This window comes from Lynx canadensis, chromosome A1, assembly GCF_007474595.2.
Source record: "Lynx canadensis isolate LIC74 chromosome A1, mLynCan4.pri.v2, whole genome shotgun sequence".
Classification (NCBI taxonomy): domain Eukaryota; kingdom Metazoa; phylum Chordata; class Mammalia; order Carnivora; family Felidae; genus Lynx; species Lynx canadensis.
This window is the reverse complement of record NC_044303.2, coordinates 176,320,701-176,381,648: the sequence shown is the minus strand read 5'-3', so window position 1 is coordinate 176,381,648 and position 60,948 is coordinate 176,320,701. Positions and strand designations below refer to the sequence as shown.

Below are 60,948 nucleotides of genomic sequence, written 5' to 3'. Positions count from 1 at the left end.
GGTTCATTTTTAACAGGGAACCAGCTAAGGGCTTTAAAGTTTACTAGATGGACACTAACCAGTGATAGAACCACGACTCTCAAGTTTTCTTGGATATTATTCAAGGCTTGCAGTACCAAGTGTTTGCCAAGGGCCAGCAGCACGAGCATCACCTAGAACGTGAGAAACAGGCACAGGCCCCACCCCAGGACTTCCGGGTCAGAATGTGCAATCTTTCCAAGATCCCCGGATGCTGCTGCTGCTGCTGCAAACGCAGGTTAGAGGAACATGGACAGAACGTTCTGCCCTCACCTGACGACAGGCCTCAGTAATGGTCCAGGGGAGGAGAGGGACTGTCTGCCCACGTCTAGTGTTACCTACTAGCTTCAGGGGGTGGGCAGCTCTAAGTTACGTTCACCAATCTTCCCCCCCCACCCCCTCCACCACCAGACTAATCATGTGTGGGCATGCGCACAGCATGCAACAGAGGCCAAAGGTTGTCCTTCACAGGCCTGGAGGCTACCATTCAGTTGAGGCTTTGGAGTAAGAGTATCAAATGATTTTATTACAAAACTTAAGCCATTCATTGATCATTCAACTTTTCTAAAAAACATAAACATGAGAATAAAATAAACACACCCAAGACTCACTAGCTTTTGCAGGATAGGAAAAAGCCCTGGACAGAGAGCCTGCAAATGTTTTTCCTTTTACCGGATATCCGTACTTCCTCACACATTCTAGGGTCCCATGTTTTGTCACCTCTTATGAGGAAAGGAAACCGAAGCTACAAGATTCATGTACAAGAGGGTCACGACAACTTTAGAGCTATTTGATGCTAATGCTTACATGTTCTAGTTGACAAATAAGCACTGTCTAACACCCACTCCATGCTAACCTTTACTGTCATTCTTTGAAATTGCATTTTGGGACTGGTTATCTTCATTCTCTGTAGCTCCAGCCCCTCTAGGATCCCAAACACAAACCCTAAAATCCACACGCAGTCTCCAAGTTCAAGTATAAAGGTTTGTTTCAGGACAACCCCAGGCTGACGTAGTGTTTCTTTATAACTCTGTAGTGTCTTCTGGATGCCATCCCCTTCGACAGGCTGACCGGATGGCAGCACAATGAGGGGGCACACAAGGTCAACTTTGCTACTGCCTGTTCAATCTGCATGCTACCCCACAGTCCAGGCTGAATGCTGAAATCAGTGACGACCTCGGCCTGTCTTCATTCTGAAGGTGTACTCTTAAGTAACCGAATCCATTTCTTCACAGTTAATTTAATGGAGCTTCCAAAAAGCGTCAGACATACTCTAAAAAGAAAAGAGAATCGGATCAAAATGCCTCTTGATGAGAGACTACATTTATGTTCCTAAAGAAATTTACAATTAAACTAGGAAGACTGGAAATGAATGTTTTGCATTCCGTAACGGAATTGAGGTGTTCTCCCAATACTGGCACAAATAGACAACCTCCCCTTCTTGAGTCAGTGCCCTACACGAGCGTCCCGCTCTTGCTTTGTTCACTCACTGATGCTTTCCTATCAAAAATGACAGACATCTTCATGAACCTTGAAAAGAGCACACCAAAGTGGAATGAGGGTAAAGGGCACACCCCAATGGTAACTAACAACGGCTAAGTGAGGATCCGCTACTTACTTGCTATCACTGCTCATATTCACTAATGGCTCAAAGCCTGTAAAAAGCATTGTTTTGTGCATCTACAGCTGACTTTTAAGATTAAAGTAAATCCCAAGTGTAATAAAAAGAGGTATGCATAACAGAAGTGTCCCATGGTAACGGATAGTGGTAAACTCAAATCTCTAAATACAAGGAAATCCAGCAGGGCTAAAAGCGGACTGTGTGCACCATTTAGGATGCCATTTTAGAACGCATTGTTCGATTGTATATTCAAATTGCAAACCCAAGTTTAACTCATGTCCATTACTCATTTACACATGATCTTAGCCAAAAGGCCGAGAAGCGATTAGGAGCGAGGTCCATTTTCATTTTCAGAAAAACAGGACTTTCATTTGAATTTCTCTTGTGCACAACAATCATCCCGGTTGGTTTCTACTGAAGTATCTATTCACAGCCTACATGTTTAGCTCTGGTGGCACACAACTTCATACTCGCTAACACAAGAGGACACTACTAATTCGTTCTCAGTAACAAACGACTCCTAAACAGCAGCGGAAGTCTATCTGCACTAAATGCTTTTCTGAAGGTATAAAGAAGATGATCCCCAATGGTGGCTTACCCCTTTTCTATCCATTTTATATATTTATAAGCCAGAGATGAAGGCTCCTGGACAAAAGACAGGATACCGGACCTTAGGAAGCATCCTGGGATGGAGCTGGGGGGTCCTGGCTCTCAGGCTCTGGAGGGGGCGCTGGCACAGCTTCTTTTTTCTTGGCCGCCAGGAACTCATGAATTGCTCTTTCTATCTGTGGTCTGAAGATGTGGTTTAGTTTGGGATCCACCACTTGAGAAATGATTCTGTCCACTCCAGCTTCCAACATCCCTGACCTTGCGGAGACAAAGAGATCATTCTCTGAAGGTCCACGCGCCCTTTCCCCAGCCTCCCCTCGTGTTTGCACCGTGCGTACCTGACCTGTACCTGTAGTACGATATCAAAACTGGGAAAATGACACGAAGACAATACGACCTTATTCAGATTTCACAGGTGTGGCTGTACCCTGCACAGGTAGCTCTGTGCCATTTTAGCCACATGAGTAGCTTCAGGGAGCCACCACAACGAAGCTCTTACCTACGCCACCACAGCACCCCCTGTGCCAGCTAGCCCCTGCAAGTCACACTCACCTCCTCCCCGTCCACCCCCAAGCCCTTGGCAACTACTGATCTCCTGTCCATCACTGTAATTGTTCATTTATCAGAGTTACATATGTGGAATCGGCACCATGCATCTGTTTGTTACTGGCTTTTCTCACTCAGCATAATTTCCTGCTGTTTCTAAAGAGGTGGGCTTCATAAGCTTTTAGATATTCCAGGAGAGTTCAGTAGACGAAGACCTGAACACAAGTGTTAGTATTAAGAACAAGAAAAGGGGAGGAGATTAGAAGAAGCTTATCTTAGGACACCAGATTCCAGGACCCACCTCCACTTTTATGCCCAGTGACACTACGAAGTCACTTGGATGACCTAGCAGTAGCGCTTTATTAACTGAAGTTCAGTTTGTTTGAAGGACACGCTTTAATAGGACTCTACGCCTTCCTAAAAGCTGCCATCACACTTTAGAGGAGCCATGTGGACTCAAAGACTTTGTAGAACTCCCCTTCACTTGGGAGACCAAAGATCCAGCTCCTCCTGCCCAAGATCCGAATGCCGATCCTTGGTGTAAAACTCCCATGTATGTGCCAACTACACTGAAAACTCTGAGCAGCAGCGAATATGTTCTGCAACCTGGAATATATTTCAGAGCACCCAGGAAAGTTTACACAGGAGGCCTATGGAGGTTGGATAAACTAGCAAGAATGTCAGTTGAGTGCTTTGCTCATTTGAACTTGAATAAAAGGGAGGACTGTTGGACTCGTGTGTGGGGTTTGCTGGAAAGTGCCATGCACCTTGACCAAAAAAATGACTCGCATCAGCTTTCCGCTTTCCTGTGTATCATACTGGTGATTACTGCCTTTTCACTCCTAATTCTAGTTACTTACTGAACCACACTCTGCCTCAGACCATTTCGCAACTGGTTTTTGTTCATTGTAGGATTCCATTCCTGCTTGTCCAGATGTGTTGACACAAAATTATCCACTTTCTGCCTCAGGTTTTGGTAAGCTGGCTAAAACATTAAAAAGAAGACGCAAGGTAAGAAGTTATATGCACCAAAGTTTTAGAAATCAGTCACTCAAGAATACTGCTTTCCACAGAAACGTAGAATTTTCAAGTCCTTGAAGACACTTCTACTGTGACTATGAAGATCACCGTGCAGCACAGTAGAGTGGGAATTAATGCCCGACACAAGCGCTTACTTTATGGTGGCCAGGCACAAGGCCAGATGCTTTATCATCCCATTTACTTTTCAAGTAACTGTACAGGGAGATTTTATTAGCTCTCTCCTGCCCCCATTTTAGAGATTAGAAACTTACACTTAGAAAAAGTAAACAGCTTGCCCACTTAGCTAAAATGTGGCACAAGCCAAGGGCAGACCCAGTCTGTTTCTGAATCAAAGGAACCGAGTTCCAGCCTGGCACCGTCACTAACTAGCTGTCTGACTTTCAACAAGTCACCAATCTTTCAGTCTCAGTTATTTCCATTTGTAAAACTGAAAAGCTGCCGCCCTGCTTACCTCGCAGAGTATCCTTAGCAACAATGAAGGGGTCAGGAAAGCCCTCTGCATAAAATGAAGGGTCACCAAAACCTCAGCACAATGAGAGAATGCAGACGCAAGTCAGAGCCTATGGAACACTGGGAAAGGCTGAAGGGAAGCATGGCTGAGGTCCGAACATGGAGCTTGAGACACTTACTGGTCTTAAATGTTCTCGACACAGCGAGGGTCAGAACAAAATGAGAAGGAACTTGGTGAACACAAAGAACATATGTTCTCAGCCTCTGAGACCTTCTGGTATGCTCAGCTACTCTTCTTTAAACCAGGTATGATAGATACAGTGTGCATTGCTGTTTAGTATCACCGCTGTCCCCTTCTGCCATGGGCAGAGGATGCTTACCTACCCCAATGATGCTGAGTTTTGGCCATGTCATACGGTCTGGTCATTGGAGTGCTAGGGACAAGTGACCTGAAATGTGGTTGTGTCTGGCTTGGTTCTTGTGCTCTGGTGACCCTCTATGAGGGCATGTCCTGGGATCTAAGATGAGTTCATGTGTCGCCGAGCTAAACCGAAGCCCAGCTGAAGACTACTTGGATGAGCTGAACTTTAGCTGACCTGCAGCCCTATCAACATAAGAATGAATGCCTGTCACAAATCACTGTGATTTGGTTTATTATGCAGTGTTACTGTATCCAAAGTTTGCTAGCAGTCGGGTAAGTGAAATCGACAAAAGAATGAGTAGGCTTCAGCCTACTCGTGGACTCCCAAACACCCATGTACTATCTACTCCTTCTTCCTCTCCTCACGAGGGTCGGGCAGAGGGTGCCACGTTCTCCTGGCCCAAGGGTGGTGCCTGACCCATGCTAAGACAATGCTGATGTTTCCTGCAATTTCTTTGAATAGGAATTGAGAATCCCTTTCTAGAGGAAGAAGACATAAGATGTAATCAAAATACTAGCAGCCAAATGGATGACTCTGCTCTACGGTGACAGTAAAACAGTTATAAAGAGCAGAGACGAAGGCCCTCGTGGAGCATCCCTGGTTCCAAATGCATCCCTACTCTTCTGGCAGTTTGCGCCTTGGGTCCTTTCTTGGGTCAACAGATTCACCTCTTTGCTTAAAGGAACTAGAAACTTGAACTACGCATCCTGTTTCACTTTCTACTATTCAAAATAACTCACCTGGTTTGAAATGACAATTACTGTGTATTGAAAAAAAGACAAAGGACAGCAAACGTCACCACCAAACCTGAACAGATCTTGACACTACAGAATAATCCCTTCAGTTCTTGAAGCGAAAGGAAAGAATGCGCCTGCCATTACATTTTATTGTATTAATCTGCCCCTAGCTTGACTGACTCCCGTATCAATTCTGTTTATTTATATTTTGGTGCACGACAAAGTAATCATCAGTATACTCCTGAATATTTCAGCAGTCTGGGAAGGGGCCTAAGGATATACGTTTCTAACAAGTTCTCAGGTGACGTTGATGCAGCTGATCCACCGGCCACACTGAGAACCTTGGGGCTAAAGCAACAGAGGACTCAACAGGTGCCTAAAAACACGCTATCTTCCAGAATTAAAACCACCCTATAACTACCAGAAGGAGCATCTAAGGTGTTGGTGGGAAAGGCTCCAACTCTCCTTCCCCAACAGCTTTGTAATACTCTTATTTTCTTTTTTCCAGAGAGAGGGAGAGAGAGAGAGAAAGGAGAGAGAGAGAGGAGAGAGAGAGAGAGAGGATGAGAGAGAGAGAGAGAGAGAGAGAGAGAGAGGAGAGAGAGAGAGAGAAAGGAGAGAGAGAGGGAGAGAAAGGAGGGGGGGAGAGAGGGGGGAGAGAGAGGGGGGGGAAGGGGGGGGAGAGAGAGAGAGGGAGAGAGAGAGGTGGGGGGAGACAGAGCACGCTCGTGCATGGGGGTAGGTGGACAGAGAGGAGAGAGAGTCCCAAGAAGGCTCCGTGCCTTCAGCACAGAGCCAGACTTAGGGCTGGATCCATGAACTCTGAGATCAAGAGACCTGAGCCGAGATCAAGAGTTGGACACTTTACCAACTGAGCCACCCGGGTGTCCCTCTTTCTTTCTCTTTTTTTTCTTTTAAATAACTTGCATATTACATTGACTTAGCCACACAAAACCTAACAGAACATAGGAAATGTGAGTGGAGAACCTGTGATGGGAGAACACCCAGGGTCCTGGGAAAGGTAAAAGCTTAACTGGTATTATCTGAGACCTTTAAATAAGTAAAATTAAGCACTAAATATTAAGCGCTTCTAACACCACTTACTCTCTATATTATCTGGTCTACGGGTCAGTTTTCTACCCTGGGGTACAAGCTTTGAGGACTGGTGGTGACTGACTTGTTCCTATACCCACACAGCCTACCATGCTGTAGGCCAATAAACGTTCAATGAATAAATGGACTGTGTCTTTCCCTATCTTTAAGTTGTAACTTTAAGTTCACAATCTTCCTGTTAGTTAGGTAGGCAGGTTTTCTCAAAGAGAAATCACTTCCTTCGAGGAGCTGTCCAGTAACAGAGCCTCCTAAACCTACCACCATGGTCTTGTTAGAGAAGCTTCTGAAAAGGGAGAAAACGAACATTCCAGCACCTACTATACGTCTGACACAACCCACGTGACTTCACTGAATCCCCACGACTTTGGCAAATAACATGTAATAGCATTTTACTAGGTTGACCGATGGCATTAGGATCTAAAAAAGGCACCAAATCCCCTTCAGTCCACCACAAGGATGCCAGTTCTGCACCAACGTACCTAATCCAAGCCTGCAAATTGCTGAGCTGGAGAGAAGGAAGAAACAAATAGCTACAGCGTTCTGGTGACTGTGCATTCAAACCGTTCTTGCTTACTCACCTGGCTTTCTCCAACATTAACACACAGAGGTTTGTTACTGAGGGGCTCAAAGAAGTCTCACCTTGGGAAAGATCGGATCTAGGCTCTGAAACCAGAACCGAATCCCCAAGTCCGGAGAAACAACCGGACTGCACACAGCTGAGGGCGATGGGGCTGGGAGCCCAACCCACGTGTGTACCACTCAGAAAGCCTCCTGTGCTGCCCCAAGCGGTCTAGTGCCTCACTGCTGAGATTTTTAAAAATACCTTTTGTTAGAAAAGCCAAGCTGCAAGCTTGCCATCCTCACGCCCAGCCCGACCCCGTCGGCCAGGCGGCCTCGGCTACCTTGGTGTCCACGTCGGCCAGGCAGTCCCGGCGGAAGCTGTCAAACAAGCCCCGGCTCTTGAGCTGCTCCACGATGAGTGCGATGAGCTGCGGGTCCCCGGGAGGCAGTGAGGCGGGGTTGATGGGGCCGCCGCTCCCACCTGCCCCCGCCGCCCCTGTCGCTGCCCCCGCCGAGGCCTGGCCCGCTCCGCCGCCGCCCACCGAGCCCGTGCCGCCGCCGCCGCCGTCTGCCATGGCTGCGCCCGGGGCCCACAGAGGAGACCGAACACAACTTCTCAGGGACGGAGGGCCTGAGTCGTGTAGAGGCGGCAGAAGCGCCCAAGAAGGAGGCGGCGGAGGGGGAGGACAAAGGGGAGGCGGCGGGTGGACAGGAAGAGGAGAGGAGGGAGAGGGCGGCGGCGGCGGGGGGAGCCGGCTCTGAGGCAGCGGAGGTGGTGGTAGAAGCGGGAGAAACGACCCGCTCCATCCCGGGCGCTCTGCCGATGACGTCACCACTGGCCTTTGCATTGTGGGACGGGAAGTTTTCGGCAGTCACCTCCTCCTTTCTTATAGGCAGAGGTCTAGCCGACAGAAACTACAACTCCCGGCAGGCTCCGGCTGGCTTGGCGTCAGTTTTCGGGGCAGTATGGGAATTGTAGGCTCAGGCCCTCGTGATTGCCGCAACGTGCGCTGGCCTTCCTCGTCCAGTCGCTGCAGCGCTCGCCTTGAATCTGCAGGTCTCGGCAAATGCCCGATTATAAGAATCATCTGTGGGGCTGGTTAAAAGTATAAATTAACAGGCTTGTCCCTGAGATGTTCGGATTCAGTATTACTGGGTAAGGGTCTAGGAATCTGTGCCCTAACAGGCACACCCACGTCCTCCTTGAACAATAGGAGCCCGGGAAATTTGGGAAAAAACAGTAGACTAGTCAAATTTGTATTATGTGTGGATATTTTTTTATCCTTTCAGATTTTAATAGCAGTGCATATTTAGAAAATTGAAAAATAGCAGAACATTGTGACGAAAAGTTCCCCTGAATTTTTTCTTACGTGTGTGGGTTTCCTCCCAGTTATTAGACACTGTCCTAATAACGGTAGTAATAATAATAATAAACTAATGTCGAGTAAATGGAATATGCCAGGAATGAAGCTAAAGCACTTGGTACACACGGCTTGACAAGAAACTAAAACGCAGATACTGTTATTGCTGTTTTCCAGATACAGAAATGGAGACGCAAAGAGTTTGTTGCCCTGATTACGTAGCTATAGGCTGAAGACGAGGCTTTGAACTCAGGTGTTCCGAATCCAAATCTGGCAGTGTTTAACCTAAGGTATGCTTCCTTCTGAGATCTAGCTGGCATCACACACTAGGTAAGGCTTTTTATCCTGACTTGTTTTTAGCCGCAGTTCACCACGAGAACCCCACGGTTGCCCCCACCATAGTCTCCTTTCAGCCTTTTGCCTGTTACTAGCTCAACTCCTGCCCAGGACTGGGGCAATGGTGTGTGCCATTGTTATGTTCTCATCTTACATAAGCAGTGTGGGGTGGGGGGATATAAATAATAAATTCTGCAATATCTGTGGCTACTGGGAAGAGGCGGAATAGAGAGATTTGGGATGCTCTCCACACTAATGTTTCCTACTCAAGAGAGTTTAAATTAATCCTCAAGATAAGTATTCAGGTGCTAGTTTATATTCACCTTTAACATCAGGTCAGTCTTCCTCAATTAAATGCAAACTTTAATGTTAATGACATTCTCTTAATACTTCACCATCCTTGAGGTTAGCTAATGCCTGTTCTTATTAACTGACCTCACACTTACTACCTGTAGCCTCAGGAGAAGCCCCGTTCAGGCTACCTGGGCCCCATGTTTATTCTCCTCCAACCAACTCTGATCACCTTGACCAGCCTTTTATCTATTTTTGGCACAGCACACCTGACTTGCTTTCCCCAGGGCACATTTCTGACCTTCAGACCTAATCTGGTTTTGGTCTCCCTGATATAGACTCTCAGAGCCTAATTTTTGTAGCAGTTATTATAATTAAAAGTGAATCGTTTATAGACTAATTAGCCATTTGTTTCCCCTACTAGAGCATAAGCTTTAGAGCTGGGACCACATCTTGTTCATCACTGTGTCTGCAGCCTGTAGCACAATACCTAGTTCAAAGTGAATGTGTAAGTTCCTGTCTGTTTCCTTAGTTTTAGGATAGGATCAGAGTGTGTGTATTGTGTGTGTGTGTGTGTGTGTGTGTGTGTGTATAGAGGGTGGGTATCGTTTAAGCCACAACCTTCAGAAAAGAAGCATTGTAGCAGGAAATGATGGATTAATCTGTTGATCTAATGGAAACGTGATCCTGGAGATTGGCAGTAGGTGGTTCACCCTTTGGCAATCTCACTGTGGGTTATGGGGACCTTGTGTCCCGGCGGGTGGAACTCTGAACCGTGAGAAGATGCTGCACCATATGTCTGCGACCTTGCCTCTGGAATTGATATAAATGGGGTGGGGTGAGGGTTTGAGGAGCCAAGGTGATCAAGACTTATTATTCATCCAGACTTGCAACCGGAAGCCACTGCTTACATCTAGAATGTGCTCATTCCGAGTCAAGGGATGTGTAGCACACAGTGGTCACTGGGGGGCGCCATTGCTCCGTTAATAATCCATCACCTTTAGAAATTCTATACAGGTCATTGCTTTAATTTTGGCCCAGGTCGTCTCGTTTTCAGGTATCCTTTAGGAAAAAAAATAATTGTTGAAGCTCAGTTTTAAAACTGGTCTGAAACAGGTTTCCTGATCCCAGTGAATTTCACGTACTAGGTTCTGGAATATTTTATATCAAAGATTGCATACAAGAGTGGAAACTCATTAAGTCTAAACTCAGGTCTCGAAACAGAAAGGGCCGGAGCTGGAAAGAATTGAGATCTATAGGTTGCCAAGGGAGATAGGAAAAAGCAGCCACGTGCATGCACGGGCTTTTTGCATCAGATGGCGCAGGACTGGAATTCCAACTGTCACTTTGGGGCAGTGTGACTTTGGGAAAGCTGAATCACCTCTCCAAGCCTCCACTCCTCAGGACCTTGGAGAAGATTAAGCACCATTTTGACAGTCCTTTTAGTATAATCCCTGGCCCTTAGCAAATGTTTAATAACCTTCCAGTTGCAAATTTACCTTTGGGTTGGGGGGTTGTTTGATTTACCTCTGTCTCCTCCCGCTGACCTCTAAATTCCATGAAGGGATTGTCTGTTTCACCTAGAACAGGGCCTGGTACATACAGGCTCTTGGAAGATGTATGATGGATGGATGGAAAAAATCATGAATGGGAAATTTGCTCTTCTAAGTATAGAATAGACTAAATACATGACTAAATAGAGTAGGAGGCTGGGGCAGTGAGCCCCCAGGTTAGAAAGGTTGCCCTGGTAACCTTCCAACCATGTAATCCAAGATCCTGGTCCATAAGCAAGAGCATTCCAGAGCACTATGGCTAAATCCAGGACTGCATTTAGACACTACAGCCACTTGGGGTAGATACGTTGTTGATTGTTATTCATGTTCATGGTGTGGCCCTTTTTCTCCTTGTTTCTGTGTCGTCATCCAGGGAGCCCTGCCAATTCTTAGGCTGGACAGCTGTTCATTTCCTAATTAACAGCATCCAGAGTTTCTCAAGATTGCCTGTCTGTAGTGTGTTGGCTGTATCTATACCATGTGATCTCAGCTGCTTTTTGTTTGTTTCTGTCTGTTATTTTCCAGCGTATCTAATGACAAAATGGATCCAAATACACGTCAAAAAACAGAGCTTTAATAAGCAGGAGTCCTCAGCACCAGTCAATACTATTACTGCCTTTATTACCAGACATGCATCTCAGATATCATTTCAGGCTTTGGTGTTTTTAACATGTTGTCATTTCACATTATTATTCCTGAAAGGTGTCTAGGGAAAGAGGCAACCTGAGATAATATTGAAGAAAGAGAGAAGTTTGGATTCTGGGTTGGGTTTAGACATAGCACCTCTGCTTATTGACTTAGGGTCATCCATTAACCAATATGAGTGTTGGCTTGTTCACCTGTAAAGTGGGGATGATATTAATACCTACCTTTTGTTGTCCTGAAAATTAGGGTGATCATATATATGCAGAACCTGGTATGTAGTAGACCATTAATTTTTTTTTTCAACGTTTATTTATTTTTTTGGGACAGAGAGAGACAGAGCATGAACGGGGGAGGGGCAGAGAGAGAGGGAGACACAGAATCAGAAACAGGCTCCAGGCTCTGAGCCATCAGCCCAGAGCCTGACGCGGGGCTCAAACTCACGGACCGTGAGATCGTGACCTGGCTGAAGTCGGACGCTTAACCGACTGCGCCACCCAGGCGCCCCTGTAGTAGGCCATTAATAGCTAACGATACCATCTTGATACAACATTCTAATGCACTCAGTTGTAGTCTATGATTGGGGGGAGAAATCTTGATTAACATATGCATTACTTTGGGAGTTTTAATCTTGTGATGACGTAGGGAAACACTCAGCCAACCCCTAAGCTGGTGAGCCCAGTGAAGCCAAGTTCGCAGTCAAGTCCTCTATGCTGTTGCTGCTGGGGTCCGGTTCCACCATCTCTCGTTGTCACACTGCCAACATTGTCTCTCATTCTCCAGTGACACTCCCTATCTTCCTATTTATTTCTAGTTGCTTATCCAGTATCTATTCTCCTCCTTTACCAGCAGAAGAGGCTGCAGCGTGCCCTGTTGAAGTATATACTTCCCTAGATGCCACTGTTGCTAGGGGTGGCCGTAGGTCCTGCTTCTGGCCAAAGAGATAATCAGCCGAGGTTCCTGGGCAAGCTTTGCCTTACTGATAGAAGAAGCACCCCTTCCTGCTGTAGCATAAAGGCACAGCAGTCATGAACCAATACCCTGAGGGTTAGTTGGGGCCATGTAACAAGTTCTAGCCAGTGAGTTGTGAGCAGAAGTGATGGAACATTTAAAAACCCACATGGGACACTCCAAGAACTCTCTTCCCCATCTGTTATGATAAGAAGCACAGTTTAAGATAGTGGCTGGTCTGTCATCCTGGGTCCCAAAGGGAGGAGGTGTGGAGCAGAGGCCCCACTGGCCCCTAATGGACATGTGGCAGGAGTGGGAAATAAACCTTGGTTGTTCGAAGCCACTGAGCTTTTGGAGCTGTTTGTTAGGACAGCAGACCCTAGTCCAGTCTGACTGATACAACCCTGACCGCATTCCCCCGCTAAATCCATCAGCTGAGAAATAACTGAAAAACGAATGAATGAGTGAGTGACTGAATGCATCATTGAATCAACTTCCTTCTCGCAGGGCCCATCCCTTCAGCTCATGTCTAGAAATGGCCACAAGTCAGCCTCATTTACTATGTGCCCCCTTTGAGACAGCGTCAGTCAGTCCTTCTTCAACTTTGGCAGCCATCCAAATTCCTTGAGGACCATATTAAAAACATAGATGCTCAGCTATCCCCCCAAACCTACAGAAGCAGTCCCTAGAGGTGAGTCATGGCCATCTGCATTTTTAAACAAGTTTCTTAGGAGGTTCTGACAATGGGCCAGGGTCAGGGACTGTGGCCTCTCTAGGTGGAAATTTCTGGACCCATCAACAGGCCAGAAAGGGTGATGGTCTTCGGCATCTGGGTTTTCAGCTTCTCGCCGTCGTCCCCTCCCCAAGTCCTACTCCCAGCCTCCACCCTTGTGCCCATGTGGCCACTTTGACCTAACAGCAATTGCCATTGATAAAGGTTCCTTTGAATATGTGGGTGACATCTTCTCCCTGACTGTTTATCTGTCAGAAGAAGGGAGTTGAAACAGGGTGGCCAGAAGAACCTTCTGTGAGAGGTGTCAGCAGTAACAATCTAACATCTTTCAGATGCATGCAATATACTGTGATGTGATGTGATGGTGCTGCTTCTAAGATAATTCAGGCATGACACACATGTGATGCCTATAAATTCATAAGTGTGCCACACGCCCTGTGGTATAACCGTTGGACAAAGTTGAAAGCTGTGTGACAGTTGTCTTCTTTGTTCCTTTGGCGTTTCTCTGTGACTGTGTATTTAGCCGTATTTGGAGAGAACGTCTAAATTCGAGGACTGGACCGTGAGGCCCGGGGGAATGACCCTCCCGACACCCCACCACCCCCACCCCAGAGGCAAAGAGAGGCCAGGTGCTGGGTGTCTGGGTGTGGCTCAGGGGCCACTTTCTGTAGCCAGGCCCTGTCAGGGCAAGCAGAGGTCTCTGAGCTGAGGGAAGTCGCTTCCATTTCTGAGAGAGAGGTGGCTTTAGGGTGTGTTGGATTGTCCTGGAAACACCACTGAAATTCCAAAGATTTATGGCAGGAGGAGAAGCAGATTGCCCCAGCTAGAGGGAGGGAAGTCATAGTTATTGAGTGCCTACTGTATACCTGGCCCCAGTGGGGCCCCCACTATCTGTAGTTGGAACAGTGGCCCTGCAAGGCAGACAGACATTCTTCTCATTTTACAGATGAGGACACTGAGGTGCAGGGAGGGGAAGTCACAAGCAAAGTTCACGCTGGGTCTGCCCGATGCCTAAAGCCTGGGTTCTGCCTTCTGTAACATTTTAGGAGGACTGTGACCTCTGGAGACGGGCCTGGGATGGAATTCTGGCCCGCCCACCACGTTGTAGCTATGAATCATGGGTCAGCTCTCTTCTTGGAGCCTCCGTTTTCTCATGTGTGATATGACAGTAATTACAGAACCTACCTCCAAGGGATGTGGTGCCTGGCAGGTGCTAAGTTCTAGATCCATGCTACCTGTGATGGTTCTAGAGAGAAGACTGGTGATGGTTTGTTGAACAGGAAAGGGCCTGTGCACAGGTGAGGAGGTATGTGCATGTAGATTTTATTGTTCCTGAACTCAGGAAGCTCTTTCCGGGCCAAAGGGGCTGTTGTTTAACGTGGTCCTTGGGTGGTTGAGCGTCCCTGCCCAGATCTATGACAGCCTGGTGCTCTTCCCCCTGCCTCTACCCGCTGTCTGCTGTCCCCCACCCCCAGCCCTGCCCTGGTGTCTGCTTTGCTGGGGACTCCAGGCTATAGTGGGATATTTATATCCTTCGGGGCTCAAGGACAGAGGAGTGTAGGGAGCCACTGGGAGCTCCCGCACCCTGTGTCCTTACCCTCCCCTGAGACAACCTAGGTAGGAAGGCTCTAGAAGCTGCCCGTGGACTTACGTCGTGCTGGACCAGCTTCCTGATTTCCTTCCATTGCCTTCTCTGACCAACCCTCTGAGGTAGCCTTCTGGTTTGGGGCCCAGGTCAGCAGTGCTGGCTGAGTGTCTTTGGCAAGTTACTTAACTTCTTTAATCGGCCTCACATTCCCCACCTGCAAAACAGAGAGGACCCAAATCAGCCCTACTTGTCAATAAAATATTGTACATTAAGTACCTAGCACAGAAATGAGGGCACGGTAAGTGCATACATAAGTCATGGTTATTACTCATTGTCCTCTTGTCGTATGTGTCCTTGGTAGTGGAGCTAAATCACTTATTTGTTCACTCAGAAATAATGATACCCACATTCTGTTCTAGGTACAGAGGGCTAGAGGGGAGAGGTGAGATACAGACATGATCTCTGCCTTGGTCCTCATCCTGGAAGAGTTCAAAACGTGGAGGGAGGTCCTTAATAGAGTGCCTGAGGAGGGAGGTGGGTACAGAGGGAACAGAAGGGGTGCAGGGAACTGCTCGACACAGCCGTGGAGAATGTCACCAAGGAGGCACTGTTGGAGCAGGGTCCTGATGAGCGCAGTGGGCATTTGCCCTTCTTTTTAGAAGTTCCTTTGAGCACCTTTCCTGCGTTTGGGCAGTCTCCAGCTTATGAGTGCTGGCAGGAGGCGTAGAGCCCAGAGACTTGATTTCTCCGCTTCCCAAACATGTAGCCTGGACTCCAGCTGTCAGAGGCCACCCTGGCCCGCTGATGCCGCAGGGGGGCATATGAAGAAGTAAGGGGAGGTGGCACCCCCTTCAGAGGGGCCCCACGGGTCCGGTGCCTGCATGGGCAGCATCAGAGGCAGCTGCTGCCTTGTCTGTCCCAGCATTGGGGCAGTAGTGTCACCATGAAATGTCTAGTAGTGGGACTTTGGGTGCAGCTCCTGGCCTTGTCATCCTCAAGCCTGGATCTCTGGCCTTCCCAGAGATTCTGGGAGCCACACTATGTCCGTTACTACCTCCTTTACTGCATGAATCAGCCAGAATTCCCTTCTGTTGTGATTAAGATTCCCTGGATAAGTAGGTAGAGAAGGGGAGGCTCAGAGTCTCAGGCAGAGGGTCAGCTTGGGTAAAGGCCCAGAAGCTTGAAGAGCGTAAGTATATTCTGAAAAGAGTTGCATGTCTCCAAGCTCTGTGGGGTTGTAGAGCATGTATTTGGGGTGGGGTGTGGTGGGGACCAGCAAGAGAGGAGTTTGGAGCACCTGGGTGGCTCAGTTGGCTAAGCGTCTCTTTTTTTTTTTTTTTTTTTTAATGTTTATTTATTTTGAGGGAGAGAGAGACAGAGTGTGAGCAGGGGAGGGGCAGAGAGAGAGGGAGACACAGAATCTGAAGAAGGCTCCAGGCTCCAAGCTGTCAGCACAGAGCCCGACGCGGGACTCAAACTCAACGAACTGTGAGACCATGACCTGAGCTCAAGTCAGACGCTTAACCGACTGAGCCACCCGGGCGCCCCAAGTGTCTGACTCTTGATTTCGGCTCTCATGATTCATGGGTTCGAACTCCCGAGTCGGGCTCTGCACTGATGGTGTGGAGACTGCTTGGGATTCTCTCTCTGCACCTTCCCTGCCTGTGCACACACACTCTCTCTCTCTTTCTCTCAAAAGTCAATAAACTTACAAAAAAGAGAGAGAGGTGAAGTTGATGAAGTGGACTGGGGTCTCAGATGCTACCATTTTGGCAGTTGAACTTGACCTTGGGGTGGAGATGATAATCTTTACATAGGGCAGGACCAGCATCCGATGTGCGGTTTGTAGAAATTTCTCTAGGACAGCACAGACTGGGTGAAGCTGGAGACGAGCAATGAGGAGACAAGTGGCAGATGTCACATGCCCCTTGAGATCTAGATAAGACTGTTCACCCCTACCCCTACCGTGGCCATCCTGAGCCCTGCAGAAGGCCAAGCCTGACCCCCTCCACAATTTCTGCAATTCTCCATGGTCACCTCTGCTTTGGCACTCGTGCCTCTACCCTGTTCCTTGTAGCTTGTGGGTCTTTTGTATAAAGAATCAGCATCTTGATTCTTTATTACCAACTGAAATTCTGAGGGTAGCAGAGGAGGCACTGACATTTCAGCAACATTAAAAAACAAACTGGGGGCGCCTGGGTGGCTCAGTCGGTTGAGTGTCCGACTTCAGCTCAGGTCATGATCTCACGGTCTGTGAGTTCGAGCCCCACATCGGGCTCTGTGCTGACAGCTCAGAGCCTGGAGCCTGCTTAGGATTCTGTGTCTCCCTCTCTCTCTGCCCCAACCCACCCGCATTCTGTCTCTGCCTCTCTCAAAAATAAATGAAAAAAAACATTAAAAAAAAATTAAAAAACAAACTGCAAATTGTACCTTCAACCTTCTTGCTCATAGAGGGCTTCCCTTATCATGAGGGATTCGTGATCAGCTTTTTCTCCTCGTGAGTGCACAAGCCTCTGTCCAGCTTATCTCCCGGCCCCTCTCCCCGTGCCCATCTTCACTCCCACCCTCACAGTTTGCCACCAGAATGCCCACTTCTCATCGTGGGATGCAACATAAGTCAGCTCTCTTCAGCTCCCTTTTCCAGACTGAGCCCCAGTCCCGCTTTTGCATCCCCAGACCCATCAAGGAGGTCATCCAAGCGGGAAGCTCATCCTTTCAGCCAGCTCCACACTCCTTTGAAAACAGGAGTGTGGTCAACATGACTTTTCTGCTTCTGTTAGAGCTGTTCACGGTTGCATTTTGCTGCTAAGACCTGTAAACCGCAAAATAGCAGTGGCTTACACACGACAGGAGTTTGTCTGTCTCATGGAAAAGTCTGGAGGAAGGCAGTCCTGGGCGGATAGGGTGGCTCTCTGACCCTCAGACTCCTAAGCTCCACCATCTTGGGAATGCTGCCTTGTGATCCAAGATGGCTGGCCACAGTCTTGGAGAGCTTTCTGGTGCAGCCTCCAGTTAGAAATTGTGGTTCATATTATTAAGGAAGAAGTGGCACATGTATATTGGGAGGAGACTAGGGGTCTGTGTTGTATCTATGAAGCCCACTTGTCAGAAGCTACAACTGCCCTCTTCCCTGGACTGGGTGTCGATGGGAGCTTTTGTATTTAGTCTGTTGGTCATTGGCCCAGTTGTTACCAATAATTGCTCTTCCTCCTTTAAAAATTTTTTTTAACGTTTTTGAATTTATTTTTGAGACAGAGAAAGACAGAGCATGAGCAGGGGAGGGGCAGACAGAGAGGGAAACACCGAATCTGAAGCAGGCTCCAGGCTCTGAGCTGTCAGCACAGAGCCCGACGTGGGGCTCGAACTCACGGACTGTGAGATCATGACCTGAGCTGAAGTGGGACGCTTAAGCGATTGAGCCACTCAGGCACCCCTGCTCTCGCTCCTTTTAGAAGTGTCAACATCACAGCTTAAGGAAGGGCTGTGTAGCTAGTCGGAGCCAGGTGTGTGAGATCCTTCAGAGATGCAGACCCTCACTCTCCGTGCCTGGTTCTCTGCACTTTTCTGGGATTCTGCTTGTCTGTTGTCTCTCTGTGGCTGAAGCAGATTATGGCCCCAGTGGCCTGTAGATGGCCCAGCTCCTGCTGCTGTCCGTCAGTTGCAGGCAGAGGGTTTATTTTCAGAGAGAACGTAGAGCTGCAGAGAAGTATCCATCTTTCTGGGGAAACAGTGCAGTGACTAAGGAGCCCGTGAGCGAGGAGGAGGAGGCCGCCTGCCCACCTGAGCTCCAGGGGGCTGATCTGCACTTCTGGCTGTCGGATTACGCCTGGCCCTTCGATGCTTCATGGTAGATGGTGCTCTGACATTTGCTGTTGGCAGTTGAAATTGGAGTGGACGGCTTTCTGTGACCACACCCAAAGGTGGGGGATCCCTCGAGCCTTGGAGGTGCTAGAGGAACACACAGACCTTGGTAGCTCAACCTGGAATGAAAGTCAGGTCTCGTATTTCCATTTCAGGGCGTTTTTCCTCTATTCGCTCCCTAGATGGGCTGTGGTTGGCAGGGTTCATGTAGTGGACTGTGGGCATCCTTAATGCTCTTCGGATATTCCCAGCTTTCTGTCTCCTACATCCGAGGCAGGATTGCACCTGCTGGCCCCAAGGCAGGGCCATGTGAGTAGTCCAGCCAGTGAGCCATGAGTAGAAGTGACATGTGTCACTCGAATCTCCCTTTCGCTCTGCTGGGGTGACAGTGGGCAGTATCTGAAATGGTGGCTGTGCTGTCAGCCTGAGATCTGGGCAAAGAATGACCTGGAGCAGAGCCCCCAGCTGGCCCTTGATGGATATGTAGGGTGAACAAGAAATAATTCTTTAATATTTGAAGCCGCTCAGATTTAGGAAGTCTTGTTCACACAGCATTACTGAGCCTACCTGACGGATGGTGCACATTTCCCATCTCTGTGGTTGCCTGGCATCCCAGCGCCCTTCCCGTTTGGGGCTTGGTGCCACCCTCGGCGACTTGTTGAGAGGCAGAGCCTCGCTATAAGAAGGTGAAAATGCCAGGCATCCCCCACTTCCCAGCCTCCCTTGCAGCTCAGGTGCAGGCGCATGGCCAAGGCCAGCGGAGATCGTGTGGAGCTGTGGGGAGCCAGGGGCTGTGCGTTCGTGGCAGCTGCGATGGTGACATTACTGGGCTGGGGCCGTCGCGAGAGTCTGGGTTCTGATTCTGGCCGTGTGGCCTCGCTTTTTTCTTGCCTGCTTCCTAAGCCTCATTTTCCAGCCTTCCCATCTGTTCCGTGAGCTGCCCAGTATCCTTTCTATAAATTCCCTTTCAGCTTAAATCACCCAGCGTCCGTTCATGTTGCTGGAGACTAGGAGCCTTGGACAAAAACAGCCAATTAGGGAGCAGTTGTGAGGCTGCAGGGAGGCAGGAGGGAAGACGCACATGCTGGCTTCTCTTCCCCTTATGGGCCACTTCCCGGAAGCAGACCTTGTGTATGTTAGCCCAGAGCAGGCCAGAGGGTACTGGGGAAGGGGGTTCTGGTCACACTTGGGCCACCTTTAGGTCCGTGAATCACACATTCCTTTCCTGTAAAATGGAGCAAATAACAAGACCTCACTTTATGGGGTGGATGTGAGGAATTGGAAAGAGAATGCATTTGACGGAGCTGTGGGAACCGTGAATCCCAACTCCAGCGCAAGTTTACCACTTTAACTGTGTAAAAGGTTAATGGGGTATGTCCAGCGGGGAATCTCGGGCAGTGCGGCTGTAAAGCGGTGACTGTCCTTCGTGATGCGGTTCTGTCACTCCCCTCCTGGGTGGGCACAGCTCAGTCCTCTCAGTTCAGACCCAGCTGAGGTCCCACCCATGAGACCAGAGACCCCAGATTTAAGGTAGTGATGGGCTTGGAAAAAAGCAGAGAAGCGTAAAGGTGGGAAAGGATTTTAGGGATTATTTTCTTCAGTCCTTTCAATTTGCAGAGCTCAGAGAGGGAGGACCCCTGACCCACAGTCACACGGCAAATCTGTCCCTGAGCTTGGGGCTGGGATGCAGGTCTTTTCACTGTGACAGCGTCACTGTCTTAATCTGGAGGTGCATTTGTGCTGTCATCCACGTTTGCAAAAATGATTTGGAAATACAGCAGCTCTCCCTCCAATTTACAAGCCCCATTTCATAGCAGCCTCTGACCACCTGATCCTTATCCCCGCTGGAGAAGGACACTTCTTTTTTGCTTTCTCAGCCGTCTAAAACACTTTCTTGTGGAAGGGCGAAAAATTGCTGAACTGATCTTTTTAAATTAACATGGGATCCAAACGAAACAAATTTGGAAGAAGAGAACTTTCTCCTCCAAGTGGCTGCCAGCACCCAGCCCCACCCCCACCAGCTGAAGTGTCCCTTGTTCTTGCCTGCTGTGCCCCAGATTCATGGGCCGCTCTCCGAATCGTTGGCAATGCTCTCTGCACTGTCCTGACAACCTCGGGCCATGAAATTAAAAAGCTAGTTACCGCATCTTGCTCCCAACGGCTTTGTCCTTGCCAGCGATTTGACAGAGAAATCTGGAAGAGGGAGCCTCCGCTATGCCTGCAGTGGGCTGAAATGCTGCCGGAATGACAATGGGCTTCACCAGGGAAGGAGGAGAGAACACGCAGTTTGCCAGGAATGAATGAACGAAAGAACAAGAGAGAGAGAGAGAGAGAGCAAACTTTGGGCTTCAAATTGAAAAATTCCAGTGTCTCAGCAGAGGTCTTGGTGCCTCTACTTTAAGACCTGCTACAAAATACTGAGCAGGGCACGTTTCTCCACACCAGTGCCCGGTGGTCCTCTGCCAGGGTCCAGAGCTCACGGCTGGAGAGCTAGGAAGTCAGAATTGGGGGAGGAAATGGCTCCAAACTGGGGCAAGCCCTGGGAGGCCAGCCCACCTAGCCAGCTTGCCTGTGTGGCCAAGGCCCCCCACCTTCCCGTCCTGCTACCCCTAGCCTCAAGTGTGTCCCCTGAATTGAGACGCTAGCGCTCACTCCACATTCACTGCCAACCCCCACCCCCAAGGAATTTTAAGAAATCTTCAAAACCTGAGGAATTTTAATTACGTTTAATTAAGAAAAACCTTTCTAGAAGACCACTGTGCTATGACTCACTGCAGCACGGGTGTCCCTGAGCTGCAGGTGGGTGGGGCTCCGTCTCTGTGCTCCAGCCCTTGACCTTGGCACCTACACAGAGCAAGGGCCTGGTCAATACTTGTTGGGTGAAGGGATGGGAACAGCCATTTCAGAGAACAGCTCTTTCCTACACTGCCCCCTGCGGGCACAGGCTTCCTGACTGACTTGGAGGGGTGCAGGGAGGCAGGAAAGAGGCCTTTGAGCCCTGGCTCACCAGGGGCGGGCCAAACGAGGTCCTTGACTTCACAGCCAAGAGACCTTGAACAAGCTGCTTAACCTCCCCAAGTAGGGCTTCTTATCTGTGAAATGGGAGTCACGATGGTGGCCACTCAGAGGGAAGCTGTGAATTAGACAAAGGCTTGCAGGTCAAGTGCTTGCCATGTAGTCAGTGTTGAATAAAAATAAAAATTTGCCAGGACCTGGACGTAGAGCCTGTTCTTACAGGGAGACTCTTCCTGAGAGCTTTGGCCTCACCGTCCCAGGGGACTTGGGATTAGTGTCTTGACTGGACAGGCCTGGTAATGAATGGACCCTGGGAAGCCATGTTGGTCCTCACTATTGAACTGAGCACATGCACTCAGTCACTCAGTCACGTACTCATTTACCTGCATAAATGTTTATCAGGTGCCTTCTGTGTGCTTCCCTGTGCTGGGCTAAGGGAGTACGTGAAACGTGGCATGGTCTCAGGTTTTGGAACTTAGAAGCAAGTGAGAAATAAACAAAATCAAGATCAAAATCACTTTGGGTGCATATCAGTAGGTGGTCAGGGAAGGCTTCTTTTGAAAGGCGGTGCTTGAACTGCGACCTTGCCATGCTCAGACCTGAGGAAAGAGGGTCCTGGGAAAGGAAGCAATTGTGTAAAGTCCTGGAGGTGAGAACGAGCCTGACTAGCAGGTCAGTGTGTCCGTGGTTGACGGAGCTGCGGGACAGGGATGGGTTCATTGAAGAAGTCATTCCACAGGAAGCCTACCTGGAGGGTTGGGGCTGGGCCTGCAGTCCAGAACATGTGCCAGGGGTGGAATATGTTCACCATTGTCTCTCCCGAGGCCTGCCCCAGCCCCCTCTGTGTCTTGCGCCTGCTGTGACTTCATTAGAGGACAGGTCTTGCAAAATAGAGATGTAGCTCTGTCAGGCTGTGCATTATTACATATGGCCCACCTTCCCCAAGTGCATGTCTCCCTGACCTTGGGGTTATGGCCAGGTGTGTAGGGGGGATATACTTTCCTTCCTGCTGCCCTCCTGTGTGTGCACATGCTGGTGCTGGCTACTGAAGTCAGAGATGCTCTTCCCAAGCCGGGTCCTGACTGGGACAGTGGTCAAGTAAGCTCCATAGTGGGCCTGTCCTCCAGGCCCCCAGCACGAGCTCACCCTTATGGCGACGGCTCCCCTGGTCTCAACTGTGCCAAATGAGGACCTGCAGCCACCCTGGAGGTCAGATCTGGGGTCCCAACACCATGTTGACATGACTGGCCAACTCACAAAGGGCTGCCTGCTTGGGGACCCCAAGCAGGCAGCCAAGGGCCTTCTGGTGATACTGAGCCCAAGAGTCTGTCTCAGGGAGCTAAGAAGCCAAGAGGTGTTTGATCCAACCCATTCATTCATTCATTCATTCATTCAATGTTTGTGCAGCACCTGCCATGTGTCATTCATCATATTAGTGCCAGGTCATATTCTGCTGTGGTGAACAGGCTAGATAGGGTTCTGGTCTTTATGGACATCAGTACTTTTAGGGGGGCAAACAGACACAAGATAAGTAAGCCCAAAACACAGAATTCTGAACCCCGATAAGTGAGAGAAAAGACAAGAACGAGACCTGTTGCCTACACCACAGACGCACATTTGGTCAAATCTGACCTCACAGTGCAGGTCTGAATCCTCAGGGAAGGTTCAAGTCCCATATAAATACCCAGAATGCTCGAATCATCTGTGAGGTTCGTTATCAACAGTACATGCCACAGAAAAGAAACGTGAAAACCCATGTTGGAGAAGAAGGCTGAAATCTGGCCAGTTTTGAGATTAGCTGGCGAATCCTGATGGTAGGTCAAGTTTGACGGTCGTCGCCCGCGTTTGTAAGCTCAGAGATGTGAGCTGGTGACTGTTTGCGGAGCAGCTTCCGTGTCAGGCCCTGCAGTGGGCACGGGAGGTCTCCGGGGCGGTCACCGAGGTCTGCCCGCGAGGAGGACCATCCCAGTGCCAGGCTGTGCCGCGTGAGGGATGGCTGGGCTGCAGACTCTGGTTATCTGTTCTGTGTTACCTCAAGACTCGGCCCTGTCCGTCAGATTTCTTTGGAGATTAACCTGACGGAGCCCCGAATATAGTTCATTCTGTGGTGGGTTAGGTTTCCATACTCGATGGAGTCGATCGAAGCCTACATCTTGGTGAAGCAGGCACAGACGGGGAGGTTTGTATCGCAGAAAAATCTCTTTTTAGATTAGGCAAAATAGAATTCATGCTTCGGAAAAGAGTGCTATTTCTGTCACCAATCTGATTTTGTACCCATTTCAGTTTTAAGCTCTATGTCCCATTCCAGAGCAAAACCTCCTCCTCCTCCCTCCCCCTCTGCCCCCACCTCCTCCTTCCCCTCCTCACATCTTCCCTGTCCTCCTTCTCCTCCCCTTCCTCCCCCTCATCCCCTCCCCCTCCTCTTTCCTCTCTTCAGTTCTTCCCCATCCTCCTCCTCCCCTTCTCCTCTCCCCCTCCACCTTTCTCTCCTCAGCTCTTCCCCATCCTCCTCACCTCCTCCCCCTCCTCCCTTCCCCCTCCACCTTCCTCTCCTCAGCTCTTCCCCATCCTCCTCCTCCTCCCCTCCTCCCCTCCTCCCCCTTCTCCCCCTCCACCTTCCTCTCCTCAGCTCTTCCCCATCCTCCTCCTCCCCTCCTCCCTTCCCCCTTCTCCTTCCTCTCCTCAGCTCTTCCCCATCCTCCTCCTCCCTTCCTCCCTTCCCCCTTCTCCTTCCTCTCCTCAGCTCTTCCCCATCCTCCTCCTCCCCTCCTCCCCTCCCCCTCCTCCCCTCCCCCTCCTCCTTCCTCTCCTCAGCTCTTCCCCATCATCCTCTTCCTCCCCTTCACCCCTCCTCCCCTCCACCCCCTCCTCCCCTCCACCCCCTCCTCCCTTCCCCCTTCTCCTTCCTCTCCTCAGCTCTTCCCCATCCTCCTCCCCTCTTCCCCCTCCCCCTCCTCCCCCTCCTCCTTCCTCTCCTCAGCTCTAACCCATCCTCCTCCTCCTCCCCTCTACCTCCTCCCCCTCCTCCCCCTCCTGTCTTCCCCCTCCTTCCATCCTCCCCTCCCCCTCCTTCCTTTCCTCAGCTCTAACCCATCCTCCCCCTCCTACCCTCCTTCCCCTCCTCCCCTCCTCCCCCTCCTCCCCTCCTCCCCCTCCTCCCCTCCTCCCCTCCTCTCCTCCTCCCCCTCCTCCCCCTCCTGTCTTCCCCCTCCTTCCATCCTCCCCTCCCCCTCCTTCCTTTCCTCAGCTCTTACCCCTCCACCCCCCCCTACCCCCCTCCCCCTCCTCCCCCCCTCCCCCCCCTCCCCTCCACCCCCTCCTCCCCTCCTCCCCCCCTCTCCTCCTCCCCCTCCTCCCCTCCTCTCCTCCTCCTCCTTCCTCTCCTCAGCTCTTTCCATCCTCCTCATCCTCCCTCTCATTATTTCCTCCATTTTTTCCATCCCCTGCTTTTCCTTCTCCCCCTCCTCATCTCTCCCCTTTCTCTCCTCCCCTTCATCTTTTTTCCCTTCCTCCCACCTCCTCTTTCCTACCCCTTTCTCTCTCCTTCTCCTCCTCCTCTTCCTTCTTAAATCAATCCACACTTATTTGCCTTTAATTTGAAGTGTTGTAGTGATCAGATTTATCGTTAGAGAAAAATCAGATAACCCTGGAACTGCGGACTTAATTTATAGGAGTTCCTCTGTTTTGCTCTATAAAATGGGATCAGTTCCACACCACATGCATTGATTTGAGCATATGTCTGTTTTTGCCAGTCTTCTGGGTCCTGTGAAGAATAAGAGAAGAATAAAAAGGACAACGTCCTCCCTGTTAGCAACTTCCCACCTCAGTGGGTGCCTCCTGTGCGATGGGAACTTTCTATCTGGAGACACTTGAGACAGACCGCAGTATGTGACTGTACGCAATTCACATCCAGAGAGAGAGGCCCAGACTGCAGATGCCAGCAGACATCGGGTTGAGCGTGGGCTGGAGGAAGGCGCCATTGATCGTGTACTGCTTAAACCGAGCCCTGATGTTTGGAATGATCTGGAAGGAATTGGAGGGGTGGACACTCCTGATTCTGACAATGGGACGAGCACGCTCTGCCCAGATTCCTTGTTCCTGCACCGTGGGGACTTGCCTTCTTATTTCCTCGCCCTTCTCCCCGCCATGGCAGTCCCCTACCCCCAAGTCTTTTTGGCTTCAGACCTTTCCTCCCTGCTTCCCTCTCACTGGAAGTAACCAGCCCTGCCACTCGTGCTCACTGCACAGATGTTTCCCTCGGTGCTCCCAGAAGACCCAGATGTCCTAGTGCAGTGGAAACAACGTGTGTGACACACTGGCCGCAGACTTGGAGTTCACGCTGACCTGGGTCTGGATCCTGCTCTGCTTGAGACGCGTGGCCGCGGGCGAGCTGATCGCAGGTTGGGCCTCTACATCATCTCCTGTACCTCAGGGCTATTTTCTGGATGAGATGAGATAATGCATGGGTAAAAGGTCTGATGCAGGTAGAGACACCCCCAAAAATACTGGTTCCAGCTTTGCCCCAGTTTATTTCAGCCAAGCCTGCTGGCAAAGAGGACCAGCCAGGGGGATGGAAGAGTGAAAGCACTCACACTGGGGAATCTGATCACACTGGCCTTGGTCCTGGTTCCTGGTTCCAGGAGAGTGACTTATCTGGAGTCTTCCCAGGAGCTGTGCTCAGGACGAAACCGGACAATGTACGCGAAGTGGTGCACCCAGAGGTTGACATGTAGAAAGTGCTACAGCATCACCATCGTGGCTGAGCCCAGGCCACAGAAACTGAACCAACCCCGTGGTGGCTTCGGGCAGAACATTTGTACCAGCCTTAGAAAGATGATGAAATACGTTGCAAATGATGGATCGTCTCTACAAAGCCTTTACACAGATAGGCGCTCCATTTCTAGTAGGGGTTCCTGGGGGCCGGGATCATTTGGAAATAAATAGGGCCTGGGAGCGCCAGCACGACTGATGTTCTTGACTTGCCCTTGGGAGCTCACACACAACATCCCATCCTCAGGATTCACACGATGCCAAGGGCTCATCATGCGTCAAGAACAGAGTAACCAAACCCGGGGCAGTTGGCATTCTGGGGCGCTTTGTCTGGTAACCTAACAGACAAAGCCAGCATATGGACAACAGCCTGCCAGCCTGCTTCAGGCAGGGCAGAGCCCAGGGACAGGGGGCTCTCCTCACCTGCTTGTTAGAATGACAGCAGCAGAAATAGGTCAAAGGTGAATGCACCGAATATCTTCCTGTTTTCAGGTGCACAGCAGGATTGAATGGTTGCCTCATCCCAGGAGCCCGCAGAGGGTGAACGGGCAGAACTGAAAAGGGAAGGAGACTCAGCTGAGATGAGGCCAACCCCAGCGCATTTTAAATCAGGGCCCTGAGTGCCCTGGGCCTTCCCTGGGACTCGGCCTCAGGGCCTGCTTTTATTATCTTTACACCGCTCGGGTCCACGCAGGTTTGGCGGGCATGAGACACGGAACAGAGGGACCCAAGTGAATCAGCCTTCAGGAATAGAACTGCTTGCAGGAAAAGTGCTCTTGCTGCGACGTATTTTCACGCTTCTAGACCTGCTTAAAATACGTGGTGTTAACAGAGCCTGCCCTTACTATGAGAAGGTGGGCTGTGCAGCTGAGACCAGGCAGGAGTACGCTGAGGACACCAGTAAGAACAAAAGCAGCTCAAACACATTGAGTGCTTACTATGTGCCAGGTACTTCTGAGCGTTTGACCTATGTTAATGCAGGCACCCCTGCTTTTTAATCTTGATTTCCCTTAGGAATTTGCTCTGTGTCCTTGAGAACTTACCCATCTTCTTTAAACAAAGAGAGAATCACATGCATTTCATAGGTTTGGGGAGAGAATTAAATGTAGCTAATGTGGGGGCGCCTGGGTGGCTCAGTCGGTTAAGCGTCTGACTTCGGCTCAGGTCGTGATCTCGCAGTCCGTGAGTTCGAGCCCCGCGTCGGGCTCTGTGCTGACAGCTCAGAGCCTGGAGCCTGTTTCAGATTCTGTGTCTCCCTCTCTCTGCCCCTCCCCCATTCATGCTCTGTCTCTCTCTGTCTCAAAAATAAATAAAGGTTAAAAAATAAATAAATAAATGTAGATAATGTAGGTAAAGCGTGAGGAGGTGTTCCATGATGGTGACCAATGTTATTTTTATTAATAATGTGAACTCTCCTGTTTATTTTCTTCTTTTGTACCTGTTTCCCAAGGCCTTGCCTGCCCAGGACCCATCCTGCTGAAAGTGGGAATACAGAGATCCACCTTCTTTCTCTGGGTGAACTCCTACTTAACCCTCAAGACCCATTTCAAAAGTTCCCTGCACTGTGAAAGCTTTGCCAGTTTCCACAGTGCAAGACAAATTGCTCTCTTTGCCATGCCTCCATCCTGACCCTCACCACATCGTATGGTAATCGTGTCTGTTTATGCTCTATCTTCTTGACAGCTTGGAAGTTTCTGGAGGTGCAGTAACAACTGCACACTCCTAGCTTAGCAGTTCTCCAGGTGCAGTCTGGAGATACCTGGGAGCCCACGAAACTCTTTCAGGGGGTCCTTGAGGTCAAAGCTATTTCCATAACTCTAGGACGTCATTTGCATTTTTCATTCTATTAACATTGGTAGCGGTGGTGGGTAAAACTGACGTTGGTTTGAATCAAGGATGTGGCATATCAAAATGTACAAGGAATGGCCGTATCTGTGACCGTCACCCAGTTGCATTAAAACACATGAGACTGGCACGTGTGTAAGGACACCAAGGATGTCCCTAATGAGGCAATGAAATGGTTAACTTTATGAAACCTCGACCCTTGCCTTTTTTGTTGTTGTTCATTTGTTTATTTTGAGAGAGAGAATGTGAGCAGGGGAGGGGTGGGAGGAGAGAGAGAATCCCAAGCAGGCTCTCTGCTGTCAGGACAGAGCCTGACACGGGGCTCGATCCCACAAAGCTGTGATATCATGACCTGAGCCGAAATCAGGGGTTGGACACTTAAGTGACTGAGCCGCCCAGGCACCCCATCGACCCTTGTCTTTTTAATGATCTGTATAAAGAAAAGCGGGAAGGACGGATAAAGCATTTTGGCTGCATACAAAAGCACCATCGTTGCAGATAGCGTGGAGGAAAAGCTCACATGTGGTCGAATTGTGAGCTGAATCACTCATTGCTTTTTCACGACACATGCTTTTTACTTGAAAGAACAACCGACGAGCTCCATGCTTTTTCAGATTTGGGCATTTTGCAGATGTTCTCTCAGAAATGAATTAAGCGAGCCTGTCATTTTAGGGAACGCAACTGGCGGTATTTGTTACCGGCGATAAAGTTCGAGCTAAGTGAAAAGCAGAAGTTTGGAAAACTTTATCTGCCATTCTGAACTTGATGCCTTCTCATCAAATGTCCTGGAGGAGAACTGTGGCGATACTGGTGACTTTGAATTCGTGATACTGTACAATGAAACGTGTCAATGTTTGCAAAACCTGCAGGAGTCTGCGAAGCAGTTGTTTCCCAATGAACAATCAAGATGTTAGGAAATCTTGCCTGGGTAAGAGATCCCTTCAAAGTGGGAGACAGACCAGTGGATTTTGATGGGGCAGAGTAGAACAGTTCGGCAGCACAGTTTCGGATTTTACGGTGCAGCTACGCTTAACCAAAACTTGTCAAGTGTGACCGTAGTACCAAAGAACACCCATCATTATCCGAAAAGGCTGTTAAACTGCTTCTCCCTTTTCCAACCATGCATCTGTGTGAGGCCAGATTTTCTCTATACCTTTTAACCAGAACAAGCTATTGCCCGAGACCGAAAGCAGAAGCTGATCTCAGAATCCAGCTGTCTTCCATTAAGCTGGACATTAAAGGGGATTTGAAGATATGTAAAACAACGTCCCTCTTCTCACCAATCATCTTCGTTCTGTAAGGTAGAGTTTATTTTTTTATAACTTTTTTAAGTTTATACTTATGTATTTTGAGAGTGATAGAAAGCAAGTGGGGGAGGGGCAGAGACAATCCCAGGCAGGCTCCAGTGCTGTCACAGAGCCCCGTGCAGGGCTCGAACTCACGAACTGTGAGATCATGACCTGAGCCTAAATCAAGAGTCGGACTCTTAACGGACGGAACCACCCAGGCATGCACGATAGAGTTTGTTTTGTAAAATATAGACACGTTTTGATTTCGAAACATGTGACATGTTACCGTGTAATGGGTTGTTTTGAAATGAATAAATTCATGCATATTTGTACAGTTCTTCAGTTTTCATATCTTATATGACAAACAGCAGCCAAAGCACTCTGGGGCCTCTCCTCAATAATTTTTAAGCACGTAGAGACATCCAAAGACCACGGATGTTGTGAACCGCCGACTCGTGGCCCGGCACATAGTGGGTACTCACTGACTAGATGTGGTGGCCAGGCCTTTGAAGGCGATGACAGGCCAGGCTGCCTGGTTGCGATGTTTCTCTGTTCTTCGAAGGACGGTGTCTGGACGGCCTGGTCCTTGCTCCTGTGATGCAAAGCGGGGCTGGACGCGGTGACCTTGGAGCTCCTTCAGACTGAGTCCCACCGTCTGCTTTATGCTAAGTGAGATTACTGGTGAGCCCTCACATCCACATCCCAAAGTCACCACTGCGGGCTGCAGGTTCTAATTCTGTTTCTTTTCTGCCTTTATTGCTGGGCTTGGGCTTACAGTGGGAAGCCTGCGGAATTGCCGAGACAGTAATTTGCAATGAAATTTAAGAAATGTTAGGGGTCAACCCTGGGGCAGATGTAGGCTATTTTTAACAGGCCATTTAAGAATAGAGCAAAGGTGGGCCACTTACCACTCAGGCCTTCTGGCTGCCTTGGCAAGATGCCTCCTTAAGGAGGGGAAATGCTGATTGCTCTCTCCTTGCTCAAAGGTGGAGAAAGGTAGGGGAGCAGTGACCCTTCCCTGACACCCTGTAATCCAGTCTTCCCCTCCTTCCTCTCTCTCCTGCCCTGGCTGATCCCTGCGGGCCGGAAAGAGAGCATCTTCCCGGGCCCGCCTGTGTGGCTGCCTGTCATTAGAGCCGAGGCCATGATACACGTGAGGAACCGGTAATGGGGCCTGGGAACAAATCTAATTAGCTAATGTGTGAAAACATGGAAATAAAGAGACCAACCGCCTCCATGACTTTCAGGGCTTGTGGAGGTTGAGGTGGCCCTGGGCCTTTAGTGCCAACGCACTAGGGCTCCTTTTGCTTGGGTCTCAGTTGTGGAGGGACCACCGGGAAGACAGGGGCTGGGTTATAGCTTTCGATGGGGACAGATGCCTTTGTACAGTCTCTTAGGTGGAGTCTCCCAGGCGTTTTCGGGATCAGGCTGGGGACCCACCTGTGAGGGGGCGTGAGTGGCAGGCCTGGCAGGGGAAGTTGGTCTGCGGTGCAGCTGCAACAGAGGCCTCAGCTGACCCGTGGGGAGCTCAGAGCAGGGGCAGCCCCAACAGTGGCCCTGGAGTGATGCAAGGGGTCTCTGCTTTGTTCCCCCGTAATGGTCTGTCCCTAGTTGCCAGCTGTGCCCCACCCCAACCAGGGTGGGGGGAGCAGAACGGAAAGCCACACAGTCCCCCTGAGTCTAGTGCAGTTCCCGGAGACGGACTCAGCGAGAGCCACCAGCAACCTGGAAGCAGAGGAACAGGTGTCCAGGTCCCGATGGGTGACCTGAGCAGTGCATCGCGGCACAGTCCACACAGGCAACAGGAGACCGTCTGAAGATGCCGGGAGTGAAGGATGCAAGTCAAAGCGCGGGCAGAGCTGGAAACAGCACGTTTCGTTTTAAAACACAGAGTATTGCTCCAAATAAAAGGAAAGGAAACATAGACGGTACTCGATGTCTGTCTGCTGAACGACTGGATGAAAGGATGAATAAAACAGTGAGATTGTGTATGGGAATCCAATACATAAAGAGGGTAACATTGCTCTTGGGCAGGTGTTGAACCTTTCTGTGCCTCAGTTTTGTCATCCTGTAAAATGGGAATGATAATGGCACCCTTGTGGATACTTTTGTGAGAATTAAATAACAATGTGTTTAAATGCTTATTAGCAAAGGGCCTGGTATTCAGTTAGAATTGGAGAAGTGTTGTCTATGATGAGGGTTGTTGCTATTGTGGGGGTGTGATGGTTGCTGTCATGCAAAGTGCTCTCCCACCATGACAGTCTCTAGGTACAGCCATGGCATCTGCCATCTCCCCAGAGCACAGTTGCAAACCAGCAATCTACAGGAGACCACGGAGGCACACATGTGGTTTGGGGCTGGCTCCGGTTTGTCTGGGACAAGAGTTTCTCGAAGAGTACGGACACTGGTACCTGGGGTCTCTTTAGTGGGGGACGCATAAAGCTTAAAGCAAGGATCTCGTTTCTGTCCTGTCTCACCCTTGATTATCTCGAGGAGGAAGTCTCAGGCTGCTGCTGGGGTGTCCCTAATGCCTCTCTAACACTTGCCGTTTTCTCTTTGTTAATGACGAGAGAGTAGGCTGCAGACTCAGCAACGCCCCTCCCCCCAACCCCGGCGGGGGGCAGAACCTGGCTGGATTTCAGTAGCATTATCTTGCTTTCAGTGTTCTCACTTTTCTAGTGACCATCTATTTATAAGCAAAATCTGTTTTTTAATTACTGTTGTGACAGAAAGATTCTTCATAACGTAACTTTTATAAAAATGAGTAAACCAACTTAAAGAAAAATGTGAAATAACTATGCGGGGGGGGGGTGTTACACAAATGACTAGATTGAGATGCACTGGGTTTAAGGGACCAGACAGGAAGCGTTCGGGAGGCAGAATTGGCAGGGCTGGGACCCGCCTGCCTTCCTCTGCACACAGTTTATGCCACAGAGAATGCCCCCTGCCTTCTCATCTTCTATGTGGCTCCGATTGAGCACACTTTCCCATCCTCGCTTCAGAGCCTCTTCCTTCACAGAGTTTCACCCCAATTCCTCCCCGGTGAGGAATCTCCCTGCTCTGTTCCCATAGCACCTTGGGGGCAATAAGGCTTTTCTATTCCATTAGAGCAGGTACAGACTAAATTCCAGTCGTTTGTACGTACACAACACAGAGCACACAGCAGATACTCAGATGTTCACTCTGAGTCTGCACGTCACCAAACTGTGGCCAGATGATAAGCATGCGCACTGATCCAGGCCAATGTTGCCAAAGATGGAAACTGCAGCAAAGTGCCATGGGGACCCCAGCTGCCAGTTGCTTGGGCCTGTGATTTAAAACTTTACAATGATCATACTTAGTTAGCTTTAGCTAAACCTGTTGGGGGGAGGGTGTGAGGGCTGGGTGGTGAAGGACAGAAGCGGGCAGCCGCCATCCCTGTTTCTGTGAGAAGTCCATTAGAGCTGATAGCTGCGACAGCTCCTCTTTTGTCCCCAGGAGCCATCTACTCTCATCAAAGCCACTCGCACTCCTCCTCCCCTCCTTGTGACCCTGTTGTGTCCTGCTCCCCATCACAAGTGATCAGCCTTCAGTGCCGATTGTGTTAGCCGCTGATTGTGTTAGCCGCTGATCGGTAGGAAAGAGGACCGAGAACCAACAGTCTTCTTCCAACATGACAATGACCTTCTGTCTGTCTTCCACCTGGGGAGAGAGAGTTTGGCCTGGCAGAAGGCTCTCCACAGTGCTCTGATGAGCGCGCAGACTGGGATTTGAACCTCCAGCTCCTCCACTGATGGCCTTGTGACCTTGGGCAAGTGACCACCCCTTTGGTAGCCTCGGATTTCTCATCGTCATTGCGGCCTCCACGTTATACCAGTGGAGCTGGCACAGTGACGGGCAGGTGGCAGGGAGCTCCTGCTCCATAAACTTCTGGCTCTGCCACCTGGTCTGCTCCAGGGTTGCAATGGGGTGAGGGGCATGTCTGGGGAGACCACGTGAAAGGGAAGGGGCTCCTGTCTCCCGTTGTAATGGATACAAATGAAAGGTGAGACCCCGTTAAAATGGGAAATCCAGGACTTGTAATTCTAAAAGCTTAGCACCTCAGGGTGCTTGCTAAGATGCAGATTCCTGGGGGCTGGCTGCAAGGATCCTGGATACAGCCAGAAAGTGCATTTTAAATAACCCCCCAGGTATCTCCTGCATGTAGTTCCCAGATATAGGTATTTCCTAGATCACAGGGCTGGACAGTCTAGTCCAGAGGTCGCAAACGGGAACCACTGCTCAAAATTGAGAGTTTTCCATTCATAATGATACTCCTTGTTCTTTGGGAAAATCAGAAGCGTTGCAATATCGGGCCTGCTTTTCTACCTGACAAGGGGCCAGAGCTCCGTTGCTCCTGCCCCCTCCAAATAGGGCCATGGTTTTTATTTGACATCCTGATCCAAACTTGTGTTGTTGGAGTTTGTGGCCACTAGCTGGTCCGGTCCCCTCACCTCACAGACTGGGAAACTGAAGCCCAGAGCCAAAATGGTTTAAATGCAGAGAGCCAGCTTTGGATGCCCAGGTCAGAGGCAACCTCGGAAGAGCTGCTGTGTCCACTGTGGTGGTCCACTGTGGGTACACGGAAGCAGTGGGCGAAGGAGGACAAAGTCAGTGCAGGGCACTCCCGGGGAGGGGAGAAGCAAGCGTGAAGACTCACAGGGCCCAGGACCAGGCTGTTGCAGGGCCCAGGGAGGCTGAAGGAGGCCGTGAGAGGTGAGGGGCAGATCCAGAGCTGCTGGCCCCATGGGTGGGACAGTCTAGGGTGGCAGAGAGCTAACTACAGAGGGTAGACCAGGGGTACGGGGCCAGCGTGGGCACAGGATGGAAGGGAGAGAGGAACGGGGGAGGAAGGGAGGGAGGGTCCTCTGCATAACCAGTCCTAAGGAGCAGGGAACAGCTGACGGCGGCTCTCTCTGTCCCCACAAGGAGTGGGCCTCCCTGAGGCTGCAGAAAGCAAAGCCCAGAGATGGGAATGGGAGAGAGAGAGCGAATACGCCTGGTGTTCCTTGAACTCCCAGATCCGGTTTGTTTCATGAGTTAGTAGGTACCCACCCCAACTAGGGCTGCCAGATAGGAAACAGGTTATCCCATTAAAATTTGAGTTTCTGTCGGGGCGCCTGGGTGGCTCAGCCAGTTAAGCATCTGACTTCAGCTCAGGTCATGATCTCGCAGTCTGTGAGTTCGGGCCCTGCATCCGGCTCTGTGCTGACAGCTCAGAGCCTGGAGCCTGCTTCAAATTCTGGGTCTCCCTCTCTCTCTGCCGCTCCCCCACTCATGCTGTGTCTCTCTGTCTCTCTCTCTCTGTCAAAAATAAACATTAAAAAGAAATTTAAAATTTGAGTTTCTGGTAAACTAAGTATTTTTTAGCATAAGTGTGTCCCATGCAATATTTGAGACCTAGCACAAAAATTATTTGTTTATCTGAAATTCACATTTAACTGGGCATCCTGTATTTTTTTAAAGTGTTTATTTTAACGAATTTTTATAATTTATTTTTGAGAGAGATGGGGACAGAGTGTGAGCGGGGACTGGGCAGAGAGGGAGACACAGAATCTGAAGCAGGCTCCAGGCTTCGAGCTGTCAGCACAGACCCTGACACGGGGCTCGAACCCACAAACCGTGAGATCATGACCTGGGCATCCTGTATTTTTATTTGCAATGTGCAACCCTAACCTCAACCCTCCTTTGGGTTTAAGCCAGGCTGGTTGGACTCATGAGTCTTGCAGTTAAAGGGATCTCAATGAAAGCAGATGGTGGGGAGGTGACTCAGCTTGCCTGGGGTCACAAGGCCAGCCAGCCAGTGAGCAGCTGGATTAGAACACAGGTCTGTGACTCAGAAGCCTGTGATTCCCACCCTCTTCACCCCGCCCCTGTCCAACAGCATGGGAGATGGCAGAGAACAGATGATCTGAAGCTCGTGCAATAGAAGTGGGTCTGAACAGAATGTGGACCAGGGAAGGGAAGAGAGAAGGGAAGGCGGACTCATAGTTTTGTCGACTGACGGAGGAGACATTCATTTTTTAATACTTTGTGCAGACTCACTCCCCGGATATTTGTCAAGCCCCCTACCGGGTGCAAGGCACTGTGCTTGTTTCTCTGATCCTTCCAGTGGGCTGAATAGTATCATGGTTTATCTTTCCCCCTTTGCAGATGGGAGAGTGAGGCTCAGAGAGGCCACAGGTCTGGGAGCCGCAAGGAGCCCCGAGCTCCATGCCCTACTCTGCCACCCACACAGCGGCCTGTCTGCTCCAGCGCTTGCTGTGTGTTCAGATGCAACCTCCCATCCCCTGCCTGAGCCAAGCAATGAAACCGAAACTGGTAGTAAACGTTCAGTCTGTGTCTGCCCTTGGTGTGTCTGTTGTGACATATACCTGATGCTTAATCTTGTCCCCCTGCATCAGACCACACCCCTCCTTGCATGTCCCCAGTGTGGTGCCCAGCCATGTCTCCTTTCCGTGTTGTGGGGTAGAGGCTGCTGGGGAGGGGGACAGGAGCTCAGGGCCTCAGCGGTGCCGGTGCCGGAAGTTGGATCCTGGCCTCTGGTGCCATGGTGACGGTTACTATAGAAACGCACAGGCTGCACTCAGCAGGACTACCAGGATGTGAGCAGGTTTTCACAGACTGGAGCCAATGGAGAGGGGGGGGGGGTCTTGGTAGTGGTTAGAGACCCCCCCACACACACCCCAGAGTGAGGGCCAAGTCATGTCTGGGGGCTGCCCCACTGTGTCTCCATCTTTCTCTCCTGCCACTTCCCACTCATCCCTTCTCCTTATTCCATGCGGTCTACAGTTTCAGTGGCTCTGGCTGCTGTTTTCTCAGTCTGGAACAACCCTTCTGGCTTCTTCACTTGGCTAATTCCTCCTTACCCTCCAGGCCTCTTCCTGACGCTTTCTTCTGTTCCACAAATATTTACTGAGCATCTAATAAGAACGAGACACTGTTCTGGTCACTGGGGACCAAGGCAGACAAGGGCCCTACTCTCATGGAGATGCCAGTCTCCATCAAAGAAGCATGCAAGTAAATGAATGAGAATACATTCAGACGGAGCCCCGGAGAGAACAAAAGGAAGGTGATGAGGCAGGAAGTACTGGGTTGTGGGGATTGGAGGCCAGGGAAGGTATGTCTAAGGAGCGACATCTGTCCTCCCTGAGCCCTCTGGTTCTCACTTGCGTGGTCTGGTCCCTGAGTCACAGGGACCAGATATAATGTCACTGCCTGCCTTCCACCCTAAAGTACTTTTTTCCTTGAAGGCAGGAGCAAAGTGTCATCTGTCTCTGTATCCCCAGTGCCGGTGCATAGCAGGGACTTGGTAAGGCATACGCATTTACTGAGTGTGACCCACGGGTCGGGCAATGTCACACATAGCTGACGTGCCCCCTTTATATTGGTTCCATGACATAACTGTGATTCGATCACATTTGATTGCTTTAGAGATTCAGGAACCAACCTCGGCCAGGTTTAGTCGTTAGCTTCAAGTCTGCTGGCTAGTGCTTAGTAGGGCTGAGATCCAAACCCAGTCTGGCCCTCCATGCTCCTTTTGTGCATCGTGATGACAGCTTAATGGAGATACGATTCACATAGTATACACTCCACCTTTTTAAAGCATACAGGTTAGTGGTTTATTCATAGAGTTGTGCGTCAACTGAGTTCCTCCAGCCAGGGCCTTCAACCTCAGCCTCATAGGAGGACCTGAAGTTCAGAAGTTGGGTGCAGATTATAGACTTAGAACCCAGGAGTCCTGTGTGGGCTGGCTGCATTTCTTTTGGCATATCAATATTGAGATTTTGCTTAGTGGCATTTTAAATGGATACGCTTGGCCTCTCTGAATTAAGACCCCAATTCTTCACTGGAAATCTCAAAACAACCTACGGACAAATAAGTTGAATTCCAGGAGAGCCTTCAGAGTGCTTTCCTAGCTGAAGCACGGGGCGTGCGGTCCATGCAGCCACTCAGAATGTCTGGAATTCACCAGGCTGCGTTTTTAAAGCCCGAGGCTTCGTGGAAGCCTGACTCGATGGCATGTGCTGGCACAGAAGGGGCTTCAGCCAGAGGGGGCCAGGAGCTCTTTGCACCCCAGGACCACTCTGGCCTCCCCTTCATGAGGAACCTGTCGTGTTCGATTTAACCTGTTTGCCCGGTTCACTTAGCCCCAGTACCAGTGAGTGGAGTAGGTGATCGGTCAGTTTATTCTTTTCCTAGTGGGATGGGCTCCATCATCCCACATTTTCACCTCCTTCCCCCACCCGCCATTTAGCGAATCACATGTGGCCTGAATCTCACCTCTGTAGTTATTAAAGTATTGAAGGGGAATGGGTATAACTTTTTTCCCAGCCTGGTGCACAAAAGAGGTCACTTGGCTTTTCACCATGAACGTCAAAGCCCTCCGTTGCCCAACCGAGCAGAATGTTCAGACTCTCTCCAGCCCCATCCCTCCCTCAGAACTCAAGTTCTTCGTCAGTCTCTAGGGGTCGGGCTGCAGTCCAAGATGGGGGGAGGTGAGCCCTGGAGGACCTCCTCAGTTCTTGCATCATCTTGCTCGTGGCCTGCTCTGCGTCTCTGTCCGTACTCGGAGACAGGGACCAAACTTGGCCAGTTGAAGCCGAAAAATATTTCTTAAAGATTGTTTGTTGTGTAGCCTTGAGAGTTGTTCAGAGGCCGGACACTCGGGCTTGGAGATCACACATCTAGGAGCAACTTCCCAAACGGCACAACTGTTCCCCTGTTGGGCACGGACACTGCCACCAGCACCACCAACACCAGCAGGGCTGGACCCTGGAATGGGGGGATGATGCTGTCTGAAACCCGATTCACCTCACGGCCGCCGTCCTTGCCAGAATGGATTCTATGCAGTCCCTGCTTCTCAGTAGTGGCCACGTTCGTGTCCTAAGAGGGCATGTGTGATAGGAGAAACCAGGTTTACATGCTGTCTCTCTGGGTACAAAGGAGACTGACTGGAAAGTGAATTTGGACTTTTGTAATGGGAAGTGGCCTACCAGGTAGACTCATGAGGTGGAGAGTTCTCCCCCAGATGAGCAGCCCAAACAAGTAACCGGTTACCGACAGATCGTAGGCCAATTTGCCCATCTCTGCCCTGTATTTCTGTGCCACGGGATTTGGAGAGGGCCATCCATTGGCCCCCCAAGTAAATCCTTCTTTCCCCTTCTCTCAAGCCAATGGGTATCTGCTTGGCTGGCATTTCTATAACTAAGATGAGCCCCAGAATAAAGAAGCCCGCTCCAAGATGACCATAAACCCACATGGACCCAAGTGGGAAGAACTGTTCCCCAAAGGAAATCAGAGTGCTGTTTCCAAAAGAAGAGATTCTGGGCAGGAACGACGACTCATACTCACCACAACTGGGAAATTGCACAGAATTGTATTTTATTTTATTTAAACTTAAACTTAATTTTATTTTAATATATAGAGACCTAAGTCCCAAAGGTAGAATTTCTGGCTCAGAGGTCGTGTGTATTTTAAATCTGAACAGACATTGCCAGTATTTCCAAAAAGCTTCATAGTAATTCTCATCCCTTCCAGTAACGTATGAGCATATCTTTTTCCTGTTCTTCCCAGCCCTGAAGTTTTTCTTTTTGCCAAGCTGAGAAAAGTGATGCGTCCTTGCTGGATTCTGTATGCTCCAGTGACAGCATCTGTGTGTCTCCGCACTTTTGTATTTGTTATATACCTCGTTTCCCCACCTGGAAGTCCTTTTTCTCCTCCCCAGCCTGCTGAGCTCCTACTTGGCTTTCAAAACCCAGCCACAAGGCCCTGTACTTGGGAGGCTTCCCTAATCCTCCACAGTCAGCTTGCCTTCCTCCCTACTGCCTGCTCTCTCTGTGTTCCCCCCTGCCAGCCCCATCGCAGGTCAGTAACAGGATTTGGGTCTCTGGAAGTCTTCCCCATAGCACTGTAAGCCGCTAGAAGAGAAGGATCCAGTTTTCTCTGGATCCCCTCTGCCTGAACTGTGCCTGGTGCAGAGCAGCGGCCCAGGGAATGTTCATTTGTTAAATGCCATTATAACAAAGCCTTTTCACAAATGTTTGTGGGGTGAGGGAAGGAATCTTGTAAAAGGATACTGGTGCTTGTAGCTGTCCAGGCAGGGTGAACTGGAAGGAGTGTGCAATTACAGAATCTGTGGGCAAAGCATCTCGGGGCCAGAGGGACCCTGAGGGCACCGTGTAGGCCTTGATCAGTTTAGAATTCCTAGGATTCTGACATTCTCTGTTCTTTCTGGACTCAGGCATCCAAGGTCACCTCATTATGGCTCGCTCTGTGTGAAGACAGTACCCCAAAGGGGCCATCGATTTGGAATATCTGATCAGCTTTCTGAGTCAGATCCACTAGCTCGTAAAATCCAATAAATGTCAAAGATCTGTCAGGCCCATTAACCTCTGGAGGTCTATTAAAAGGCTGCTTTAGCTAAGGAGATTCTGTTTCTGTCATACAGACACCAGGGCAGCCAATTTGACATATGCCTGAGTTCAGTAAGTTAGGAAGGGGGCAGATTTAAAATGGGATAACTTGATCTCTGCTAGTTTTATCTTAAGACTCTGCCGTTTCTTCACTGGTCCATAGAGGGCATCTGCTAATTTGCCCAGCCCTGTGATAGGTATATGGGTGGGGGCTTCCTCCAGGGAACATTCTAGAACTTCTAGAACTAGGTAAAACCTGCCTCCAAGATAAAAAAAAAAAAAAAAAAAATGAACCCAGTCCCTCCCTTCATGATATCCTATGCACATCTCTGTTTTATCCCTTACACCACTAAAACATAATTCTTTGTTGCCTGTGGGTCCTTCCTATTATATTGTGAGTGCCTTAGGAACAGTGTTTGTAGGGATTCACTCTAATAGGAAGGGAGGGACAACTGTACCAAAATTACTTGAGCAAAAAAAGAAATGTGGTTGGCACACCTGTCACAAGTCCTCCCATACGTGGCAGGATAGGCACTGGCAGATTTCACGTGACGGCAAACCGAACAGCCCTGTGAAAAAGAACCTTTCTCTCAGGAGAGCCAGCCAGTCTCCTGGGCTGGTTCCCACTGGCCCAGTGTGGGGCCACTTGCCAATCCTAAAGCATTCCTTTAGCAAAGCAGTTGCCATATTGTGCTGTAATTACTGCTCTACCTGCCTGTTTCCCATCCAGAATTATGACTTCCTTGATGGGTGGGACCAACTCCATCTTGCCAGTGTCTAGGTTAAGGCTGGCACACAATAAGTGCTTCCTGAATGTGGGGGGGGGGGGGGGGAGGGGCGGGGGGGAGGTGGATGGATGAATCAATGAATGAATGGATGAGTGAATGAGTGGAACTAACATTGTTGAAGGCCTTTGGTGTATGAGGCCCCGTGAAATCCACCTGTTGGACGCCGTGTTTTCAAAGTGGTGCAAAAATATTCCCTACCTCCCATGCTTTTCTGGGAGGAGACCTTGTATGTCCACGTCAAGAGGCAGAGTCCATTTGCACTCCTCTTGAGTCCTTGTGGCTGGCACCTGTTACGTTCACTAGAATGTGAGGGAGGTGATGCTGGCTAGCTTCTGGGCCTTCAGAGAGCTGTAGCTTCTGTCTTCACCTCTTGGAACACCCCTCCACGCCACACTGTGAGGAAGCACAAGCAGCCATGTGGAAAGGGGTAGCAGAAAGAACCAGAATTCCTTCCAGCAGCTCCTCAGACTTCCCAGCTGGTGGTCAGAACTAACTGCCAGTCACATGAGCGAGGCCTTCAAGCCATCCCTGGGCCTTGGCTGGCACCACATTAAAGCAAAAGAACCACCCAGCCAACCTACAAAATCGGGAAACATTAATAATAACAATAATAATATAATAATAATATTTTGTTCTCAATCAGTTCCATGGAAGTAGAGGCTCAGAGGCATTAAATAGCTTCCCTTAAATCACACAGTCCTTAGACAGTGGAACATCAGACTTGCAGCCAGGATGTGCTCAGAGAAGAAACTGATTTGGCCAGCCATTACTGATGGAAATCAGTAATAGGAAGGCAAACCATTTGACAAAGTCACAGAAATGCATCTCGGAGCCAGGCACTGGATTTGGTTAGAGTCTCTTTGAGGCCTCGGGCATGGTAGCTAGGTGTGTGGACATAGGGCAGGGGCTATACCAGCATCAGAGTGTGAGGGATGTAGGCTGCTGTGATTTACAGGGAGGGGGTGGCATAGAGTGTGGAAGTCAGGAGGGCGCATGCCCATCTGAAAGAGATGGCCACCGCGAGGGCCCTGCCTATTGCTGCCAGGCATGTGGGTCGGCCCAAGACCACCAGATCCTTCAGTATTTCAAAAGCACAACATATTCAAATATCTCCATCTTGTTGAGTTGGGAGGAAGGCGGCGGGGGGGGGGGGGGGCGCTTATGGAGAAGACATTTGAATTCCAGATCTGACCCACAGAACCCAGGTTTTGATTTTTTTTTCGAAAGAACTTGCTAGAATATAGAACATAACTACTGTCTTTGTTCCAGCAGAAAAAAAGCAAATTTTTTTCACTATAAGCTCCATAAAGGGCTTCAAAATGTTGCTGGTTTTTGTTTTTTTTTTTTTTTTTTTTTATAGTTAAGATAATTCACTGGGGACTCCTGGCCCATCTTCCACCTCCTAACTGGCTTTTGCTTCTCTGAGCTGTCATCATCCTATGAAATGCTGCTCTCTCCCAAGGGAGGCCAGCCAGGGAAATGCCATGTGGAAAGGAAGGCACCTCCTGCTTTCTTAGGCCTAGACAGCCATGGGTTCTCATCCCACCAGGAGCTTGGTCCCTCGCAGGTATGGGGTCCCTGGTTCAGTCTGGAGAGATGTCATACTCTCTGCATACTGGCAGCCCCATGGCGCCCTCCTGGGCAGAAAGCATCTCACTGGATGACCTCACTCACTGGGTCCAGGACCTGAAGGTGAGGCTTCCCCAGGGAGGCTAAGCCAGACCTACAGCGGCCCTAGAGGTCCTCACTCAGAGAGGCCAGGTAGCCATGCTGCCTTCTGTCTAGCCTCAAGCTCACGACCTCTGTTTCTCTGTGTTCTTCTGCCCTTCAACAGAAGTGAAAACCTTCTGTGCTTCTCTCTGTCTCATGGTGCCTCGTGCTGCCGCCTGAGTACATTTCACATCCATGAACTTCTTTACCATTTACGGCAACCCACCAGTTTTATAGCGGTGCCTGACCAGGGCTCAGAGAAGCGGGCGACTTGTTCAAGATCGTACAGTTGGTGAACATAGTAGACCCGGCTATTTTGTGATTATTTATACATTTATGGTTACTTATAGTTTTCACTCAGCAAATTTTTAAAAGAATTCCTACGTTAACAATTGAAAAGTCCCCTTTCTCACCCTGATTCTCGTATGCCCAGTCTTCTCCCCACAGGCAGCCCACTCTTATCACCTTTTTGTATGTACTGAAAGTCATGAAATTGGGATGAAGTTGGGATGAGTTGGGATCAGCCGAGCTCCGTGGCCACTTGGTTACGGATCATCACCTCTTGGAGAAAAGAGGTAAAGGCCCCTCCTGGTCCCCGAGTTCAAGCAGACTGAGTGTATGGCCCTGGCAAGTGCCTCAGCCTCCTTGAGCCTCAGTTTCCCCACCAGTGCTGTGAGAACGTAGCTGCTTGGGTTTTGTCTGCGAAGATCAAGAAGTGTACCACATGTGCTTGCACGAAGTTGGGCAAAGGGATAAGGTTTCCCAATTCACTCTACTCCCTATTGACCCTTCGTTCATTCCACGCCGTACCTCCAGCACCTCGAAGAGCGCCTGGCACATTGTAAGCATTCAATAAGTATCTGTTGCCTAAAAGAACAAATGAACCATTGGCCCGTGTGCTGGAGCTGCAGCTCACCAACTGTCTTTAGACTGGCCCCCTACCCCTCTCCTAGCCTCAGTTTCCCCATCTCTGAGGAAGTGGGTCCCTTCCTCCGGGTCTCAACCCACCCAGCCCAGTTTGCATCTGAAACAGCCTTCAGGGGCCTGTGAGCAGCCCAGGGGAAGTTGTCCTTCTGTTTCCCTGAATATTATTCTTCAAATTGAATCCATTTTGGAGTATTCGGCGTTGCCATGGTATCACAACTGATCCCTCTCTCTGTCTTTCTCTCTCTGTCTTTCTCCCTCCCTTAACCACTCTCCCTTCCTCTTCCCTGCACCTCCCACCCCTCCCCAGCAGACAGTCCAGGGGCCTTAAAGGGCCAGCTCTGTAATTTCCAGAGAAGGATGCTTTCTGAAGTCACAGGATAGCTGTTGTTTCCTGGCCAGGCGTTCACTTGATTCTATCCTTTGGGGAGGCACATTGTAGCTAGGAGCTGTGGAGTCAGGGCTCCCCAAGGAAGGGGAGGCTGTCCCCAGGCTGCGAGTGGCGACTAGGCCTGAAAGGTGAGAACCTCATGCTACCCGGCTGATTCTCCAGAATCAAGCTGGAGGCAGAAATGGGAACGGTCTCCAGACAGGCCTGTGGAACAGAAGAACCTGGTTCTGCCAGAGGCCAGAGCACGGCAGACGTGAAGCCATTCGAGGGACAGTAATTAATGTTTAAAATGTGAGACTTGAATGGAGACACGGTTGCCCACAGACGCCACTGCCGTGGCTTTGAAAATGACAATTCTCAGATTTACTGAGATACAACGGACACGTAACGATGGTGCAAGTTTAAGCCGTTCGAGGTGATGGTTCGATACGTGCGTATATTGCAGTGTTGACCACAGTATCAGTTAATAATACATCCCTCACCTCACATAATTACCAGGTTGCTGTTATGGTGAGCACATTTAAGATTTACTCATAACGACTTTCAGGTCTACAATCCAGGATTATTAACTATGGTCATCGTGCTGCACATTAGATGCCCCGAACTTAACTCATCTTATGACTGGCAGTTTGTGCCCTTTGACCGACTTCTCCCCATTTCCCCCACCTCCCAGGTCCTCATAAACATCAGTCTACCTTTTGTTTCTATGAGTTCTCCATTTGTAGATTCCACGTATAAGTGAGATCATACAGATCGTGTTTGTCTTTCTCTCTCTGACTTAGTAGGGATGGAAATTCTTAAAGGCATTACCATGATAAGAGGGAAGGGCCAAAGGTCCCATAAGTAACAAAGATTCTGGCAAAGGCTGCTAAATAGCAATCAATCAGAATTGTTATATAAATGAGGACTGTAATAAGTAATAACTGTGTGCCTGTTGGGTCCCCATTTCACTGATGAGGAAACAGTGGCCCGGAGGGGGTCCAGTACCTGACTGTGTGGTACCGTGTTGACGTGGTGAGACCGGAACCCTGTTGTCCAGAATCCCCCTCCCTGCATGGTTCCAGGTGTGAGCTGGCCAAAAGAGGCGTGTGCACAAGAATCCGGAGGTGGAGGGGAGCGGTGGCTACACTCTCTGAGATGTGTGACTGCGTTGGCTGTGGTGGCAAGTGAGACACAGAGTTGACAGTGGTACCCACGGGCCTTTACTCTTTTGCGCTCTGTGTCCAGCTCTTCTCCCTTCACCCTCACAGCAGACGCATGGAGGCATCAGCTCCCCTTCCCGGTCCCATTCAGCTTCCCGATCGACTGGCCCGTGAGCCTTCCGATCCTCCCTGCCCCATCCAGACCTTCCTTCGCCCCCACTGGATAAGACCAAACTCCGATAGTAAAGCCCTTATTCCATGCCCCTTAGTGGCCTTCTCCCTACTTGAACCCTGACTAATACTTTGACCAAGGCACAGCTACTGAGAGATGGAAGGAACCTCAATTGAAACCCAGCGCCATAGGAGAAGTCTGCAGTTCTCTCCATGATGTCCTCGAAGATGTTGAGAGAGAGTTCTCAGGCACCCAGGTGCCTAGCGCTGTGGTAGACTATGGATGACACCAACGAATGAGAAGCCGGGCTTGCTCTCAGGGAGCTTTCAGAGATAGAAAATGAACAGACACAAGGCATTGAGAACACCCACCTGTCAGGGTCTTTCCTAGCAGAGATCATGTCAACCACTGTAGTTTAATTACGTAAGCTTTTGTGTAAGACAGAAGGCCATGCCCTGGGGTGGGGGTGGGGGGGCAGGGGCTGTGAAGGTGAGGGGCATGGGCGCTGGCCTGGTGGGGTAAGTCATTACAGAGATTGTACCTAAAGATGCACATACCGACTGGTATCTGCTGTGTGCACTTGGCCAGCATCCAAGTCCTCTTCTTCCAGAGACTTGTTCCTTTGGGGAAGGATGTCTTCTCTAGTCTCATCCCATGTGGTCTGGGCTGACCCTTCTCCTTGGCCACAGTGAGTGGTTCTGGGTAGAACACATGGCCCAGGTTAGCCTGCTGAGGGTCCCCTGAAGGACTTTTGCTGGAACCCTGGGAAAGGGGCCCTCGTGACTCACTCCTCACCTGGTTGGTTGGGCTCCGGAGCATCACGGAGTCTGAAGTTTCTTTGCCTCAGAGGACAGGGTTGCGTGATGCATATAAACCAGGGCCAGTAGGAGGCTCCCCTCCCTCCAACAGGAGGGAGCCGAACCCCAACAGGCCAGGAGGTCAGGAGGCCTTTTCTGGTTCCAGAGCTGTCTGTACGTTTCTTCTGCACTCCCTATCACAGACGCGATCACCCAGTTGGAGGATTATCTCACAGATGCTGCAGGGGACTATGGGGAGCCGGAGCTAAATGGAATGAGGGTCAGTCCTTAGAGAGTGGTAGACAGAGCGGTGGGCTGCAGTGCTCATGCCCGTCTAAAGAGGGCAGCAGTGACCACTACAGGCAATCGGTGCCAAGTGATCCTGGAATCTTGTTTTCTCAAGAAGCCAGAAACCTAGGCTTGGATGTGAAGTTGCCTGACTTTAAATGCTGGAAGCCACTTTTAAGATAAAATAAGACATGGCTAGGGGCCGGGTTCTGCTGGCACTCTGCCTGTATGCCCTGCACCAGCTCTAAGTGCCAAAGGGACAGGGCCAGCACCAGGCCCAGATATGAAGGGGGGGACAGGTGTTTCTTGCCGTATGTTTCTGGCTGGGCCATGGTGTGAGGAGCCAAGGGATCCAACTTTCTCGGCAGCACCAACAGAACTGCCAAGGCGCGTCTGATCGGCCTGGTGGCCCAGAGTCATCATGAGTAAGGACACCTATCTCTTGGGGTGCCTGGGTGGCTCGGTCGGTTGAGCGCCCAACTCTTGCTTTCTGCTTAGGTCAAGACCTCGCGGTTCATGGGTCCGGGCCCTGCGTTGGGCTCTGTGTAACGGTGCAAAGCCTGCTTGGGATTCTGTCTCCCTCTCTCTCTGCCTCTCTCTCTCTCTCTCTCACTCTCAAAAAAAAAAAAAAAAAATATATATATATATATATATATATATATATAATAAATAAACTTAAAAAAAAAAAAGAGCACCTATCTCTTTGCCTCTCAGGCAGCTGCAGAAATGCTCTGAGCGTTGCATCGTTCTGTGTACTACGTGCCCTGACTTCCTCTATCAAGAAGGGGCCCCCAAACCCATGTCTTCCCAGCTGCCTTGCTAGGATTTCTGGAGCCTGAGGAAGATGCGGGCCCGCCCTGCCAGCTTCTGGGGCCCCTCTGAGCCCTGGGCAGCTTTGGGCAGTGAAGCATGTGGGAGAGACGATGGTGCCGCCTGTGGGTGGCAGGCAGGCTTTTGGTGGCAGACGTTGGCACCTGCCCAAATAAGCGACCTTCCCTCAGCCTGTATATTTCAGCAGCAGCTCAAACCTGCCGGTGGAGAGGGGGGCCCTGCCTCAAGCCCAAGGCCAGCTGGCCATTTTCCAAAGCCTGCCCGCACCAGGGGGGCAGTAAGCCATGGCACCCCGTCCGTCTCAGGGAGACTGCCAGCACCATCCCTTGCGTCCCTCAGCATGGCGACTGAGACCCTCCAGGAATCTGTCCATCCCGCCCCCTTCTGTACCCCGTCTCTGCCACATCTCTGGGCACTTTAGCACCTACCCATCCGTTCTGCAAAGATTTGCTGCCGCTACGTGCGGGGACCGGGGAGGGGTGATGACAGTACCTACCCTCCAGTAGCTCCCAGTGGCAGATGAAGTTATCACAGACATATGTGTGGAAGTGCAAACTTTGCCGAGTGTCAGGGAGGGAAAGAACAGTGCGTCGTGGAGCATTAAACAAGGCATCTGACTTAGTCTGGGGGTGGGCGTCCGTGTCAGGGCAGAGTGTTCGAGCTGAGCCCTGGAGAGCGGTTTTGAGCAGGGAGCCCGACGTGCAGAGATGGAGGCCCCTCGGGCTGCTCCGTGAGAACAGGGTGGTGGGTGGTGGGTGCTCCCTGGTGGGTGCGGGGGAGCTGTCAGGAGGCTGTGACAATATAGTCCAGGAGGAGGTGGTGGGTGCTGGGAGGAGGGCGGTGGCAGCAAAGATGGGGCGGAGAAGTGGGCAGATTCGGGCTATATTTAGGAGGCTTTGGTGACAGTTTGGACGAGTGAGTGGGCAGGTGCCAGGGTGCTGCCTGTATTTGTGGCTTATGCACCTGGGTGGCTGGCAGTGCTGTGGCTGGGACGGGGAATCCTAGAGGAGAAGCAGGCTGTGGGGAGGGGCACTGTGGAGAGCAGGGGACATCTGAGCCAGCCCAGGGCCGCCACCCGCTTTTCCCAGATGCGCTCTGCCCCTCGTGCCGCCATGCTTTTCCGCGTACAGCGTTCTCTGCTTGGAACACTGTTTCTTTTTGCTTTCTGGGCCAAATGCCTTTTTGTGCCCCAAGGCCCGGGTCAACTGCCCCCTTCTCTGTGCCACTCAGCTGCATCTGTTGTAGGAGCTTAGCGCATCACTTCGCTAAGTGTGGAGGGGAGGGGGGAGGTGGTCACCTTGGCTCCTGGGAACAGGAAGGCAGGGTGTGTGTGTGTGTGTGTGTGTGTGTGTGTGTGCACGTGTGAATGTATAGACAAAGGAGGGAGTGTGTGAGAGAATATATACGGATGGTGTGCGAGCGTGCATGTGAGAGACTATGTGTGCCCTGTGCGTGCTGGAGGGAGGGAGGCGGGGGGGGGGGGAGGGGGGGGAGTGCCGGCCTCGCCCGTCTCCAGTGCTTCTGAGAAGACTCTATGTGCTCTGCTGCTCCGGGTCGGGGGCTCTGGAGCCAGGTGCACCTGGATTTGAGTCTGGGCTGTTCTGTGTAATAAGTTCTGTGGCCTTGGGCAAACGCTACCTTTCTAAGCCTGAGAATACTCCTCTGTATTAGATTCTGACAGCATGTGCCGCACTGGGCTGGTGCGAGGAGGGAATAAGACCCTTAGCTGGGACCCGGCGTATCAAAGGCACTCCGACATGATGAACGTTCACAGCAACCTCCCCCATGCCCAGGGACGAGGTCTCTGCCCACCATACAGGTCTTGTCTCCTGGTTGTTCCTGCACATAGGAGCACATACCCCTGCGCTCCTGGGGGCACCCAGCCAAGCGACGACCATTATGTGAATATGTGTGTTCTCTGGGAGCTCCCGGAGGGCTGGAGTGCCGTCTTGCCCTGCTTGGCATTGTCTCCCTGGCACCTAGCCTGAGCTGGCACATAGTGGGGTGCCACGAGCATTTATCAAATTAATGAGTGAATACAGAATGCTAGTCTCCTGCTCCCCTTTCTCCTTTCCTCCTTCTTTCCTGTTTCTTTGAGCCCCGCCCCCACCCCCCCCCCACCCCCACCGGATCCGGGGCTGGCCTCACTGCCCTCCCTGGGTGGCACAAAGCTGGTGACCAGAACCTAGAAGGGAGGTGAAATGGCCGAGACAGATCTGAGGCGCCTCCTGACACTGCGTGGCGTGGCCAGTGTCTGTCAAAGAGCTGGCACTCCTTTATTTAACTGATGGCTGCTGTCACCTTTCACACCTCTGAGCACGCTTGAGAAATTATACTTTCCTTTTTTTTTAATCCCAAGGCTCGTTATTATTTTTATTACTTGCAGGATCTCATCCCTTGGTTTAGGCATCCTAAATGAAGGCTGTAATTTATATTCAGCCATATGGTGACTCTTCTAATTTGTTAATCGTTGTTAAACTCTAACCCGCTATGAGATTTTTACCAGAAGGTATCACACTGCGTGAAGAACCCTTAAAATGGTCTACAAGTTTGTTTCTTCTTCCGAGTCCCACCAAATAAAACCAGTGCTAGAAGACATCCCCCTGCCGTCTGAAAGACTGGTACTCATCCTCCCGAAATCAAGCCATTTCTTTCCCATTATCTTTGGGAGCCGAGGCTAAAGACATGTACGTGGAAAACAAGAAGCAGCAGGCAGTTTGATTTTTCCCCTTTTTTTCCTTCAGGAAATTGCTCTCTTATGCAAGAGAAACGCAGGTTCACCCACAGCAGAGCAGTCATATGATAAGAAATCTGTCTGCGAGAGAGGGAAGCTCATTTCCCTCTTTGAGAAGCTGCATTTGTTCGAGGGAGACAAGGAGAGAGAAAGCAGTTTTGCTGGGGGACAGGGAAGAGATTAAGGCATCATGACAAGCACATGGTTTAGAAATGAGCCCAATTAAAAAAACATGAACCCATCTGACCCTCATATGAAAATCCGGAGCTGTCATTGTCCACTCCTTGATTTGAGAGACCAGCACAGTTATTCTGGAGATCATTAAGATTCTGGTGGAATGAGTTCTCTGGTCTTGCTTGTGATTTCCATTTTCTCATTACTGACAGAAGCTGCATTTATGGATCTTTCTCTTTTAAACAGGAGCTTCTCAGACTAATGTTTTAAAAATTGGCCTTCCCAAAAGGTATAATGCCAAAGCTTAAATGGGCTCATCTCGGCTGGTTCTGTGAGAACAGTCCCCCCTCCCCTTCCGCCCCCCTCTACCATCTAAAAAAAATTTTTTTTTTCCTTTGGAGATGGGATTCGCAGCCATGGCAGGCAATTAGATTTCAAAGCTGGAGAACTCTGTTGCCCTTTGCCAGGAACTGCTGAAGCAAGCAACACAGCCCATGGGTTTTGAATGCCTGGCCCGGAAGCAGGCCCTCCTGATGCAGCTCTCCCAGGATGGGCTAGAGGAGTGTGTTTGTCTTTGTTCTGCAAAGGGAAATCTAATTTCATCCCCCGAGCCCTATCTGCGTGGTAATTCCGTAGCTAGGCGACACCGGCATTCAAAAGGCTGGGAGATTGCCCACTTTGTGAAATGCTGAGGGTTGGCACGGTCCGGGAGAGGGTCAGCTGCCAGGGAGCAGGTCAGCCCCCGGGCTTGATCCTCAGCCTTCCCCCGTGGCTCCGTTCGTTGGAGGGCTGCTATCTCTCTGAAGACTGAGGGTACCCTTGTGTGCCCAACTCAGCCTTCTCTCTTGCTGCTGGCCGAGTCACGGGGTTTGGGAATGAGATCCGATTTCCAAAGCTGCTGAGAAAATGCCAGCACTTGTTCAAGAAGCAGGCTGGTGCTGTGGCTGGAGCTCTGGACTGGGAGCCTCCTGGAGACAGACCCAGAGTTGGTGGGTCATGTCTGTGACCCCAGACAGTGCTGCTGCTCTCGTGGAGCTTATCTTCTCACGGGGGGGTAGGGTGGTGGGGGGAAGGAAAATACACGACTAAATAACCAGAAAGATACTGGCTAGTGATAAGTGCTGGGATCAAAGTGAAACTAAGCGATGTGAAAGACCAAGACTGGAGGGCTTCTCTGTGGAGGTGACATTCGCGGTGAGCCCTGATGAGAAGGAGCCAGCCATGCAGACGTCTCGGGGAACAGCATCCTAGGTAGCGGGAACAGCAAGTACAAAGCACCTGAGCAGGGAGTGATCCTGGCACATCTGTGAGGCAGCAAGAAAGCGGGTGTGGCCAGAGACTGGCGAGGGACAAAGACACGACTGGAGATGAAGCCAGAGAGGTAGGCGCAATGATAGGAAGGAAGTTGGGAGAGATGCTGAATATTTTGTGGTCGTTTTGGAGGCAGAGGAGAGACAGATGATCTGGTTTGTGTTTTAAGGGCATCACCCTGCTTTCTGGATGGAGAATGGGTTGGAGGGGCTTGAGGCGAGACGCAGGGCTGCAGGTCAGAAAGCTGCTGCTGTCCTCCACGTGGGGGCAGGAAACAGTTTGGTCTTCCAGTGACAAAGGATGCCTTCCACAAAACAAATAGGCTACCCTTCTTCAAGAAAATGTTTCCAGGGTTTTTGCTTATTCTGGACATCGAAAGCCTCAATCCAGTAGAGAGCTGGCTGGAGGTTGTGAGTGCTGTCTGGAGTATGTTTCACTAACCAGGCCCCAGAAACTGGCCTGTGTGCAAAGATCCGCTTTCATGGCCACCAGCCGTCCTGCAATAACAAGCCAATGAGAATGGACTTGAGCACAGCATATAGTCAGAGCAGACCCCCACTGGAACGCCGGAAAGGCCACGTGGGGCACCTCTGATGGTATGTGAGCAAAGCAAAATAATATACTCCATGACTGATTTTGAGGGCTGCGTTCGGACCGCGGGGCCTGATGCTTAGGCGTCTACGGAAATCAGCACAAACAGGGATACGCGTGACGCATGCTATATGCAAATGCCTTACGTATTCATAGAATTCCAAAGTGGTTATCAGTTACACCACACAAAAAGGAGCAAATCATGCGCATTTGATTGTGTGTGATATTGTATACCATTCACACTCCTTAAATTCTTTGTGACTTAGGGAATCGTTCACACAGCTGCCATCATCTGACCAGCTGAAGAACTGTCCAGATGAACCTATCTCGAAATGTAGAATTATCTGCAAATAAACAAGGGTTGTTTTAAATCACTAGGTTTGGGGTGATTTATTACACCGCGGTAGATAACTGATACAACTAACAATCACCGTCCCCGGGTCTGAAGCAGTCACCGTCCCCAGGTCTGAAAGGACACACAACTGCTAGAGACATGTGCTTTAGGAAGGTGGGAACAGGAGAGAAATACCCTAACCTCTCTCTCCTCCCCACTCCCTATTTGTTTTTTTGTTTTTTTTTTCCAAAGGCTCCCACTGAGCAAACCCAACCAGAAACCAGAGGTTGAGAGCTGATGCAATCCAGAGAGGTCAACCTTCCAGGGCTGGAGATTGATCTGGAAGTGGGCGGAAGGCACAAATGGAAAGTAGCCAGCATCTGAGTGTTGAGTTCTCACACTCCCAATCGGTGCCCAGCCCCTGTGGTCCTGCGGAGCCCTCCATCCTTAGAAAACCCAAACACATGGGGCCAGTTTTTCCAGACGTCACTTGATTTCCTGAAGAAGGGAAGACAATTTGAGACCACTCTGTTGCTGTTTTTCCTGAGCTTTAAGGGGATGATTTTCTCCACAGTCCGTGTTGTGCTGACCACAGCTGGCTGCCCTATACTCCGCATGAAATAGAAGTAAGAATGCAGTGCTCTCCAACTGGACCAGGGACATCATCTGTCACCCTTGCCTCCCAGACCACGGGAGAGCTTTTCAATCATCCTTCAGACTTTAAAGAACTCCCGGGGGGCGCCTGGGTGGCTCAGTCGGTTGAGCGTTCAACTCTTGATGTCAGCTCAGGTCATGATCTCACGGTTCATGAGTTCCAGTCCCATGTCTGGCTCTGTGCTGACAGTGTGGAGCCTGCTTGCGATTCTCCCCCTCTTTCTCTCTCTGCCCCTCTCCTGCTTGCGCGCGCTCTCTCTCTCAGAAATAAGTAAACATTAAAAAGTAAAAAAGAACTCCCAGGTCCCTGTTGCCAGTGAGCACCACTCTCCCGGTGCCGCCCCGTCTCTGGGACTCTTTACATTCCTGCCGCGCAGAGTCCCACCGGCAGGTCGCCACGTGATCACAAAGTCAGTGACCTGCAGGAACAAAAGGATCTTGGCGTGGCCGGGGGACACCAAAGATCTGCTCTGGGGCTTGGAAGGAACCAGGGGGACTTTTCCTTTCAACAGGCACCGCTGTGGCAGGAAAAATGAAACCCCCTTTTCAACACTGCCCTTTCATAGTCGCCAAGGAGAGCCTTCGCGAGCTGGTGATAATTTCAACTTCATTCTGGAAATGTGTAAGAGATTGCCATTTTCTTGCCATTTTATCCTGAAATGACATCAGATTGGAGAGTTGCCTCGCTTTTGAGAGTGGCTGGGCAAGGCTCCTGGCAAGGCAGGGCTGGAGGGAGAAGCCTGAAGGGTCTGGGCAGGTTGAGTGATTGAGGAGCAGGAGAGTTTGCAGAAAATTCTGAAAGACAGACAAAGCCAAAGTAACTCTAGCTTCTCGCAGAAGACCCCCAAAGAGGACCAGCCCCAAACAGGACCGGCTGAAGGGAGGGCAGAGGGGAGGCTGCAGGAAGACAACGGGGCAGAGACACAACCAGCTATTATCCATTAGAGGTAGAGCCTGACTCCGGGAGGGGCGGGAGCCTCCTCTCCAGTGTTAGCCACCAACGTCGGAAAAGCAGTAGAAGGAATTGGCAAAGCAGCTACTCTCCTGGGAGACAGACCTAATGGGCCTGTTTCATCTTGGGCCTTATGAGGCTGGGGTCCTGTTTCAGGTAGCGACTCCTTAATGAGGCCCAGCGTGGAGAGGCTGTACAGCTGAGCTATCTATCACACAGCGATAAACAGGGCTCCTCTTGTTTCCTGTCTTTTTCTGCTACAGAATCCAGTCCCATCCATCCTCCTAAGTGACGAGCCATGGTCAACACCCCGTTTTTCCCATCTACGGCTGGAGGATAATGATGCCAGTTCTCATTGTGCTTCTAGACCTTGGGACCCGAGGGACCAGCCTTTTTTTTTTTTTTTTTTTTTTTTCCTGCCAGAGATAGGGAAAGGACGGGCCAGTGTTTCGAACAAACGCTTACACTTCTTCCAGTTGAATAGACGCAGGGAAGGCTGTGGAAGAGGGAGAGGGGCAGCCTCGAAGGCCCGGCAACCAGGCCAAGAGGAGCATTCAATCAGAGACCTGACATTTGCCTATTCCCCTCTTATCAGAGTCGCTAAGTCACTGGGGCCTTTGTGCCGCGGAATTGGGAAGGAAGGAATGGCCCGTCCCAGCCAATCCCGTGTCCGGCCCTCTGCCCAGGCGCCTGCCATTAGCATTTCCCTGACATCTGACTGATATCTTCATTTCACTTCGGTAAACAGGCCACCTCAAGGCCAAGGTGACAGTGACCTCTGGCGCTGCAAGCAGCACGGGATTCTCCCCGGAGGCCCTGGTAGAGCACTTTCGCATGGGCCAGGGCTCTTATTTCCCACCCCGCCACCACTCCGATGAGTGCTGACTAAATAAATAAAGAAAGAAAGAACCGTCCTGCAGAACAGACCGCGGGTGTGCTGGGCAGAGAAAGAGAGGTGAGGAAGGGCAGCAGGGAGGGCTGGGCGAGGCAGAGGGGGAGGCCTGACTTAGAAGGTCGCCTTTGCTTCTCTGCCACTAAGAACAATGCAGCTGCCCAGGAAACACTACCAGAGGCAGCCCGGCTATTAATAGGCTGGAGCACGCGGGCGGCCAAGCTGCTGCATTTCTGATGTTTAAATCTCCAGTGTGAAGTTGCTTGCAGGCTCCGATTTTGCAAAGACAATTAAATATAGATTCTTTGGGGTGAGGGTTGGGAAGGGTGTGGGTGGAATGTAAGCCTGTGTCGCAATGCTGTTTAATCCTGAGTATTTCAGTGGGTCTACTCACATGCTCAACAGACCTACTTGAGCACGTGAGGTGTGACAAGTGCAGGGTACAACCAGATGAAGCCGCCCCCGCCCCCAGGAAACCCATGGCCCAGGGGGTTGCAATCACTACTTCCTGCAGGGGCCAGGCAAACAACATACATAAATGATGCAGACGGTGTGAAACAATAGGGAACGGTGGGGTCTGTGTATAAAGCATCGCTGTGTCCTCTGTACAGGCATTGGGGGCTGCTCAGCCCCGATAATTATTACTGTGCAGGCATAACAGCCCAGTTTTGCTATGCCTTATGATTTTTATTTATTTTACATGTTTATTTATTTGGGGGAGTCGCAAGCAGAGGAGGGGCGGAGGATCCAAAGCGGGCCCTTGGGCTCTTTGCTTCTGGCAGTGAGCCCGATGTGGGGCTTGAACTCACGAACCAGGAGATCATGACCTGAGCTGAAGTTGGACGCTCAACTGTCTGAGCCACCTAGGTGCCCGATGCCTTATGATTTTTAAAGGAAAGACATACATTTGGAATTCCATGTGAGGTTTTTTTTTCCTGGTTTTGAAAAATATCGTGTGGGCCAAACAAACCACATCTGCAGGCCTGTTGGGCCCAGGCAAGATCTTATAATAACATATGATAAAAGTTGATATAGAAGGAATCCCAGAAGCTGATGAGAGCCTAGAGGTGGGCATTTAACCCATCCAGGGTCGGGGGTGGATAGGCCTTCGTAGTGAAGGAGAACTGTCTGAACAATGATAATGATGGAATAAATCATGGCAAAAAGTTTGGGGGAACCATTCCAGGCAGAGGAGTAGGAATTTTGCTGGATACATTGCACCTGCCAGCTAAAGACTGGTTCTCAGCCTTTGTTGCAACCAAGGGTGGCCATCTGACAAACGGTGTCTGTCTCATGACCTTAAAGCGTGGGGGGTTGGGTGGTAATCTGCCCTCCCCTCACCCTCCCTGCTTCCATATTGCTGACTGACCTGGCCATCAAGAACACAGATTGTGGAGCTGGTGATGAAACCTCTTTGGCTTTGGTTTCTGTAAAATTGAGATAATATTATCTACCCCATAAGAAGATAGGTTGAAGGATTACTGTCTACAAAGTATTTAGAACAGTGCCTGACATGTACATTTGCCACCCAGGCGTTATTCCATCAATACGGTTCTGCTGACAATATTTTGGGGGGGGGGGCGGCGAGCAAGAAGAGGGCTGGGACCCAGCTCCAGCCTTGCACCTGCGCTGATTCGCACAGACAAGTCGACTGCTCTCTCTCTTATGCCACTGCGTTCTGCACCTCTGACGCAGCAGCCCCGCTATCCTTCAAGTGCAATGAGTAATTCAGAGATCGGCTGGGGCTCTTCCGGCCTGTGAAGAAATTGCCTCAAATTGCCCCTCGCTGCAGAGCCTGGTAAAATCCGGAGGGACGCTGATACCCGGTGGCTTGTGGTTCCTGGAAGTTGTGAGCCCAGGTTTCTCTTGTGCCACCCTGTCCCACACCCCATCGTGCCCTCGAGTTCCCACATCAGAGACAACAAGCAGGTACCCACGGGAAGTTTGAGGGGGCTGAGTGGGCTTCACTGAAAAAGGTGGCTGAGTGCCTGGGTAGAGCAGGTATGTGACCATCACGCAAACTCTGCGCCCCCTGCTAGACCCCCATATCTCCCTCTCCCCCACCTTAGGAGCCCGGTTTTTCCAGTTGCCTGTGAAGGCCGCTCAGTGCCCCTACCGTCCTCTGCTTTCAGGGTGCCTAAGGGACGAATGGCCCTGGCCGCATCTGCACGGAGGCCTGGCCACCCCCCCACCCCCCCCCACCGCCAACCCCATGACTGAGAGAGGCAGGGATACGAAGGCAGCCCTGCGGACACAGAAGTCCCAAACCTCGGGGACCAGCACAGCAGCCCAGGACATTTCCGCCCAACCTTCCCTCCCTCTCATTTTCACGCGAAGTTCAATTGCGTTACGGTCTGACTGCTCTCTGAGCCATGGCGTTGCCCTTAATAAAACCCCTGTACATCCGTTCCAGTCTTGACATCTGCTTCTCTGGTAGCAACACACTAAGTTCCTTGGAAGAAGAAAGAGATGTGATTAGTTCTTCCACACTTAGGGGATTTAGTCCATCCCGGGGCCATTTGCATATCTAAGGAGAACAATGCCTCACTAAGAGTGGTATTTCAGACACCAGGAATACATTTTAGTATTGGTAGAGCCCTTCTGGCTGCCCCTGTACATAAGGGTCTGCTCTGTCTCTATACAGCTGGGCGAGTGAGAGTACGATGCCTAGGAGTTGGGAAAGGCCTACAGCTTTGACTACACCCATTTTAATCCCGAGGAGGAAATGGGAATGATCTCATATACCAGTTAGGATGCTTTGGGTAGCAGGTAACAGAAACCCCAACTCAAAATGGCTTAAACATGAAGGAAGATCTATGATCCAGGTAGGGTATGAACCAGGTAGGGCTGGTTAACTCCATGGTTCTCTGTGTTATCACGCATTCGGTTTCCTTCTGTTCCACCACTCTGGTATCCTAGCCTATCAGTTTTGCCCCAGGCCTCTTCCCTCATGGTGCCAAGGTGGCTGCCGCAGCCCAGTCGTCGCACTAGATGCAACAACTTTTTGTCAGAGACAAAAAGAGACTGGGTTTTTCTATGTGTCTCATTTTAAGAGTGAGCAAACTTTCCCCAGAGTCCTGTAGCAGGACTGTCTGTGGTCAGAACTGTGTTATGTGCAATTTTGTATTCGTCATTGTCAGAGGGAGTGGGACTGCATGTTTGGCTTGGACAACTGGGATTTAGTGATGTCTGCCAGGGTAAAAGAAAAGAGAGTGGTAGGATACTTTTTGTTGTCTCTGGGCTAGAAGATCTTGAGCCTTCTAGCTCTATATTCTCTGGCTCTTATTTTCTCCTTCCTCATAGTTTATGCTGAGATTTTTTTTTTAATTAAAAAATATTGGGGCGCCTGGGTGGCTCAGTCGGTTGAGCATCCGACTTCGGCTCAGGTCACGATCTCGCGGTCCGTGAGTTCGAGCCCCGCGTCGGGCTCTGGGCTGATGGCTCAGAGCCTGGAGCCTACTTCCGATTCTGTGTCTCCCTCTCTCTCTGCCCCTCCCCCGTTCATGCTCTGTCTCTCTCTGTCTCAAAAATAAATAAATGTTAAAAAAAAAATTAAAAAAAATATTTATTTATTTTTGACAGAGGAAGAGAGAGAGCATGCACCTGCGTGCGCACGAGCAGGGGAGGGGCAGGGAGAGGGGGAGAGAGAAAATCCTAAGCAGGCTCCACACTGTGGAGCAGAGGCCGACCACAGAGCTTTATCTCGTGAGCCATGAGATCATGGCCTGAGCCAAAATCAAGAGTGAGACTCTTAACCAACTGAACCACCTAGGTGCCCTTACACTGAGATTTTTAAGAAGTAATCTATTGCAGTTAGAAAATTGGCCTCTGATGGACCTGGTAGCTATGTGAGCTCAGGCCTGTGTTTTTTCGAACACAGTATTGCCACTAGGATTCTTCCGTGGATACAGAACCAGAAAGAATATCTTGGTCTGTATCCCTTTACAAATGAATATGTCCTGCTTTGTGTTTTATAGATAAATATAAATACAGGTATGGATACAGATACAGAGGTATGGATAGTGTGTGCATGCACGTGCGCGTGTGTGTGAATACATCGACGTTTAGCATATACACGTTCACATCCTCATATGTGTAGAAAGCATACCTAATGCATACCAATTCAGTCACTCAGCCATTCAGTACACTGAGGTATGTAGAGTAGGCAAATTCATAGAGACAGAAAGTAGAATGTGGTTTCCCGGGGCTGGGAGAAGGGGGAACAGGGAGGTATTGTTTAATGGGTACAGAGTTTCAGTTTTAGAAGATAGAAAGAGTTCTAGAGATGGATGATGGTGACGGCTACACAACAGTAATAAATGTGTGTAATGCACCAAATTGTGCACTTAAGAATGGTGAAGATGCTAAATATTGTTAGCTGTATTTCACTACATGCAAAAAATTCAAGCATGTCTATTCCCTGTTCCTGCCTCACTGTGTGTATGCAGTAGGTAGTCAATGAATGAATGAGTCACTGATGAACTGCATGTCTGACGATTCGTTCTTCATATGTGCTGACTCAGGCTCAGCCTGGACTCGGAATCCAGCCCTCGCGCACAAAATTCACTTGCATCGATTTTACTGACGATTTGTGTGTCGGGGGCACGGTCCCATCCCATAATAGTTCGCAGCAAAACCTTGTAGATTTTGACCGCTGGGTAGTTTTCCCCTGTCTGCCCTGTCTCCCTTCCGTCATGCAAAGGAATATTGCTCCCCTCACTGTCAGAATCAGTAAATTCTTGGGGCTCCGTAAACACAGTGCCTCCAGGAAACCCGCTTTTGCTAGGTGGTAGTTTAGGGACCACACCTGTTACCAGAATATGCCCCATTCTCTGGGCGGGGGAGGTGGTAGTCTCCTCAGTACCCCTGTAGAGCACAACTCTAGGAGGCAATCCTCATGGTATATTCTGGAGTTGTGCCCTGGGAAGTAGGCTCTGGAATTCTGTAACAGCAGCCCTGGGTATCTACACTTCTCACCTGCTGTTCCTCAAATATTTGTTCTTACAGCTTTCCCTGAATGCGATTCCAGTGGATTTCATCATTTTGTTCCAGCCATGGACATGCGTCTTTTTTTTTGGGGGGGGGGGTGGTGGTGGTGGTCATGGGTTTTTATGTTGAATGGCATCTGATATCCTTGTAGCAAGAGATGAATGGCTGATAGCTAGATACTTGCTAAGTAGATGCACCATGAAAAGCACTTAGTGACAGAGTAGATCTAAATTCTCATGAAGAGTTATATTTCACCATGGAGTTGGCAACATTAATCAGAGAGCATCCCGTCTCTAGCTGACTGGGCCCAGCAAGCCAAGGCACAGCTTCTCAACACCAACCAGGGTGGATTCAGTAATGCCACATTTGGTAAAAAAAATAAATAAATAAATAAATAATAATCCAAAAGTTGCAGTATTATTATCACTAAGTCAATCCTCAAAATGCTAGCAGAGGTTCGAGTCAGGCAAGACTCAGTCTACCTTTAATGGGGCCATACCGTGTCCAACCTGACCCAAGTCTAAGCTTGAGGACACCAGACATCCCTCCAGTCCACTTTATGACAAGATAAAACTGTATTTAAAACCACAGTATATCAGTGGTTTTCAAAGCATTTTCTGTTTCAAAAGCCCGAAGCATTTAGCCCCATGTTTCACAGCCCAGGGAAGATGTCTCAGACCTGGCCGTGTCCCTGCCCCCGGGGTGTCTTACCTCCATGTGCTTACCTTTCCATAGCAGCACTTCTTGATCTAAAACTAAAGATTGCTTAAAGCCCGTCTTCCTCCCTTTTGTAGGGAAAAACCCCTAGCTTCTTTTACCACAATCGATTCTGCCAACCTTATGCGAGGACTAGATGGGATTGGGTTGGGAGTAAAAGCTTTGCTACTCAATGTGTGGGAGTAAAAGCTTTTGCTACTCAAAAGCTTGCTACTACTTTGCTCCCAGGGCCCCAGAGCTACTGAATCAGGCTCTGTTTTGACCAGCTCTCCAGGTGGTTTGTTCACACATCAGTCTTTTCTTTTTTCTTTTAATTGAGATATAATTGACATATAACGTTGTGTAAGTTTAAAGGGTACTACATGTTGATTTGATACATTTATTGTATTTATTACAGTGTGATTACCACCATAGTAGTTAGCTAACCACCTTCATCGGGTCGTATAATTATCATTTCTTTCTTGTAGAGAGAATGCTTAAGTTCTAGTTTCTTAGTGACTTTATATAATATAGTATTATTGCCTCTAATCACAATATTGTACATCGGATCCCCAGAACTTACTCATCTTCTTTTTTTTAATATCAAATTTATTGTCAAATTGGTTTCCATACAACAAACTTACTCATCTTCTAACTGCAAGTTTGTATGCTTTGACCAGCTTCTCTCCAGTCTACCCTTCCCCAGCCCCTGATAGCCACCATTCTACTCTGTTTCTATGAGTTCAGTTTTTCTAGATTCCACATATAAGTATTTGTCTTTCTGCCTCTAAC

At 50.1% G+C, this 60,948-nt stretch overlaps 1 protein-coding gene and 1 long non-coding RNA gene across 2 annotated transcripts; one reads left to right on the top strand and one right to left on the bottom strand.

The window, feature by feature from the left end:
* Positions 1-523: 523 nt before the first annotated feature.
* Positions 524-7,932, bottom strand: BOD1 (biorientation of chromosomes in cell division 1). Its single transcript, XM_030327462.1, has 4 exons — positions 7,460-7,932; positions 3,655-3,779; positions 2,310-2,506; positions 524-1,291 (listed from the first exon to the last, which is right to left on the bottom strand). The coding sequence occupies exons 1-3, from the start codon at positions 7,691-7,693 to the stop codon at positions 2,311-2,313; spliced, it is 555 nt and encodes a 184-aa protein (XP_030183322.1). The 5' UTR covers positions 7,694-7,932; the 3' UTR covers positions 524-1,291; position 2,310.
* A 192-nt stretch (positions 7,933-8,124) lies between these two features.
* Positions 8,125-27,353, top strand: LOC116738246. Its single transcript, XR_004343948.1, has 3 exons — positions 8,125-8,274; positions 8,657-8,769; positions 25,202-27,353. It is a non-coding gene; the product is annotated as an uncharacterized LOC116738246 (long non-coding RNA).
* The last annotated feature ends 33,595 nt before the right edge of the window (positions 27,354-60,948 follow it).

Bases quoted from the DNA above. Each gene is read 5' to 3' on its own strand.
- BOD1 (XM_030327462.1), bottom strand. From the start codon at position 7,693: ATGGCAGACGGCGGCGGCGGCGGCACGGGCTCGGTGGGCGGCGGCGGA. The intron at 3,780-7,459 runs GTAGCCGAGGCC...TTAATGTTTTAG, and splicing joins TGGCCGACGTGGACACCAAG to CCAGCTTACCAAAACCTGAG. The intron at 2,507-3,654 runs GTAAGTAACTAG...TGTCTCCGCAAG, and splicing joins CTGAGGCAGAGTGTGGTTCA to GTCAGGGATGTTGGAAGCTG.